Source organism: Camellia sinensis, chromosome 13 (genome assembly GCF_055761805.1).
Source record: "Camellia sinensis isolate YWXY chromosome 13, ASM5576180v1, whole genome shotgun sequence".
Lineage (NCBI taxonomy): Eukaryota > Viridiplantae > Streptophyta > Magnoliopsida > Ericales > Theaceae > Camellia > Camellia sinensis.
In genome coordinates, this window is record NC_138973.1 from 120,371,217 (window position 1) to 120,443,305 (window position 72,089).

The 72,089-nt window shown below is 37.5% G+C and overlaps 2 protein-coding genes and 1 long non-coding RNA gene across 3 annotated transcripts; 1 reads left to right on the forward strand and 2 right to left on the reverse strand.

Moving 5' to 3' along the window:
- Positions 1-10,803: 10,803 nt before the first annotated feature.
- NUDX19 (nudix hydrolase homolog 19) lies at positions 10,804-27,332 on the forward strand. The gene is made up of 6 exons (XM_028215414.2): positions 10,804-11,581; positions 17,388-17,528; positions 17,622-17,726; positions 18,165-18,264; positions 25,065-25,157; positions 26,721-27,332. The coding sequence occupies exons 1-6, from the start codon at positions 10,979-10,981 to the stop codon at positions 27,008-27,010; spliced, it is 1,332 nt and encodes a 443-aa protein (XP_028071215.2). The 5' UTR covers positions 10,804-10,978; the 3' UTR covers positions 27,011-27,332.
- Positions 27,333-38,737: 11,405 nt separating this feature from the next.
- LOC145806412 (uncharacterized) lies at positions 38,738-39,051 on the reverse strand. The gene is made up of 2 exons (XR_014349496.1): positions 38,897-39,051; positions 38,738-38,795 (listed from the first exon to the last, which is right to left on the reverse strand). It is a non-coding gene; the product is annotated as an uncharacterized LOC145806412 (long non-coding RNA).
- Positions 39,052-43,488: 4,437 nt separating this feature from the next.
- Positions 43,489-46,917, reverse strand: LOC114323022 (uncharacterized). Its single transcript, XM_028270477.2, has 2 exons — positions 45,458-46,917; positions 43,489-44,001 (listed from the first exon to the last, which is right to left on the reverse strand). The coding sequence occupies exons 1-2, from the start codon at positions 46,157-46,159 to the stop codon at positions 43,705-43,707; spliced, it is 999 nt and encodes a 332-aa protein (XP_028126278.1). The 5' UTR covers positions 46,160-46,917; the 3' UTR covers positions 43,489-43,704.
- Between the last annotated feature and the right edge of the window lie 25,172 nt (positions 46,918-72,089).

Below are 72,089 nucleotides of genomic sequence, written 5' to 3' on the forward strand. Positions count from 1 at the left end.
AAGCTTTGTATGGACATCCGTGTGGATCACTAATGTGTTGGACTGAGGTGGGAGACTGTAGACACTCCATTTTTGACTGTCCTCAAGACTTGGACGTCATCATTTGAACACTCGATGATCATCCATGCTCGTGTTCGTTTTGAGTTCCCGAAGGTGTCGGCTGCGCGCCTTGCCTTAGGATCTCTCAACTTGTCTGTTTTGTGCTTAGTTGTGGACCAAGGACTTGTGGCTTTGCTTCTGAGGGAAGAGGGTAGCTTGTTGGCCATCCCTACAACCCATCAGCCAAGGCCTCGTGCCATCAGCCTTGTTTTCTTGCCACCGGCCATAAGTGTTGGCTGATCGACACTCTTTTTGGTTGATCGGCCATATTTCTTGCCCGAGATCTTTCCACCTACTTTTGTAGATATTTTTGTGCTAGCTTTGACAGCTGGTGAGCACAATTCTCATCCTCCATACACGTGTATGGAGGGATTGAATCAAGACTCAAGCTTGTTCAACAAGCTTGAGAATTGATTTTCTATAAGAAAGGGGACCCCACTCCCTTTCCAGAGGTTCTGAAAAGTTGATATACAAAATATATATCACTCTCTCTATATATTTTACCTCTCTCCACATTTGCTCTTGTTTGTGCTCAAAAGTGTAAATTCTTCACACTTTTACACTAAAGCACCTACTAGAACACCATCTTTTTGTTGCTGAGGCTTCTTGAAGTTGGTTTTTAGTGTTTTTGGACTGGTTTTGGTCAGAAAAGAGTGTTGGAGTTGTGTTCTTGAAGGTGTTCTTCAAGGGTGAGTCAACTAGCTTTTAAACCTTTGTTTTGGCTTAAGCTTTTGGACCTATTTGCATGCTGATTTAAGCTTAACTTTCTACTGTAAAAAGTTCTAATTTTTCAAGCTTGTAATGTTTGTTTAAGGTCACTTTTGTGTTGGGGGTAGTCTACCCCCTCTTAGGCCTTGTTTGGCCTTGTTTTGTGCCTTCCTTTTTGAGCTATTGGGACCACCTTGTTTTGGCCTTCTCACCACTGAAACTTAGAGGATTTTCAGTGGTGGAAAGGTAGTTTTGAGATCCCAAATAGGAGAGGATCATCCCCTCTCCTTGTGTCTGGTATGCTTGCATTGATGGCTCATAAAAGTAACATGTTTGTTAAGCTTGTTGTGGCTCCATCTTTGCATGTATTAGGCCTTATTTCAGCATGTTATACCTCCGTGTAAGGTTGGTTTGATAGCCTCTTGCATGCACCATGCACTTGTAGTGCAATCCTCTCTATTTCCTTAACATGCATCTTGTGTTCGGACCATCATTCTTGCATATTTTGGCTCAACTCCAAGAAGCTTTTAGCCTTGTTTTACCATGCTTAAGCTCTGATTTGTGTTGTTTTGGTCATGCATGCCATCCTTTGTATAGGCATAGTGCATTCTAGCTTGTTAGCTTTGAGTTTCCAAGTCACTAGCATACGTTGCTTGGGCTACTTTCATGATTTGGCATCATTTGTTGTATAATTTCAGAGCATGTTCCATTACCATGCCCTCAAATTTGTCATTCTTTCAATGCTTTGAAGAGTTGGTGTTCTATGCCATAAGAGTGGGTCATTGTGCATGCCTCTATGCTTAGGCCTTTGGGCTATCATTTCAGTGTATTTTTTGTCTCGTTTTACCATGATGTAACTCTAATTTTTGTTGTCAAAGTCATGCCATGTTTGGTTTTAATAGGTGTAGTGGAATACCCCTTATTAGCCTTGCATGCTTCATGTTTTTGGTCTTTTGTTCTAGCTTGTGTTGGCTAGGTCCAAGCATGTTTTTGGTCTTATCTTGACCTGCCTTGGGACTATTTTGGTAGCCCTCGGCCCTTTGGGGCTTGCTTTGCGTGGCCATGGTGTAAGTCCCTTTGCTAGTTTCAAGCTTTGAGCTTTCTTGCATGCTATGCTTAACTTGTTTGAGTGGTTTGGCACCATTCCATACATGATTTCAGGGCCTACAGTGTTGTCACACATCCATGCTTTTCATTCATTGCTCTTACTTGAGAGTTGTTATCTCCATGCCTTGTTTGTGAACCAAAGTGTATGCATGTTTGTATGTGCTTTCGTACTTCATTTTCATAGCATTTTGGCCAGTGATTTGGGCATGATTGAGGTCTGTCCATTTTAGTTTAAGTCCATCTTGCATGTTGTTTCATGCTTGTCGCATTGCATGTTGTCGCACGCTTGTCGCATTGCATGATTCTTGCATGTTGTTTACATGTTTAGGTTGCATTACATGGTGCTTGTATGCTCATGTTGCATTATATTGTTTGCATGTCATTAGCTTTGTTAAGTTGTCCATGCATTGCATTGTGTTTGCTTTGGGTGTTAAGCCAAACACGAGGAACGAGGGACGTTTCATACTTGAAGTGACGAAACGTGCTTCAATTCTCGATCGCCGACACTCTTGATCATGCATGATAGAGGTGAAGGCACTTATGTGATTTTTGTGCATTTCATCCATATTGATTTGTGCAACTCGACCTCTTTGGCCATCATGCATCGAAATGCGTGATTGGTGGCTCGAGAGTTGAACACTACACTCCTTTGAGCTTCAAACATGATAAGGAGTGTGGTTGTACAAATATTGTCTTGCAAATGTATTGTCATGCCTCTGTTCGTACTCTACTGCAGCAAAATGAGGAGTTTGCAGAAAGAGATGGCCGATCGGCTATCTAATGTGCCGATCGGCTACAAATTTTTGGCCGATAGTCTCAAAATTGGTTGATGACCATTATTCACTGGCCGATGGCCACCCCTCTTGGCCGATGACCTCTCAGAATGTCCATGAGGTAGGTCAGAAGTATCACAAAAGTTGGCATAGTTTTCAGAGGTGCAGAACAGTGCAAACAGAGGCAACATGAGTCATGGCAATAGATTTCCGAGCAAAGTCGATCAAACATGCATATGCCCCTCTTTTCGAGGCCGTTTTAACTGCTTTGTATAGTTAGTTAAATTTGTAATTAATTAGTTAATGTGTTAGCTAATTTAATTCATCGTTGTAAATTCTTAATTAGCTTAGCTTAGCTGATATTTAATTTGATTATGTAATAATTAGTCTAATTAGATTATTAGATTAGGTAGTCTAGCTTGGCGTAGCTAGCTTGTATTATTCATTCGGACTCTCCATCGAGAGCGCAAATTTTGTAATAAGTGTGCGTGAGTGTATGAATGTCTTCCAACCCCACATCTTTCTTCCTTTTACTTAACCGCTTACGATGGTTAGTTCTAGGACATGTTTTGATATGCATCCTTATGCTTGCATGTTTGCATTTATTCATCTGTCTTGCAATGCACCGGGCTCGGTGCATTATACAAACTGCATTGTATTTCAATACATTTACTTGAATACGTGTTCAACAGCATGTTATCAAGTTGCATTTCATATGCCATCTTAAAATAGCCGAGCCTATTTTAGTTGTATAACATAGCTAGGATCATGCATTGATTATTAACTAGTTGTTGTTTTAGCTCGGAGTACACTGCAAGTGTTTATACTTTAGCATCCCTGCATGTGTGTTATTGATTGCCATGACAGCATGCTTGCCATGAGGCTATTTGCTTAAATGATATAACTGCCTGAATGCCTGTGGGTGAAGATTGGATTGCTTGAATTGGAACAATTAATTGAAATACGAGTTTTAAGCCCATTTAAGAGTGGCAAAATCATGTTTTCTAAGCCCACTTGAGGGTGGCAAATCCACGTCTTAGCCTACTTGCGAGTAGCACCTTCAAACCATTTTCAAACAACACATGAGATGTTTTGTTCCAACTTAGGCGATCTAGTCTATACTTGTATGCTGTGCGCATCACGTAGTAAGCTAGATAACAAACCGGAATAAGAACACATGTGTTTTCAAAAACAAAATATCATGTTAGTAAAGGCCGATCCTTTGATCGGGCGAGCGGGGGTGCTCATTGCATGACCTTCCCCTCTCGTACCCAAGTTCCCGAACTGAGACAACTTTGGTGATGACGGACACGTGGCCTTAGGCACGAGTCAAGGTTTCCTAAATTTCCCCAAAATAAAATATTTAGGTGGCGACTCTATATCTGGCAAAGTAGTCCATATTTGGCACTTCTTTATAAAAATCAGTTTTCCAAAATGATTTGCCGGATTTGGACTCTTTGGTGATTTATCGGTCTTGCTTTGCACTTTGCGAGATTAGATTCAGGACCGTGACATTGAGTCCGAACTGTAGTAGCTAATGAACAAAACGGATTAATTAGCCGGGACGTTCGAGCTAGTTCGTGGGACCACCAAAAAAGTGGCTCTTATTCAGAAAAGGTTGATCATGACTCAAAGCCGATAGAAGAGTTATGCCGACCAAAGGAGATGACCTTTATCTTTCAAAATGGATGATCATGTGTTTTTCAAAATATCACCTAGGAAGGGTTTGATGAGATTTGGGCAAAGTGGGAAATTGTCCCATAGGTTCATTGGTCTCTTTGACATTATAGATTTACCACCACAACTATCCGGAGTACACGATGTATTTCACATTTCTATGTTTCGTAAGTATGAACCCAATCCTTTCCATATTTTAGATTGGACAAGCTTAGAGGTAGATGAGAATATCACCTATGAGAAAAAACCAGTAAAGATCTTAGACTCTCGAGAGCAAGTTTTGAGAGGTAAAGTCATTCCTTTAGTAAAAGTATTGTGGCACCACCATGGAGTGGGTGAGGCTACTTGGGAGAGAGAAGTCGATGTGCGCGAGAAGTAGCCAAATTTGTTTAATGATATGTAATCTTGTTATTTTGTTGTTTTCCTTGGCGTTATGTACTTTGACTCGAGGAGAAAATGTAATGAAAAGTGTTATTTTCTTAAAAACTTAGACTTTCATACCATTATTCAAATTATGATTTGATTTCATTCTTACTTAACGATGTTATGATTGTTAGAACTATGGTTAATATGATGTTAGTCTTCCTTGGGATTGTCGGAGTTATTATACGCAGGAATCATGAGATTTCGGGGACAAAATTCTTTAAGGGGATAGAATGTAATAACTTGTTCTAGGCTACCGCTCGAGTGGTAAATTAGTCGCTCAAGCAGTGAAACGGAGCTCCTAGTATCTTACCAATTTGCAAGCGAGACCGCTCGAGTGGTAAAGTGGTCACTCAAGCGTAGAAATGAAGCTTCCAGTATTTTCATTGTAGCTCTGCAAAACTTTAGAGACATTGCATTTACCGCTCGAGCAATGTATAGTTTGCTTGAGAGGTCTGTTTATATTATGTGAATCGCTCGAGCTATGGAAAGTTCACTCAAGTGGTCTGTTCAAGACAATAGTTTTAAAACTCGATCCAAACACTTTTTGGGCTCACTTTTCACACTATTTATCTCTCTATCACTCTTTTTTGAAAACCCTAGTATTAAAACACTAGATTTCATCCATTTATGGTAAGGATCCATCCTTGTTCCTTTATAAAAGTTGTTAATCTCGCCGAAAGCAAACACATTGAACCGATTGAATCGTGTTATTTCGGAAGCTCATTCCTTGGGTCTTCATCTATTCTCTCACAACCTTGAGGTAGGAATACTTTTACCCTTGTACATGTATAGTTTGGTTTGAATATATATTAATCTTATGATATGGATATGTGATTTGGAATGGGTGATACATATATATATATATATATATATAGATATTAATGGTGATGGTGACTTTTGTCCTAAGATTTGTGGAAGATTTGATTATTTCTTAATGAAAAATAAAGTATACATCAATAACATTGAAAACAAAAAGAATGGAAGGAAAAACCCTAAATTTCTTGTGAAACCCTAATCGTTGTTCATAGGTCTTGGTGGGTAATAGAAGAGGAATTAATGAGTAAATTGGAAATGCATTGAGATCCCTTGTGTTGAGATAAAATTTGAGTTCTTAGATTGTTGCATGTTGCATGATGTGGTTTTTGTCCGTGTGGGAAAATTGAGGTGTCCACTTGCCCAGTCATGTGAGGGCAACAAATGTAGGAATGTTTGAGGTGTCTACGTGCCCGATCATGTGAGGACGATAAATGTAGAAGATGTGAGGTACCCACTGGCCATCCGTGTAAGGACAGAGAAATGTGGAATTAAGTGGGATGATGTATATTGGGACTTGAGGTTGGGAAATTAATGTTCATGAGTAAGGGGCATGGTTATGCATGATTCAAATTAAATGTTTATATATATGGTAAATATATCCTCTACTGGGCAATTACTCATTCATAGCTAACAAAATTTCAAGCCATGGTGAACCGCAACCACTTCAATGAAGAAGAAGCTGACCAACTATTTTTTGACTAAATTCAATGATATTTTGAAGTTGTAGTTTAATTGTTGAACTTTTATGTTGTTTTGAAATCAAGGGCCCTTTTGTTCACTGAAGGTCATGTTTTAAATATTATAAGCCTGTGGGTGCATTTGTTTAACTTTCTCTAACTTCTTGAACTGTGAAAGCTCAATATGTATTTTGTAACTTTGAAATTATAGTTCAATGAGAAAGAGAACTTTTGGGATTTGTGTTGTAAATTTGAGTTCGATACTATTTGTATATCTCTACTATGTTAGTCTATAGTTTCAGATTTGGTGGTGTTATACGGATACAATAAAAAAGCGATTGGACCTGTGGGCAAGAAAAATTCAAAATTGAATTTTTCACCCAAGCGCCCTGAAATTAATCCAATAATAAATGATGTGATAAATATTATTTTATATGTAAACGTAGTCATCATAATTAGTCAGAGCATTAGGTTAAGCAAAAAATCAGTCCATTTTTTTATAATTGGGAGGCCCCCCTTAGGATAAGGTTTTCCTCCAACCTATTATGTAGGAGTTCCTACATCTTAAGCGATGTGGCAGTTTATGATTGGTCACTTATTACGTATGTTATACAATTCAAAAATTCTTTATTTTTTGTTCTATTTTTTTAAGGAAAAATTAATAAAACATCCATCTCCAAATTTGGGTAATAGGAGAGGTCCAATATATATATATATATATGTATTTTTTTTTATTTGCTAAAGTCCCTCAATAAAATTTCTCTATGATCATATTAGAGAAATTTTTGAAATTCTCTATTGAGGCAAAATATATGTGTCGAATTTTTTTTGTAAAAAAGTTGAGGAAGCCCAATTATTATAAAAATATATGTTTTTTATCTTATAAAAATTTAATATCAGAAACCTTACAAAAATTCACTTTTTTTAATTAAATTTTTATCTAAAAATACATTTTCTAACTTTCTAAAAAAAATTATTATATTTGGATCTTTAAAAACCCTAACATATTGATATTTATTTTTAAAAAATCAGTGAAGTAGTTGGGGGAGGGGGGGGGGGGGGGTTGAATAAAAGAATTCTATTATGTCAATATTTTTATATTTTATATTTTTAGTTTTAAAAAAATGCTGATAAAAAAAATTACTCAAATTTGGAAAAAATATTATTTGATATGAACCACTCCAATAGACAAACTCAAATGCTTAAATTTGAGAGTCATGAAATAATTTTAAAAATTTTTGAGTAAGAATTTGAATATCCCCTAATTTGGATAGAGTAGGCTTCTTTCATGTTGGGATCTCAACATGAGAGAATTTGAGGGAACCGTGAAACCCACCATATGTCTCATTTCGATGATCCAAATTGTTCATTTTCTAGGACTCGTTGAGTAGAATATTCATACAAAAAATTTAAATGATCGAATATTGGTAACTATATGTTTGAATCAAATTTATATCACAAAAAATAAATGTTTATTTTTGAAATTATATTTCTTGTCCATTTTAAAAAATATATATATATATATATATATATATATATATGATTCAAATGTATAGCAACCAATATCCAATCATATTAATTTTTTGCATGAAAATTCTACTCAGTGTGTCTAAAAAATTGAATGATTCAAATAATCGGAATTTATTTCAAAATGAGTAAATCAAGCCCTAACGCTCTCTCAAGTTAGGATCCGAACTTGAGAAAAACCAAACCCATTTCGATAAACATATGAATAAAATTAAATTTGATATAAAATTAGGTCAAGGAGTGAAGGATATTTTAAATATTTTTATCTAATTTTTTTTAAGGGGCCTAAATTTAAATTTAATATGGATTTGAAACAATGATTGAAGATACCAAACGAGATATAATGATAATGAAGATGAAAATGACTGAAAAGTAAGCAAGCACAACTTAAAAAAATAAAATAAAATGAAAATCAAATTTGTGTAGAAGATATTCACTTACTACAATATTTTAGGATTTGTTTAGTGAACTACTTATAAGAATGATTAGAGTTCTTTTGGAAATTAAAAATATTTTATTAGAAATTTAATTACAGTAAAATTTTCTCAAATATCTTTAGATTCTTAACGATATGTTTCATATGAGGTTATTAAAATATTAAATAGATTTTTAATTATGTAACAAGTGAGCAATCATTTGTTGCTGCATCACTGAGAATGTACGAGCTTTTGCATAATGAGTTGGAGGAAAATATTTTCTAATGAGGTATATCATTCGAAAATTAAGGATAAATTACAAATAAATTTTTTGAGATTTATTTAAAATATGAATTGTTCTCCGTAGTTCAGGAAATTGCATCACACTCCTTAAAATTTCTAATTTCATAGCAAATAATTTCTTTTTATTAATAAATTATCAAGTTAATTAACAATTTTTAATTATATCAAAAGTATATTTTAATTAATAATTGAAGTAATTTTATTATTACATAAGAGAGCAATTAAAATTTTATTTTTTAGTTAATTTTATTAAATAAAAAAAATTCTAATAAGGGTCACAAGAAATAATTCATATTCATGTAAAGCTCAGTAGATGTATTTCTTATTTACTCAAAATTTATTTGATGATCGCGAGGCAAATTCATGAGGTGTTCTACTTTGTTATTTATATTAAAATAATAGAATCATTATATTTTGTTAATTTTCGTAAACAATTTTTTTCATCAGATTTTAGAAAACAACTTGATAAATATTAAATAATAAATTATGAGTAAGGTTAGATATCTTAAAAATTTTATCAATTTTTTTATTAAATGTCTCAAATGGATTTGAGATCAACATGAGACATACCTAATGTGGCTCCCGCGCCTATATAACATATTTAATAAATATTTTGATAAAATTTTAAGATATGTAGCATTTTTCATAAAAAAGTCTTACTAACAAATGTCTTTAATACATAAGTAAAAGATACAAAATTTAAGGTGCCGTTTGGTAACACTTACGTTTTCAGTTTTCTGTTTATATTTACAAAAATTTAAAAAAATCAAATAAAAATTTGTTTGGTAAAATTTTTGATTTATAAATCAGTAGTCTCAGTTTATAAATTTGGCCAAAAAATGAAAACACAAAAAATGTGTTTTCATTTTGAGTTTTCAGTTTTTTTTTTTTAACCACCTAACATTAGCCACCACCTGCCACCATTTTCCATCACCACCTTCTGCCACCACCACCCACCACCCACCCCCCAACCCTCCACCACCACCTGCCACCACCACTCACCACCCACCTGCCACCACTACCCACCACCCGCCACTACCACCAACCACCTACCTGCCACCACCACCCACCTGCTACCCACTCGCCACCACCACCCACCCCTTGCCACAACCACCACTACCACTACCACTCACCACCCACCTGCCATCCACCACCCACCACCCGCCATTACCATCCACCACCACCCGCCACCTACTTGCCATCACCACTCACTACCCACCTGCCACCACCATCCACCACCTATCACCACCAGCAACCCACCCCCACCAGCCACCTGTCACCCACCCACCACCACCACCAGCCACTTGTCACCCATCCACCCACCCGCCCCCACCACCACCACCACCACCACCACCACCATCACCCACCCGCCACTTACCTACCACCACCACCACCACCACCCACTTGCTACCACCTACCACCTACCACCGTCACCCACTCACCCACCTACCACCGCCATCACCCGCCAACTACCCGCCATCCGCCACCCACTTGCCACCACCACCAACCACCCGCTGCCACCACCGCCACCACCACCACCACTGCCCACTCGCTACCACCCACCACCCGCCACCGTCACCCACCCAACCACCATCACCACTCACCACCCACCCGTCATCCGCCACCCACCTGCCACCACCACCCACCACCCGTTACCGTCACCGCCACCGCCACCACCCACCACTATCATCCACCCACTCACTATCCGCCACCCCCCGCCATCCGCCACCCACCTGCCACCACCACCCACCACCCGCCACTGCCACCACCACCACTCACTCGCTACCACCCACCACCCGCCACTGTCACCCACCTACTTGCCACCACCAGGTACCCACCACCCACCGTCACCACTTTCCACCACCCACCACTGCCGCCATCACCACCCACTCGCTACCACCCGCCACCGTCACCCACCCACCCGCCACCACTCACCACCACCCATCGTCTTTCGCCGCCACTTGCCACCACTGTCTTTCGCCGCCACTTGTCACCACTTACCATTTTTCACTCTTTTTTATATTTTTTAAATTTTGTAAATATTTTGTCAATTCCCAAACGCGTTTGTAGTTTATGTTTTTCTAAAAATAAACAAAAACCAGTTTATAAAATTTTTGTAAATATAAACTGAAAACGTAAACGTTACCAAACACACAACAACACAAAACATATCTCACTAAATTTAATATATTTTTATCGAAACCAATACACTTTTTCATATTTTTATATATTTTAAAGATATTTTATACATACTTTTTACATTAAACCATTCAGGCACTCTTTTAAAAATAAAATAATCATATACACTTGTTAATATTTGACTTTCTTAGGTAAAAATGTCCAAATGCAGCCAATAATCACTCCATAACACAACCAAACTTCTTCCATCATCATCACATCATCATTTGTTTTCCTTCAATCTCCCAACTAACCAACCAATGACTGAGCCATGCTCTTCCTCCTCCCTTCATCTTCAACCTCTCTCTCCCTTCTCTCTCTCTCTAAAACTCTCTCTCTCCAATCCTTTGCCATAGCAAGAACCCACTCCCACCTCCTCCTCTCCACCATGTCCATTAACATGAACTCCCATGCCTTTGCAGGCAACCCCATAAGATCCAAGACCCCTAAACCAACTGACCCCTTTTCACCCAACTCTGCCCTTCAAACCCTCAAAACCATCCTTTTAAGGCAGACCCATGAACCTTCTTCCCCTAATTTTAAGGTACTTCCCTTCAGAAAGGGCAGGCCTTTGGCAGGAACAGCCGATTCGATCAATTCCGCGCCGAATTGGCATCTGGGTTGGTTGAGTTTGGATGATTGTAAAGCTTTTTTGGAGAATTCTGAGGTTAATTTGAGTGAAGACTTGTTGGTTTACTTGGGTTCGAAGTCGGAGGAGGATGTGGTTTATTGGGCAATTGATGTGTCCGAGGTTGATAGTCTGGTGAATGAATTGGGGAGTAGACAGTTGTGCTTTGTTGAGCTGAGGACTTTGATGGTCGCCACTGATTGGAGCGATGATCGAGCTATGGGTGATCTCGCTGTTGCTGGTCATGTAAGTGTTTATTGATAGTCCAATTTGATTCAAATTCAGTGTTGTCTTCTTTGTGAATTACGCAAAGTTCATCTTTCACCTTAAGAAAGTTGAGGGCATTACATTTTGCTGCATTTGGTAGCATGAATAGATGACATCAATTCCAATTCATTGCTTGTTTTGAAACTGATTGGGACTAAATGTGGACCTTAAGATTTCTGAATTCATGTATTTGGAACCATGAAGCTGTTTTCGGGTCAAGCATTTGAGGGGAGTTTGTGGAGAGAAAGGAAAAGAAGAGGAGAAAAGTGAAAAGATGTGTTTTCTATTTTCCCTTCCCTTTTCCTTTTTCTTCGCACATGCCTCCTCATATCCTTAAACCAGACACAGCCTAGATAAAATGCAATTCTTTGCCACCAGACCACTTTATGTTGGTTGGTTGGTGTGGCCCTTTCCGGAAATGTGTTCCTGTAGAAACTTGTTTTGTAAAATTGAAAAGGAACCCAATGACCCATATACTTTTTCTGTTCAAACTAGTGAGTAGCATGCTGATATGCTTTTGTTTATAGTCTTCTAATACTCATCAACCAAACAACCTTTTGGATGAAAAATTAAGGAAGACACGTGTACAACTAATGAACTTAGCTTGAACTTTCCTAAAATATCGGAACAGATAGCCATAAAAAATTTTACTTGAAAAAGTGGAATGCTGTAGTTTTTATTTTTTATGAGCCACATGGGGTGGTATGGTTTTGTATTACTAATAGAGTTCTTCTTAAAGAAAGTGATTTTTGTCTTTAAATTATTCATCCAAATAAAAATGTAAACAAGTAAAGGTTCATGTACTAGGCCTTACAAGATAGAAGATACCAATAAAGGACCCTTTTGGTATCACTTATAAGTTAGCTTTTATGGTTTCAACTTTTTAGGTTATTAGTTTAAATGACTTAAAATAAGTTGTAAATATGTTTGATGCAACTTTTGGTAATCTGTGAAAAACGTTAAACCTATTTGACTAACTTTTTTTTTTTTTTTTTGGTTGTCAATTATCTGGAATGCCTCAAGAAGTTTTGTTTGAGACAACAGAGATTGAGTTTTTTTGTTCATACATATTTAAGGGTTTCAGATGAGAGGGGGGGGGGGGGGGGGGGGAAGAGTAGCTACAAATTGTAGCTTATCTTACCTTTTTTGGTCAAATAAGTTATAATTTAAAATTATAACCAAACACTGTTAGTCAACTTTTGTAAGCAAATAAGCAATAAGTTGACGTCTAAGGTTGTGTTTGATAAAATTGAATAATGAAAACTAAAGGTTGAAAATTAAGTATTGAAACAGAAGACTGGAAATTAAGTATTGAAAACTGAATGCTGAATTTGTTAAACTAAAAAGTTGTTTAATAAAAATTTAACTGTTGAATTAAAAATAAGTTGTTTGATATGTATATGTTAAAATGAATGTATTATTGATTGATATATATTGTTGATATATTCTATTACAAATCAGAGTGGCTCATTATATAGGAGAGGGTTTGGGTAGTAGGTGAGGAGTAGGTGAGGGTAAATTGGTGGTAGGTGTAGTAGGTGTGGTAGTAGGTGGTGGTAGGTGTAGGTAAATTCTAACAGCCCCCGCAAACTCAAGGAGGATAGAAACTAACCAACTTGAGTTTGGAGAGAGGAACAAAACAGGAAAATACATAAAAATAATAAAGGATAGGAGACACTGTATGGTCGTGTCAGACCATTGGTGAAGACACTGGATGGTGGTGTCATAACGTTGTAGAAGACAGTTTATGGGGTCATGTCGGACCGTTGTAGAAGACAGTTTATGGGGTCATGTCGGACCGTTGTAGAAGACAGTTTATGGGGTCATGTCGGACCGTTGTAGAAGACAGTTTACGGAGTCTTGTCGGACCCTTGTAGAAACTAACCGGAATCTATGTCGGGACAGTTTACAGAGTCTTGTCGGACCCATAAAGGAGCTAACCGGAATCAAATGTCGGGACAGTTTATAGAGTCTTGTCGGACCCATAAAGGAGCTAACCGGAATCAATGTCAGGACAGTTTACAGAGTCTTGTCGGACCCTTAAAAAGTCGCATCCTCAAAAGGTGTGCCTAATTTTGTCAAAAGGCGTGCCATCAAAAGGCGTGCCCAATTCATCAAAAGGCGTGCCATCAAAAGGCGTGTCCACTTTATCAAAAGATGTGCCATGAAAAGGCGTGCCAGTTTGTCGGGCGTCAAGAGGCGCGCGATGCGCGTGGCTGCCTTGGCTATATAACCAAGACGAAGGCAGAGGCTGTGCAAACCAGTTTGAAACCTCTGAATTTTGGCAGTCTGAAATACTCTGTAAACCCTGCTCGGAAACACTTAGCAACCCAAAACATGGCCTCTTCTTCCCGTCCAGCTACCCAGAACCTGCTCACTCTCTTTCCAGAACTGAACGAGCCCACAGGAGAAATAACTGGTGCGGTGGCCAGTGAACCTCAACCAAACACCTCTGGTTTTGCTCCATTGAACTTTCCGATGCGGTCGGTGGAGCAAAAAATGGCGGTGCAAACTGATATTGAGGCTAATCAGTATACTCTGAAGTCATGCGTGGAAACCATGACGACGGTCACAAATTTGTCGAACCGGCTGCAGAGTAGGACAAATGAGGTGCAGCATTTAAACGCCCAGCTGGCTTTGCTCCAACGCATGTATAAGGATGCGCGAGCAGAGATAAGCGTGCTAAGGGCAGAAAACAAGGAGCTGAAGCGGAAGGCCACCGTGATGTTTCGATTTGGAGGTCCACCATATGCTGCAGTGGAGGAGTATGGGGGAGTGAACGTGCTCGGTGGACAAGGAAACACGGAGGCAGCACCGTCAAGGACCGCCCAGGACGGAGGCAAAAAGAAGAGACCGGCGGCAGAGTAGAGAAGAAAAATCCCACTGTGGGTGTGGGTGTTTTTTTTTTTTTTTTTTTTTTTTTTTTTTTTTTTTTTTTGTAAAATGGTGATCGGGGTTGATTCCCAATATGAATAAAATATGGTGTGTTGTGCAAACATGGAACTTGGTTTTTTTTGTTTTTTTTTTTTTTTTTTTTTTTTTTGTTTTTTTTTGTTTGTAATAAGAAGAAGAAGATGATCCAAGGCATGGACAGCATCATTAAATATTAAAAAAAGATGGAACCACGGTTTTGGTAAAACCCACGGTTTTGGATTTTTTTTTTTTTTTTTTTTTTTTTGGTTTAATTTTTTTTTTTTTTTTTTAATGTATTTATTTATTTATTTATTTATGAAATAAAAGATAAAAAAAAGTGGGTGGTGGAAAATGTGATGATGGTGTTGGGTGGTGGAGAAAAGTTAGGAGAGAGAGTGGGTGTAAAGTGATGTAAAGAAAAAAATAAAGAAATAAAAAAAAAAGTAAAAAAAGGGTAGTGCGTGCATGTATGTGTGGTGGAAAAGTGAGGCACTCATCTTATTAAAATAGAGAAAGTGGGAATGTGTGGATTAAAAAAATTGTTTGTGGTGTGTTTGTCGGGTGTGTGATGCATGGGTTTTATATGTTCAAAGAAAAGAAGAGAGTGGGGTGATAAAGGAAAAACAGAACATGTGCTATGAAAAGTTCCTCATGTTTGTCGGATATAAGAAGTTCAGGTTCTGGGATTTTTCATGATAGCATAAGCAACTTAGGTAGACCTTATTCCACTGCCTGGTGATTTACCAAAAATGACAACTGAAGTGATCAATAAAGATGGAGGACTTGAATTATCAGCATCCGGGGGTGATGAAAGTGCTATCCTACGACCTGAAGATTTCCTTCTGGGGCAGCAGAAACAAGTATGGACTCTGTCTGTCTGTTGATGGAGGCGAGGTCAGAGTGCCGAGGAGGAATGCGATGGAGGCTATGCGGTCATGGCTTCTACTCGATGCCACCGGCGGAGCCAAAAACAGATCTGGAAAACGCGAGATGCATGCGATGAGGAGAGACGACCTCGTCGGCGGAGCCAACTCAGATGTGTAGAGGTCCGGCGGGCGGCCAAAGCGAGACTGCCGCCCGCCGGTGAAGCAGAATGGTTAAGTTGTTAACCTTGCTCTGATACCATGTTAAAATGAATGTATTATTGATTGATATATATTGTTGATATATTCTATTACAAATCAGAGTGGCTCATTATATAGGAGAGGGTTTGGGTAGTAGGTGAGGAGTAGGTGAGGGTAAATTGGTGGTAGGTGTAGTAGGTGTGGTAGTAGGTGGTGGTAGGTGTAGGTAAATTCTAACAGTATAAGATCAAATTTGAAATTTATTATTTTCAAATTATACATTTTAATTTTTATATTGTGATGGTAGTAGTAGTGATAGTGGTAGTGGTAGTGGCAGTGGTAGTGGTAGTGGCGGCAGTGGCATAGTAGTGGTGGTGGTGGTAAAGATGGTAGTAGTGGTAGTGGTGATGGTGGCGGTAGTGGTGGCGATGGCCTGATGGTAGTTGTTGTGGCGGTGGTGGTGGTGGTGGTGGTAGCGGCAGTGATGATGGTGGTGGTGGCAACGGTGGTAGTGGCAGTGGTGGTGGCGGCAGCGGCAGCGGCGGTGGTGAATTTATAATAGTGTATATCAACATTTATGTTTAGTATTTATAAATCGAGTTAGAATTAAGTAAGTTTCATATGGCTTAATTTTTTTTGTAAGTTTTAGCCTACATTTAAGAGGCACTTAAATTTTTAAGTGATATCAACTATAATTATCAAGCGGGCTTAATTGATTATCACTTAATCAATTTAGTTTTAAATGCTGAATTATGTTATCAAACACACCAAGTGCTAAAAGGAGTAAAAAGTGATAGAGCCAACTTCTGCATATGAAATTGGTTGATTTGTCCAATGTGACATAAATGGATTGCAGAAGTGCTTGTATTCATAATGAATAATTGATGAATTTGATCATATTTCCCTATCACAGGTCCTTTTGGTTGCCTTGTGATTTCCAATCAATGATGTCATCCTTTTTTATCCCAATATTTTATATGTAAAGAAATTGAGTTTCTTGTTCTTTGACATGTTTATATGCGCATTACACACAAGCTTTTCTAAGGAAAAATTGGTGAAACCCCCCTCAAAATAACTTTATCATTGAAGGAGGACACTCCAAGAAATTTTAGAGGATAAAGTCCTCTGTTTTTGAAATCTCTAAGACTAGGTCCAAATTCGAAACTTCTATAATTTTTTGTGACAAATATACCCTACACCTTCCATGGGTTACATTTTTCTCTACATCACTCTGATTCTTTACATCTATTTCACCACAACCACTGTAATTTTGTCTACCTTCTCTCTGTGCGTCACTTAGCACACTATCTATAGAAGCCATGGGAGGATATTGGCAGCAAAACAGCAACAATAGTTTCTCAATCAAAGAAAGATAGGAAGATGGATGTCTTCTTTGTAGATTTGTACTTGATTGTGTATCAAACAAGATTTGGTTGGTGAAATCTTCGTATAGAGTGTTTGATGCATGTAATGCACTGACTGTAAGGATAGTTTGGGTAAAATGTTACAATCTCTAACGTTAAAGGACTTCGTCTAGAATTTTTTTTGTCAGTGTCCTTGCGCCATTGAAAACTTATACGGAGGGGTCTTTGACAAAATCTCCCCTTTTCTAATTATACTCCATGATCAAACATCAACCATGAGTTCCTTGTTATTCATGGAATATTTTCTTCTTCTTCTTTCTTTTTTTTTCTTTTTTCTTTTTTTTTTTTTCCTTGTTATACCCTCGACTTCAACATATAGAGACTCTAATGCACTGGTTTTTACCTTTAGCTTTTAATTTGCTACTTGCCAATACTTTTGATCAGGCTAGGGCAATGCTAGAATGGCGCAACATATCACGTTTTTGTGGACATTGTGGAGAAAAAACAGTTCCCAAGGAGGCTGGGAGACGGAAGCAGTGCTCAAATGAGTTATGCAAAAAGAGGATTTACCCTCGAGTTGATCCGGTAGGGTGATTCTCATTCTTTTCTTTGACCGGCCTTTGACATTCTGGCATCATGATTTTATTGTTTTCTCTGACCCATGTAACCTTGAAGCAGGTTGTCATTATGTTAGTAATAGATAAAGAGAATGACCGTGCACTTCTAAGTAAACAGTCAAGATTTGTGCCACGCATGTGGAGCTGCCTTGCTGGTTTTATTGAGGTACACTCTTCACTGACTCCTGGACTGTTTTTACATTTGAGGCACATCTTGTGAAATGAGAAACCTAGCATCATTACTTTCAATTTTTGGAGGAGAAAAGTACCTTTGTGACCCCAGATGTAGAACATCGCATTTGGCTCAACTTGTGAAGCCATAGTTTGATTATATCGTTTTTCGGTTATTCATTGGACTTTCTATAGATACACACAAATATTTAATGATGATAGTAGAAAGGGTTATTAAAATCTCAATTTTCACTCCTTACCCCCCCCCCCCCCCCCAAAAAAAAAAAAAAAAAAAAAAACTCTTTGTTCACTTAGCGTTACTGGAATACTGTAGTTTGCTATTTACATATTAAGTTATTGTGGTTTGTTATTCATATGTTTATTTATTTACAATAGAAGGTTTCATTAGTTTGAATTCTTTGATTTCTCTTAGCCTGGAGAAAGCTTAGAAGAGGCAGTGAGGAGAGAAACATGGGAGGAGACTGGCATTGAAGTTGGAGAAGTTAAATATCACAGTTCACAGCCATGGCCTGGTATTATATTCACAGCACACTTCATTTGTGCTTTTTATTTTACAACATGCTTTGTTGTTTGTTGGTGGTGGTGTGTTTTTTCATTTTCATGATGCTACTATGGTGTGGTTATAGGTGGGTAGAAGTGATAACTGAGAAGAGGAATTCTGTTTATTCAAATTAATTAAAACCAAGCTAAGTACAAAATATATAATCTCATAGAATAAACCCTAATAACCTAGAAGACTAAATTACCCTTAATTGAGAATATAAAATACAAATACAATACAATTCACACCCCCCCTCAAACTGAGGATGCGAGCACAGAAAGCATTGAAAGTTTGCCAAGAAGAAAACGAAAACGAGCAACAGTGTGACTGTGTGAGTCTTCGTAAAGAAATCGACCAACTAAAGAGAGGAGGGAACAAAAGGGAGAGTAATAGTGCCAGCCTGAAGATGCTGCCTGACAAAATGACAATTTATTTGAACATGCTTAGTTCGTTCATGGAAGACTGAATTATGGGCAATCTGGACAGCACTCTGATTATCACAATACAATGGAGTCGGATAAGAAAGAGAGACACCCATATCAGAAAGAAGCCACTGAAGCCAAACGATCTCGGAAGTAGCATTAGCCATGGCACGATATTCAGCCTCAACGGTGGAACGAGCAACAACAGACTGTTTCTTACTCTTCCAAGATATAAGAGAATCTCTGAGAAAAACACAAAGACCAAAAGTGGATTTGCGATCAGAGACGTCACTTGTCCAATCAGCATCAGCATAGGCACGAAGAGTAAAGTCCGAAGAGGCAGATAACAGCAGACATTGCAACAAAGTGCCACGAAGGTAGCGCAAAGTACGAAGTAAGGCAGCCTAGTGTGTGGAACGAGGTGCAGAAACAAACTGACTGAGAATGTGCACAGCATATGAGATATCCGGACGAGTAACAGTGAGATAAACAAGACATCCAACCAACTCGCGATACAAAGTGGGATCCTCAAAAGGAACGCCATTAGAAGTAGAAAACTTAGCATGCAACTCAATAGGAGTATCGATAATTTTGTCATCAGTGAGATTGACACAAGAAAGAATATCATGGACATATTTAGTCTGAGAGAGAAAATACCCAGTAGGAGAAGTAGCAACCTCAATACCAAGAAAATATCTAAGAGACCCCAAATCCTTAATCTCGAACTCCTGAAACAACTAATCCTTAACCTCCTCAATAGTACTAGAATCAGAGCCAGTGATGATCATATAATCCACATACAAGAGAAGGAGAACAAGGCCAACAGAAATGCGCCGAACAAATAAAGCACAATCATGATGACTAGGGCGAAATCCAAGCTGAAGTGCAACAAAGTGAAATCATTCATACCAAGCACGAGGAGACTGCTTGAAACCATAAAGAGCACGGCGAAGATGACAAACAACACCAGGAGGGTGAGAAAGACTCGGTGGAGGACGCATATACACTTCTTCAACAAGATGTCCATTCAGAAAGGCGTTTTTTACATCAAGTTGAAACAAAGGCCATTGATGGGCAGCGACAACGGAAATAAGAGTGCGAACAGTAGTCATCTTGGCAACGGGGGCAAAAGTCTCATCGTAATCAATCCTATACTCCTGAAAAAAACCCTGGGCAACCAAACGAGCTTTGTATCGTTCCAAAGAACCATCAGAAAAAGTTTTGACCTTATACACCCATTTACAGCCTATAACATTCTTACCAGCTATGTTACACAGACTCTTCTATTTTCTCCAGAGTACCCGTGTCCACCGGATATGACAAGGATAAAGGTGTGAGATATGTGTTCGATGCTCGTACCCAATTTAGACACTCAGATCCTTTAATTTGTGACAATACATGAAGAAGAAGAAAATCATATTTGTTAGTAAAGCAATATTTTTAGGCTAATAGATGAATTAGATATAGAAATTTCATATTTTTTCTTAATCATATTTAATTCTAATATATTTCTACATAATTTAAAACATCTCATTCGAAAATATTATATAATATGCAATATATATGTGCTTGTGACGTGTCCCCGTACCCATATGCAATTTTGGATACATATCCCAAGATCTTAAGATTTAAATTTATGAAGGTCTGACGCTTGGATACACACCCGAACCCGACACTCATACCTAAGTCCATGTAACATAGCTTACCAGAAGGAAATGGAACCAAATTCCAAGTTTGAGTGTTAGCCAAAGCAGTTAACTCGTCATTCATGGCAGCAATCCAATTAGGATCATGACATGCTTCCTTGTAGGACCTGGGCTCAAAATAAGTATGAAGACAAGAAAGAAAAGACTGATAGGAAAAGGAAAAACATGTATTACCAAAACCATACCAGTTCGGAGGATGACGGTCTCGCTTTGGAAAGCGATGTGCAAGAGGAGCGGGATCCAAAGAAATAGTTGGAGGGACAGTAGAGCTAGAGACAGGCGAGCTCAGAAGTGTTTTGCGGCGCTGATAAACAATAAGAGGAGCAGGGGAAGCAGGAGCTCGAGAGGGAGCTGGTGAGATATCAGAAGTGCTAGTAAGAGGCAAGGTAGAGACCTCAAGATTAGAAACAAACTCATCGGGAGAAACATCTTGAGGAAATGGGTCAACATGAACCAATTCATCCTTGGTAAAAGGAACAGGGGTGGAAGGTATAGTGTAGTAGGGTAGTTTTTCTAAAAAGGTGACATGCCTAGACACATATAGCTTTTTGGTGGCAGGATCATAGCATCGATAACCTTTTTGATTAATGCCATACCCTAAAAAGACACATAGGACACAACGAGAACTAAGTTTAGAGCGCGCCCGTTTAGGAAGGAGCACAAAGCATGCAGAACCGAAAATATGCAAAAGAGAATAATTGGAAGTAACACCAAAAAGACGCTCATACGGGGATGAGCCGGAAAGAAGAGAAGTAGACATCCGATTGAGAAGATATGCAACAGTGAGCATAGCTTCTCCCCAAAAGACAGAAGGGACAAAAGACGAAAGCAACAAAGAGCGAGCTGTATCAAGGAGATGGCGATGTTTGCGCTCAGCTCGACTATTCTGGGCAGGAGTGTCAGAACATGAAGACTGATGAATAGTGCCATGAGTAGTTAAAAACTCCTCAAACTCGGACAAGTAATACTCACCCCTCAAATCAGAACGGAGAACTTTAATGGTGGTAGAAAACTGAGTGCGAATCATGGAGTGAAAATTAGAATATATTTTGTAAAAATCAGATTTTCGAGTCATCAAATACACCTAGGTAAACCGACTGTAATCATCCACAAAGGACACATAATATTGTGAACCACCCTTGGTAACTATAGGAGAAGGACCCCAAACATCAATATGAACCAATTGAAAAGGAGAAGAAGAAATAGAACTACTTTTAGTAAAAGGAAGAGGAGACATTTTAGCCATTTTACAACCACGACACTCAGAAATATCATCAATTGGAAAATTGCCTAAATGTCCATACCGGACTAACATCCTCAAACGGTCACTCAACAGATGACCTAACCTAGAATGCCAAATATAAAATAAAGAAGACTTATTGTTTAAACAAAAAGAAGACAATGCAGTAGAAGACACTTTTAGAGGAACATGCAAGCTGTCCAAGATATATAGTTCTCCAACTCTACGCCCGATCCCAATCTGCCTCTTGGATACCCAATCCTGCACAACACAATAAGAAGAAGAGAAAACAACATCAAAACCGGAATCAGATAATTGACTAATAGAAGTAAGACTGTGTGAGAGGTTAGGCACATAAAATACATGAGAAAGAGACAAATGGGAAGAGGAAATAGAACCAATAGAGTGAACAGGCATAGAAGAATCATTAGCGGTAGCAATAGTAATAGAAGAAGAAGGGGAGACACAATTACTAAGGAAAGATGCAACAGGGGTCATATGATGTGAACAACCAGAATAAAAAATCCACAAAGTGTGGATAGTACCTGAAGAGGATGAACCAGACAAACCTAACTAAGTGGTAGTTATAGCAGAGGCTTGGGACGAAAAATTTGGATTGGCCACCATGAAAGACTTGAACTGCTCAAACATAGACTGTATATTGGAAGATGGATCATTTTCAGAAACTGGTGCAGAGAAGGCGGCAGATGAGCGAGATCCTGAAGATGTCGGCTTAGAAGATGGTGGACACAAATGAACGACCCTTGGGCTGCAAAAGTTTAGGACAAGCATGTTTTCAATGACCTTTCTGATGACAGAAACTGCACTCATCCATGAAAACCCGAGGCTTGGGCTTACCAGTAACTTGAAATAAATGAGATGGTGGGGTAGACAAGAGTGGAGGAGTGACAAAAATTGGCTGGGAGGCAGGAGCCCCATGAGCCACCTTGAACCAAGTTTCTTCCGCAATAAGCCCATGAATAGCACCATCAACAAAAAGCAAGGGGGACCGATGAAGAATAGCTCCCCGAAGTGGCTCAAATTGATCACGAAGGGCCATAAGAAACTGAACAAGACGTTACTTCTCCCGATACTTGATATAACTATCAAGTAACTGCAAATCTGATGGTTCCATTAAAGCAAGCTGATCCCAATAAGTTGTCATCTCATTGTAGAATTCCTGAATGGACTTATCTTTCTGACTAACACTGCGAATAGACATCTCAAGTTCATACTGATACATAGTTTTCAAATAGTCTCAAACTTGTTTAGAAGTAGAATACTTGGAAAAATTCATACCAATGGTAGTTTGAACTGAATTATGAAACCAAGTAAGAGTTTGTGCATTTTCCTTATCCCATTTAGCAACATCAGCCTCAGTTTCTTAGGATTCCATAGGTCTAATTGTTACACTAATAGCATAGTTCCACATGCCTTTATCCATTATAAAATTCTTCATGACATGAGACCAATAAGAGTAATTGGTACCATCCAACTTAGTAGTGATAGCTTGTAATTTATCATCAGCCATATTGCTATAATTAAACCACAGAGTGTCACTAGTCAGAGTATTACCAGACAGAGGGATACAAACTGATGCTGCGAAGACTGAGAACAGATGTTGCGGAGGCTTAAGAGAGAAGCCACGAACTGAAAAAGACCCACGAACAAAGTAGGGCAGAACAGGTTGTTGAAGATGCAAATGAGAGTCACAAACTGGTTGTCGAAGTCAGAGAGAGAGAGGGAAGCCACGAACTGGTTGTCCAAGTCGACCGAAAGACACCTCAAACACAAGGGAACGACCTGCGAATGGGAGAGAAGTCGTGAACCATGGATTGCGAAGTCTTCCTATGATTGCTGTGAAGTAAAGCAGCAAAGGAGCAATCAGAGGGAGAGACGATGAGAGATGAAGCCCCTGTTTCAGTCGAATGGTTCAGAGAGTGAACCACGAACAATGGTCTGCGACAAAGAGATAGACCATTGCGAGATGAGAAAGAGAGGGCACCAGCAAAGACGATGTGCAACAGAGCTAGGTCAGTCGTTTGTATGGCTCTGATACCATGATAACTGAGAAGAGGAATTCTGTTTATTCAAATTAATTAAAACCAAGCTAAGTACAAAATATATAATCTCATAGAATAAACCCTAATAACCTAGAAGACTAAATTACCCTTAATTGAGAATATAAAATACAAATACAATACAATTCACAAGAAGATGTCTAGGGAAGCTTATGCAATGTTCCGTAGGAAGTAAAAAATGAAAAGGATAACATAACATTATGAACTGGGTGAGAATTCAGAATCAACTTGGCTCTGCAAGGTCTCAGTGAGTCACAGGCATCAAATAACTTTGTTTGAATATTATGAGAATAAGAACACCATTTATTCCACAAGAAAATGACCCACATTGGAGCAAGGACTAAGTGACCTGGTTGATGATGGTAACAATGATGATGGTGACAACAATCATTTTATTGCTGTTGGTTGCTGTTATCATCATCAGCTGCAGCAAGATCATATTGCAACTCGTGGAAGGATTGATATTTGTGGAGTCCTACATGACTCTTATCTTCCACCAGAGCACCATTTGATTTGCCTTAAATACTTGTCAATTGTCATGCTTGCCAAATATTAACTTGATCAAAGATGAGGAACTTTCCCTTATCCATATCACAATCTAAGCAAGAGTCTTATTCTAATTTTAGTAAATTAGTGACAACAACATAGATGAGTTTGTGGATCATATTCATGCTAGACTTGATCAACTTGATATTTGGCACGAAGCATGCTAAGGGTAACGCAATGGTGGGTTTGGAACAGAAAGTTATCAGGACCTGTAAAAGCAATCATGAAACCATATTGTAAGCTAATCTGGAGGTTTAGTGTTTTCTTGTCCTTTGCTCAAGTACATGTTTGCTGGTCATTTGCTCAAGTTTTTGATATTTTCACAAGAGAAATAAATAAATAAATAAAGAGAGGGAAAAATGAAAATAAAGATGAGCTCCTTGGGTTTTATTTTATTGATCGCACCATTTTTTTTGTAAAAGCTGCAGTCCTTTTTTCTCTTTCCTGTTTTTTCCCCCTACTGTTTCTGTTTTGTTTTCTTGGCAATGGACTGATTGAGGCAGGCATGCCTACCTCGTTGAGCCCCGAGTTTTAAGTTATCATTTCTTTCCTTTCATTGTGAATTTATGGGTACAAATTCTGCTTATTTTCCCAGAGACATCCTTGTTTTCTTGTACTTTCATTTGATTTTAGAAGTCTTTCAATGTTCAATGGCATTTATGAAAAATGGTGTCGAGCAATTTCCTTATGTCATGCATTTAATTTATGAAAACATGTGTATGTATCCACAATGTTTCTTGTTAATTTATTGTACTCTTGAATTGGTTTGTTTGCAGTTGGACCCAACAGCATGCCATGCCAATTAATGGTGGGGTTCTTTGCATATGCTAAATCACTTGAAATTAGCGTGGACAAGGAAGAGTTGGAAGGTACTTTGAAAATAGCTGAGTTGGACTTGATATTTTTTTGGTTTCAATGTCATCATTTCTATTTAAGGAGCCACATTTTGTGATGGTGCTCTTGTGCCTATTAGGCTCTAGCTATAAGCTATTCTTTTTTCTCATATCAGTTTCTGTGGGAAACAGGAAAGTGTACTTAAGGGAATCTTAAACCACTTGCAGAGCCGAATAAGCAAGCAAAAAGCATTGTGCTGAAAATGTTTTAGTATTGTAGTCGATTCTCCTACTTGATCTTTTCTATCTTGAAGAACCTAATAGCATATGAATATCTATTTATTTTCTGAACAGTATCTGCCATTCTTCATTAAGGTTAGGGTACCAACATGTCTACCCGCCCGCGGCCGGGGGGGGGGGGGGGGGGGTGGTTGAATTTGAACTTCTTGGAAAAGGGTTTGTAATCATTTGGGGGAATGCTATATTTTTTGGATTTGGATTGCCATGGGTTCAACCTTTTACAATTGAACTGTGCCCTACTACTATGTCTCTTAGAATTGGTGTCACCACTTCCCTTTGACAACTTTTTAGTGGTTTTGCATTTATGCTATGCTATGTTGACTGTCCTGTGCAAGAGATTTATTCTCTCCTGTAAGGGCTATTCATTTAAGCATGCCATGGACACGCAATACTCATCTCAACTTAGTAAATTTTAATCCCAATTTCTTGGGGCTGGCTCTGTGGATCTGTCTTCTCTAGTTGGCTTAATGTAATGTAAGCCATGTCCTAAGTAGGCTGTAGATGAGAACTATTGTGCTTAGAAGCCCTTTTGGATCATTGGTGTTTCACTGTTTCTTTCTTCTTCTTCTTCTTCCCCCTTTATTTATTTATTTAATTTTTTTTTTCCCCTCCCTTCTTGAAATTAATTTCAAAAATTAGACAATATCTACTTTGCGGCTTTTGCCACTATTAATTTTTCTTCCATGATTTTTTAGCCTCCTTATGCTTGCAAAAGTTTCATAGCAAACATATTACTTGTTACTAGAGCACACATTAGCCTCTGTATCACATGATAGTAGCATCTCAGCTAGCTTATCTAATTTTTCCCTAGTACGTCTTGCATTCAATCTCCCAAAAGCATTGCTTTTTATCTATGGTTCTAAGCTTTGCCATGTATTAATTTCAACTGACAATATTTCCATAATTAATGCACTTCTAGGCATGCTTATCTTGATGCCATCTTACAGAAGTTTCCTTTGTGTATTGTTGGAATAACTCGCATATTACTCAACAAGAAATTAAAGATATGTTCCTTTAAATCACATAATAACATAATAAAAACAATTGAAAATTTTTAATGGTTTCCAAGAAGAAATTACATTGTTTTGTAGGGGATTTGAACATTCTTAATGCAGTTATAATGGAGTTTATATCCCCCTCCTCTTTTTTTTTTTTTTTTTCGTTCCTTTGGGTATGTGTAATGCTAGACAATGTTTTTAGTTTCTGACAGCTGAGTAAAATTTACTTTATAGGCGTGTTCGTGGAATAACCGAAAGCTTCTGAAAGTGATTATAACCTTAAAATTTTTCTTGTGCCTAGATGCCAAGTGGCACAGTAGGGAAGATGTGAAGAAAGCATTGACATTTGCCGAGTACAAGAAAGCACAAACAACAGCGGCAGCCAAGGTAGCTCAGATGTGCAAAGGAGTGGAAAAAGGACAGAACATTGCTACTGACTTCAATGTGGAAAGTGGCGAACTTGCTCCAATGTTTGTCCCTGGGCCCTTCGCAATTGCTCATCATCTCATCACCACATGGGTCTACCAGGACGAGTTGAAAGGTGTTGAAGCCCAATTGAAACAACCTAGTGGCTCTCTCTCTAATTTGTAGCAGCTGTTCTACTTGTAAGGCAGCTTTAAATCCTTCATCATTGTTTATGGGTTTATACTCTATTTGATTTCCAAAGATCAGCATCTTTTTTATTTTTTATTTTTTGAAGATTGTAATGGGTTGTTTTGGTGAATTTTGCTATCATCCCTTTACAAATTCTAGAATCCTCCAAAATTATGGGAAGCACCCCCTTTAGCAGTCTCACACACGATATATGGTTCAATGTAAGAATAGTTTTTCAACACTAAATAATTTTGCCCTTCTGTAACTAAATATTTGAGATTGCTACATTTTCACTTTGTATATCACATCATTTTGTGTATCTGAGACGGTTGATCATGTTGTCCCTTAAATTTTGGTAGCTTGTAGATAATTATATGCATTTACTCAGTTATGCCTTTGCTCACTGTTTGCAAGGAATAAGGGAGGGTTCATCAGATGATTTATACATGATATGTTGTACATTGTATGCATCATAATTGTCACTTACCATTGTTGTCATTCTACAAAAAGTGAAGGGATGTTAGTAATTCATGTGCTTTGTTTATGATTGTTGATGTGATGAGGTATTTGGTGCAATTATTGTATTGAAATTATCTCGTAAGATTATTAGGTTGACATGTTTGCGTTCCTATGTGGATTTTGTTACCTAAACTAATATATATTCTTTATTCTCTGTTTTTATTTTTTGTTTTGATTTTGTTTAATATCTACGGGCATTGATATAATGGAAGGAAGAAAAAAAGAAAATAAAGAAGGTTAGTAGTATGGAACATCAATTGGGTTCATAGGCAGGTTCTACCTAGTTGGTTCACATAGTCTGGTTTGACAAGTTATATGCTCAGGCTATTACTAACTAGGAGAAATTCAAGTTGATCATTATTGAATTGTGAATTTATTGTTAAAATTTGGACCCTAACCCGAATGTCAAAGGTTGTAAAACATAAATCTAGTAAAGTAAAACAAACTTAAATAAATAAAATACGAAAAATATTTAAATAAGAATTTGAATATACATTTTATGCTGAGTAATTATATAGTGATGTTTTGAGAAGTTGGTAAAAAGCTGGCTTTTTGACTCTTTTGATGATTTTTTTTGACAAAAAACTGGGTCGTTTTGGGTCAAAGAGTCAGCTTTTTTGGCTATAAATCACATTGCCAGTTCGACTCATAATACATTTGATGACAATGATGGTTCTTTTATATTTTTTGAACTGAAAGTTTAATGGGTTTACTAAATTGGTGGCAGGGTTAGAAGTGAAAAGAAGTCGCAAAAACAGTCTGGAAAGTCCTTACATTTACATTCCCAGTTCCTGATTTTTCTCGAATCCCCATCCTCGATCTCTAAACACAGTAATTTAAAATTATTCAAAAAAAGATCTCCCAAATTAAGGGAGTGTTTGAGATTATTTTTTCAGTGACTTTTTTGTTATTATTAGTATTATTTTTTAAAATAAATTTGTTGAACAAATTTATTTTTATCTTTTAAATCCTTTGACACTAGACGGATCAATAAAGTATGGGGAAAAAAATGTAGTAGACAATATTTTTTAGTTTGATGCCAAATCAACCCTAAACCATATCCATCCAAAAATAAATAAAAATAAAAAACAGAAGCGTTAAACACTTATTATTTATAAAAGATAAGGACGGTCCAATTATGGTGCACTCGTTACATAATTATCATCTAAACACATAAAAAAAATTAATTTTATAAAATAAATAAATAAATGTCTAAAAAATTTATCAATTTTACATAATTTTATCTTTGGTGTGTAAAAATTATTTTTCAAAATTATCCCTGCTATGCCGTTTCAGTTTTTTTTTTTTTTTTTTTTCATGTTCTCACTATATTTTTTGACGTGATAAATTAAATTTTTTTTTTATTTTTTATTTTTTATTTTAGGGTTTAGGATTTAGGGTTTAATTTTTTAATTTTAGGGTTTAGGGTTTAATTCTTAATTTTTTTTTATTTTAGGATTTATGGTTTAAGGTTTAGGGTTTAGGATTTAATTCTTAAAATTTATTTATTTTTCTATTTTAGGGTTTAGGGTTTAATTCTGAGAAGAAAAAAAGAAGTAAAAGAGCCTCGGTTTATCCAAACCAAAAAAAAAAACTCATAAAACGCTTCTGTTTTATCTGCATAGCAGGAACAACAGTGAGGGAATCGTAGTAGTGACCTAGGGATGTAAAAATGGCCCGACCCATCCGGGCCCAGGCCCGAGCTGGCCCAAGCGAGCTTCGCGGGCTCCCGCATTTTTAGAGGGTTGGGCCGGTCCATGGGCCAAAAAAGTAGGGCCCAGGCCCAAGCCCAAGACCACTCATAATAGGGCCTAGGGCCTGGGTTCGGGCCACGGGCCGGGCCTAGTCGGGCTTTTTTTTTTTATTTTGTTTTATTTTATATATCTTAGGAATAAAAAATTAAAAATAATTATTCTAAAATATTTTAGTTAAGATTAATGAGATGTTTTGTTTGGTTATGTAATGTTTTGTGGTGGTATTTAGATTTAATTATGTATAATTTATGTTTTTTTAATTATAAACTTATAACTAAAAAAGTATGCAATTATGTAATTTTTTTTCTTTCGAAATGAATAATTTTATATATATGAGAATGAAACTTTCAATATTACAATATTAAATTATTTATATAATATTTATTGAATGAATAATTTTTATTTCAAAATGAAATAAAATATTACAAAAATTGATATTATTAAGTAAATTAGGTGTAGATTACTAATGATGGTAAAGCAATTACATCACTATAGGTTAAGTACATCCCAATTAGGTTGGCACTTACTAGCCTACCAATCATTTGCATTATACTCCACCTCAATAACCTAATACAAAAAAAAAAAAAAAGAAAAAGAAATAAAATAAAATAATAAAAAAATAAATTGTTGATCAATCATCGGAGGAGACAGACATTTCAGTCGCGTTGCCCAAGGATATGTCATCCAAATCATTTTGAATTCGCCCATTTTCACTATAATTTTGTCTTCTTGTAAGCGCATGCATATGATCTCTGGATATCATCAGTGTCTTAACCATTTCGGGTGAAAGCCTGCTCCGGTAATCGCTCAGCACCCATCTACCTGCACTAAAAGCTGTTTCCGAAGCAATTGTAGAAATAGGAACGGTTAGTATATCACGGGCCATCTGTGAAACCACAAACCATATAGTTTCATTTTGTTTCCACCATTCCAAAATGTCAAAATCATAGGAATCATCCACTGACGGGCTTTCCAAATAATATTGTAGTTCAAAACTACTTACACTTGTATGTTGAGTTATTCTTCTACTTTTATTGCTGAAAAAATACTAAATCTCCCGCCTTGAGATGAGACTACTAGTTTAGTGTGTGTAGGTGTATTTACAAATGCAGTTGCCCTGTATTCTTCAAATAATTTGTTGCATGTTTGCATAATAGGGGCAAATTGTGTTTGATCAGCGAAAATACGCTCTAAAAATTTTTATAAACCAATTTCTTTACATCTAGGATCAATTATTATGGTTAAACATAATAGATGAGGCAAAGGATCAAAATATTTGTCAAATTTTTCTTTCATTGAAGTAATAATGGTTATATAATATTCATTACTCATATATTTTATGAAAACTTTAATTATTTTTGCTAACATATGTAAAAAAAATTTTCAAGTAGGAATATATATATATAGGAAAATAATTTTGTTGAAGTATTGAAAACTTTTAAAAAATCTTTATACAAGGCTACTTGGAGCCAATTAAGTTCAGTGGGAGTTAGTATTTCTCCTATTGATGTTGTTGCAAAAAATAAATCTGTTGTTCTTCTTTGTTTACAAGCTGTTTTTAACATATTATATGTTGAATTCCACCCACTATTTACATCTAAAATTAATTTTCTAAATGCCATATTTTTTCGTTGACAAATTTTTCTATATTCCGAAATTCAATTACCAAAAGACATAATAGTAACAACTGCATTTTTTTATTACAAGTACAGAAGTTTCGTATACATGCATAGCTTTTTAACAATCAAATTGAAAATATGGGCACAACAATGAACATGAAATAAATCACCATCAACAAGTAATTGTAAAGTTGATTTTAAATGGGCTACAGTTTGATTATAATATGATGCATTATCTAAACTAATCATAAATATTTTATTTTGTAAAGCCTACTCACATAATACATTTCTTATTTCTATACCAAACGAATGACCAGTGTATAGAAGTTCAACTAATTTAAATGAAATAATTCTTTTATTTAATTTCCAATCATTATCAACAAAATGTACAGTGATACATTGAATGACCACAGATCATATATTAAACAAACTCTTCCATTCAAATTTTTAAAGGTGTCAAATAATTCACTTTTAACATCCTCAAATTTTTTTAAAATCCTGTTTCTAGTAGTATTTCTTGAAAAACTTTGATATTGCAATGCAAAACTTTCGTGAATCATTTTTGTAAAATCGAGACATTCACTAGTAGTAAAAGGTTGTTCTTTTTTAATAATATAATCAATTACAGAATTTTGTGCACGTATAGGATCATATGAAAATGTTTGCAATTTACTAGCTGATGAAGCCCCTAATTGCATTTGACTTTGAATATCAGGTTGTTCACTTTGTAAATGTTTGTTAGCATGCCTTTTTAGATGACTAGTATCCCTTACAGATGCAACACTAAGTAAATGTGTACAATATTTACATTTTGCTTTAAATGTAATTGTACCATCAGGATTATTTATAGATATTTTTTCAAAATGTTCCCAAACACTACTACTTCTACTCCTAGATGATGATCCAACTGTTGGAAGAGGGATATTAGAAAGAAAATCAAAAATTCATGTTGTGTAATATATGTATCAACATCAACATAAACATTAGACATGTTAGGATCCATAGTAATGTAAGTAAAACAATATATAAGAATTAACAATTAATTTAAATAATGTGTAAATACAATTAGTAAAAAATAATAATTAATATATGTGCACAAATAATTAATGAAAAAAATGAGTAGCTAATAAATTTAATTAAACTAATTAATGTTACCGACTGGCGAATGCGATACAGAAATTTGCTTCTTCTGATAAAAATTTTTTATTACACAATTGCAATTGTCACTTAGGGATGACACTTCAAAATTAATTGAGAGTTGAGAGAGATTGAGAGTTTAAAAGAGATTGAGAGTTTAAGAGAGAGAGAAAGAGAATTATTTGTTGTGAGATTCATTTTTAAAAATGAAAGATATTTATAGTAATTTTAATTATAACCGTTTGTATATTACCGTTTGTATATTATCGTTTGAGACTTGAGTTGAGTGATTGATGAGGAAATGGAACAGACCAAAGGCTAGGCTAGTAGGGCTAGACTCCCACACCACACTCCATTTCTCTCTCTCTCTCTCTCTCTCTCTCCCTCTCTCCCTCTCCTCTCTTGTGTAATGTGTTCGGTTGCTGCTATAGCAGCCACTGCCAGCCATTGAGTCACAGTGACACAATGTCACATTACATCACACACACTCCATTTCTTTATTTTTATCTCTCTCTCTCTCTCCTTTTTGAAAAAAATATTAATCACTATGTTTGGTTCTATTTTTTTGGAAATTTTTTCTAAAAAGTGATTTGAAAACTCTATTTTGAAAAAAAGTCACACATTTAATGGTATGATATGTATCCATAAATTACTACATGCCAACTTATATTTTTATGCATATATAACATGTATATATATATATATATATATATATATATATCAAACTAAGAGGCTGTGAGGAGTATATAGCATGTATATATATATATATATCAAACTAAGAGGCTATGAGGAGTACATAATAGGCTGTACTTATGCCTATGCCTCTTCACGTGATGTGAACAAAATCCTCAAAATATGTATTTTGAAAAATGAACTCAATTTTTGGAATAACCAAAACCATAACCAAACATAGTTTAGTTTGATTTTAATTTAATAAATTATTTTTTTTGTTTTATTTTTAAATTATTAATGTTATTTATTTAATTATATAAATTTTTAGTTTTACAAGATTATTTTTTATTTTTATAAGATCAATATTTTTATTTATTTTATTAATTTATTTTTAAATTATTTAACCATTACAAGTTGTTTCTTATTTTTATTTTTTGGAATTTGACCATTGGAAGAGAAAGGGCCGAATGGATGGGCAGGGCCGGGCCGCCCGCATGGCTTAATTTTTTTTGAACCGAGCCGGGCCGGGCCGGTCTTCAAATGGAAGGCCTAGGCCTAGACCCAAGGTACTAGGCTGGGCTCGAACCCGGGGCTAACTGGGCCGGGCCCACCTCGAGCTTCAGGTAGGTTTCAGACCGCTAAGGAGTCTCGGGCCATTTTTACACCCCTACAGCGACCCCTCATCCAATCTTAAGTGTTATCATTAATTAATGATAATAGCACATGAGTGAAAAATGGTGTAGGTGAATTTCATTTCACTTAGGGCGATGGGCAGTATTCATCAAATATGTTTTTTATTTTTATTTTTATTTTTATTTTTGGGACACTTTTTCATAAATCTCTTTTCATCTACTTATGTTCTATTTAGTCAACATTATTTTCTTACGTTTCAATAAGTCTTATGAGTGATATAGTTACCAAAATACCTCTAATAATATTTACATTTATAGTGTGAATGTTCCGTGATGTGAATGTTCACACCATCAATGTGAATATTCACACCGTCAATGTGAACATTTACACGTCAATGTGAATATTCATATTGTAAAATATGAATGTTCACATCACCAAATTGCTAACCATTCAAAAAATATTTGTAAGGGTAGAAATGTCTATAAAATACCTTAAATATGAGAATTAGGATTTGGTAGATCAAATGTCCAAATAATAGGACCTATTAGAATATAAGAATATCTTATGGACTAATTGGGATACAAACACTTGAAAAATGATTTTCTAATAAATTTCTCTTTATTTTTATTATTTTTTTAATAAAGAAATATGCTGCATATGAGATACGAGCATTTTTTTTTTAATCAGTACAAGAAAGGAATTTGCAATGTGCAGCATGACATACAGGAACGGATTCAAGATTCAAATTTTGGGAGAAAAAAATACACCTAACTTTTTATCAAAAAATTATTATAAAAATTTAAAATTTTAATTTATACAAGCACAAAAATGTAAACAATATTACTATTAATCCAACATTCGGTACCGCATAATTGAGGACAAAAATATAATTGGACATATAATCACCAGTTTTTGTGGTATATATAAAAACATCAATGATAGGTTCAATATCAAAACCTTAAGTAATATTTTTCTCAATAAATGTGATCAAATAACTTATTAAAAATTAACTAACATCCTATTACGCAAATTAATTTTGAAAAATTTCCCACTTGAAATGTATGTTTTTAGGAATAAAATGATACTTTGTTTCAATAAACGGTATTAGATTTTTTGAACTCAATTTTAAGAATGACATGTTGAATGCAGGCAATATTTTCATTTCAAGAGAATGAACAAACATGAATGGATACAAAATAAGGTACATAAACAAATTAAAGTATGGTTTATAGAAGGGAAAAAAAAGCATATATGACATATGAACGAACGGGAAACAATAATAGTAACAACTAAAAACAAATAGAAGAATATAAGTAACTTTAAACAATACAGAAATATAATAAATAACATTGATAAAAAATAGAATAGATCAATATTTAATAAAACTCGATTTGGAAACTATTTTTAAAATTTTGTAATGTAAATAACATAGGATTGCAAATCTTTATAATTTTGAGGGTGCAAACAAAAAAAAAAAAGTTTGGGGTGCAAATGATTCTAATTTAAAATTGTCTTACTAATTATTAGTATAATATACATCATTTTTAATTTTTTTGAGGATGCCACGGTTCTCCTAAATCCATCTCATTGACATTCAAACATAGGCTTAAGGCTCGGTAAGAAAGTAGCATCCACCAGACCATAAATTTGGGTAAGAATTTAGAAAGAAAAAGAGAAAATGTGAATGAAATATCCCTTTACCTTTTCAAATCTCTACCCATATTCATGATCCAAACACAGCCTTAGAGTTCAATCAAATGACAAAACTTGGATTTCTATGCTGCTAATACTTACAAGAAGCTCTAAACAGAGTCAGAGTCTCATGGTATGGAGTGGAGGCCTTGCCAAGGTTAATAAAAGCTAAAGTACTAGCTACAAATGTAACATGAATGCCAAGTTAATACACTCATCAATTTTGGAGATAAAATTGCGATTAAAGGAAAATATAAAAAGAAATATAGCCGATGAAACCGGCAACAGTAATTTGTGGAAAATAAAATGTTATCGAATTGAAAATCTTGCAAAGGAAGCCTCAAAAAATTGTTTCCTTTGCTTTTCGAATTACTACTTTATTTTCATGAAGGTACTATTTTATTTTCATGAAGGTGGATAGCAATGATAAGATGGGTGCTGTATGGGAAGTTTTATAGAACGGCTATTCGACCAGTGATGTTGTATGGAACGTAATGTTGGGCAACTAAGAAATATGTAAATAAGATGAGTCACTACAAAAAAATTGCTTTGCGATGGTAAAATGCCGTCGCAAATACTCAAAATGTCGTCTCAAAAGGTTTTTTGTGATGGTAACTGGCCTTTTGCGATGGCAAGTGGGGGGTCTCAACAAAGGGGGTTGCAAAAGGGTTTTAGCGATGATATAACACCGTCGTAAAAAAAAGGTGACGGCAAAAATGCCTTTTTGCGACGGAAAAATTCTGTCGCCATTAACGCATGAAAATCTAAGTTTTTTTGAGATGGCACTGTGTTGCCGTCGCTAAAAGGGTTATTTGCGACAGCACAAATACCGTCGCTAAAGGGTTATTTGAGACAGCACTTGATGCCGTCGCTAAAGTACTATTGGCGATGGCAAATGACGCCGTCGCTAAAAAACTTCATTTTCAACCAAATGCCCTATCTTTTGCGACAGCATTACTGCCGTCACAAAAAATCGTGGTTCTATTTTTCTTTTTGAGATGGTGTGTGTGCTGCCGTCTCAAAAAAAAAAAAATAAAAAATAAAAAAATAAAAAAAAAACTGTAATAAAATTATTAAAAATATGAAAATGGCCTAATATTAAATGAAAAATAACTAAAAAATTTATTTTCATTCAGAATTGTTTTCCTGCATTTCTAAAAATTATGAATTGTGTATACAATTGTTTTCCTGCATTTCTAAAAATTATTTTCATTTAGAATTGTTGGTCTCAACTATGATTCAGGTTATCTGGCCTCGAGGAAAAGCATGCATTCACACCAGGAACATGAAATCCATCAAGCAACTTTGATATATAACATATTTTCCATCCTAAGCAATGGGGAAATAGAAAGTAGCAGCATATAAAATCACCAACAAATTTCTCATTAACCAAACCCATAACACCAAGGTTGTGTTTGGTGCCATGGAATGTGACTGCATTTTTGGCAATAGACATACAACAATTATGATTCTGAATGATAAAAATTTAGAGGTGCCTAAGAAAAGCATAATGGATCTGGCATTCTAACATTCCGATCACAAAACCAATAGCACGTCCTAGAACTTGAAATCCTTTTTCTTCGATTTTCCATCCTTTTCCTGCATTTTCCGTTTCCTCTTCTTCTCATTCTGAAAAATTCCACTTCATCAGAACAAAAGTGTCCATAAATACTAATTAAAACAAGTACACAATCAGAAAGATTGTGAGAGATGCACACCTCGACAACCATGTCACTGAAATCCTCTCGCTGACTACGCAGCTTCTCCTTCTCCTTACTTCCTCATACCTGTGAAATGCAAAATAAATATGAATTAAGCGCCTTGTAGCTAATGTACTGATACTGATACTGATACTGACAGTAAACAAACAATAAGGACTTGGACTTACTTTGCATGCAAGACATTGTTCATTACTTCCAACTCTTCTGGTTGTAATGTGACATCAACTTTATCTGATTTCTGACCTCTGAGCAGATCAACCTGAAAATAGAAATAACATGAACAATAAAATGAGATGCATCATTAAGCCTGTGACTCGTATGGATCAATCACACATATTATATTTTCAGGTAAATTCACCCTAACATAGAATCTGAAAGGATTTTGCAAATTTGCTTAATTGTAAAATTGAACATGAATGATATATGATTCGCAATCCGGATATAATTAGCAGTTAGGGGAGTAGAAGATCAATGACGGAACCAAATATTTTTCTCAAAGCCCATAGACAAAACAAATCATGTACAGGCTACAGCAGAATATCTAAAACTACATGCATTCTTCAGTGCTCACATAGAAACTAACAAAGCATGAGTCATAGAACTAGTGGCATGTGGCCCAATTGGTGAAATTAGGTCAACTTCAAAATAGAAATTTACTTGTTAAGATTTAAATATCCACCTCATGCAACAGGGGAGCACAAATGCCAGTCATATTCAGGGTAAGTTTGGGAAGTTAAAAAATAGCCAAAAGAGCCACACACACACACACACACACACACACACACACACACACACACACACACACACACAAAAAAATTACTAAAAATGGAAGACTACTTCTCATGCCCATGAATCTGAAGACAGGATAGGAAACACTCAAAGTACTAGGATGACAAAAATTCCCTGCAGTGCATTAATTTACAGATGACGATGACTATGATGAAGATGAGAACAAGGATGCAAAGTTACTAATATGAGATACAGAGAGTGTTATCAATATTAAGGAATTAGATGAAAACATATGGAAAGGATTAAGATATTTGCTAAACAAGGACATTCCTGGTTTACCATTGCATTCAATTTTTGACAGACATCACACACATCAAATTAAGTGAATAACAACTTTGGGTCTCAATGGCAACATTTCTTATAAGATTTCTGCATCAAACCTCTTGCTTCTAGCTCAGAAACCAACTTATGTTAACCAATATATTAGTCATATAGAATAAATCTTGTAATGAAATTGTTAGTGACTTGCCAAATGCACCAACATAGAAATTGTTAGTCATCCATCCAACCTCATAATAATGGAATGAATAAAAATAAAGCAAAGCCTTCCATTATGTATGCCAGTATCTGAAACAGTGATTAGATATGCTTTTGTTGTCTCATTAAACAACAATTACGAGAAATAGTAACACGGCCTATATCAAGCATGACTACATATGAAAAAATAGTAAATCAAGACAAGTGAGCTCAACTAACACCTTGCTATGGGAACATGATGGGTATATAACAGCAAGGGTGAAACCTCCAACAAACAAATACATTGTGCGTGTGTGTGCTCGCGCGCGCGTATGTGTGAGTATGTGTGTGTGTGTGTGTGTGTGTGTGTGTGTGCGAGAGAGAGAGAGAGAGAGAGAGAGAGAGAGATGAACTTAAAAACAAAGATGGGATTTGGGTCTTTCACCTACATCTTAGACAATTTTTCCTTTAGCTCCGCCTTCAATTCAAAAAAGAAAAAAGAAAACCCAAAAGGAAAAAATGTAGAACAACCAATCAAAAAATAATATGTAGAACCAAACAAAGTAAATCTACTAGAAATAGAATACAACCTGAAAATGTGCATTAATAGGTAATGGTTGTACGACCAGGATATTAAAATTAAAATATGTCCCAAGGACATATGTAGGAGTTATGATGAACAGAAACATACCTCTTCATTGGGATTTGGGAACTCTATCTTCCTGTCAATCCTTCCAGGCCTCAGAAGGGCTTGATCCAAAATGTCAATGCGATTTGTAGCCATCAAAACCTGTGAAAAGTAGTTGTCTTGTGATCAAATTATTTATATGAAGGGACAAGTTTTAATCTGGTGAACAATTTCACCAATGCACACAAGCAGGGAATCAGTACTTTGATTTTGTTAGATGCTTCAAATCCATCCAATTGATTGAGAAGCTCCAGCATGGTCCGTTGCACTTCACTATCACCATTGCCAAATCCAGATTCCATTCGAGCTGATCCAATACTGTCGATTTCATCTATAAAGATGATTGATGGAGCATGTTCTTTGTGAAACATCAACCAATAAGAAATCAGAGACTTATAGGAACTCAATAACATTTTCCAGGCTAACATAGTTCAGTATCCCAATATATGAGATATTGCACAAATTTTGCAACAACAATGTTGTCAATGAAAGATATCAGACAAACCTGGCCATAACAAAAAGTTCTCTTACCATTTGAGAGCCCGAGCCAATATACTTCTGAACCAACTCAGAGCCAGAAACCCTTATAAAGGTGCAATCAGTATGATGAGCCACTGCCCTCGCCAAAAGCGTTTTCCCAGTACCGGGTGGCTCATAGAGCAAAACTCCCTATTAGTTAAGAGAAAATTAATAGTTAGATGCTAGCAATTCAAAATTAACTACCTAGACATGATTCTTGACTAGTCCATTAAATGGAGAGTTATTACAGGTATAGTGGAAATGAAATGAATTATGGATAAAAGTTTTAGCTTTTTATTCCCTAAAATTTCATCTATATGAATCCAGTACTGTACATGTACCTGAAAATTGGGTGGTGGGAAGCAAAGGTGCAAGAGCTCCGGTCAAAGGGAGAGGTGAGAGCTCTGTTTGCTTAGTTTGTTGGTCACAACCGGAGAGAGAATCTAAGGACTCCGACGAACTTCGTTTGCTGGTAATGGCTATCGATAGAGAAGCTAAGGACTCTGACAATAGTCGTTGATGTCTGGATTCCTTCATTCACAGTCGCGAGAGAGAGAGAGAGAGAGAGAGAGAAAGAGAGAGAGATATCTAGTAGAAATTAGGGATTTTGGTTCTAAGAGATTGGGAATTTTGGGGGGCGCGGGAATGGAAAAAAAAGGGGTGAACAGAGCGGGCGGGATTGGGAAAATAATAATAATAATAATCATTTTCATCATAAATGAATATTTAAATAATAAAATAAATAAATAATAATTTTCATTTTCTTTTCGTTACTAAGGTTGAGAATTTATTTGTTTCATTTTTATTTTAATGAATGAAAAATTATTATTATTATTTTTTATTTGGTAGAAGTAAGGATAATATTTTAATGAAAAATATTTTCTATTAAGAGTGATGAGTGAGAGAGAGAGAGAGACGGAGAGAGAGAGAGAGACAAACAGACAAAGAGAGAAAGAGATAGAGAGAGAGAGAGAGGCAGAAAAAGAGAGAGAAACAAGAGATGAGCGATACAAAAAGAGAGACAAAGAGAGCAAAAAAAGATGAACGAGAGAGAGAATAGAAAAATAGAGAGATAGAGAGAAGAGAGATGAGCAAGAGAGAAGAGAGAGAGAGAGAAAAAAGAGAGATGAGCGAGAGAGACAGAGAGAGAAAAGAGATGAGAGAGATATAGAGAAGTGAGATGAGCGAGAGAGAAGACAAATGCGAGAGATAAAGAGAAGAAAGATGAACGAAAGACACACAGACAGATAGACAAATAGACAGATAGACAAACAGACAGTGAAAGAAGAGTGATGAGTGAAAGAGAGAAAGAGAAGAGTGGTGGTAGTTGAATGGCATTTGTAGTAGTGGTAAATTTGGTAGAGAAGATGGGTGGTGAGAGAGAGAGATGAGTGAGAGACGAATATAGAAAAGAGATAGAAAGACAGAGAAAGAGACAGAGTGATGAGCGAGAAAGAGACAAAGTGGTCGCTAAAAGTGCATTTTCTTGTAGTGGATCGATAAATCGAAAGGGAGCTTAATAAATAAAGAAGAGATGAGGGAGAGAGTGAGCAAGGCGAACACAGTGGGGGAGAGAGACAGACAGACAGACAGAGCGAGAGAAGAGTGATGAGTGAGAGAGAGAGAGACGGAGAGAGAAACAGATAGAGAGAGATAGACATAAAAAGAGAGAGAAACAAGAGATAAGCAAGAGATAAACTAAAAGATAGAGAAAGAAAGTGAAAAGAGATTAACGAGAGAGACATAGAAAAAAAAGAGACAGAGAGAGTGGTAGTGGTAGTGGTCATAGTTCTACCCATTGATTTAAGTATGGTGTTTGTTTTGAGCTTTCAAATCATAATTCTACATTCATTTTTCAAAACTCAATTCAAAATATAATAATTACTTTTCGAAACTCATAACCAAACACATAATTCAAAACTCTTTTCAAAGCTTAATTCAAATCAATTTTTTTAATATTTTAAAAATATTTTAATTTTGTGAGAGACAGATAAAGAAGAGAGATAGAGAGAGAGACAAAGATAGAGTGATGAGTGAGAGAGAGAGACAAAGTGGTTGCTAAAAGTGTATTTTCTTATAGTGGATCGATAAATCGAGAAGGAGCTCGATAAATAGAGAAGATAGGAGTAAGAGAGTGAGCAAGGCAAACATAGTGAGGGATAAATAGACAAATAGACAAGTAGACAGAGAGAGTGATGAGAGAGAGAAGAGTGATGAGTGAGAGAAAGACAAGGAGAGAGAGATAGACAGAAAAAGAGATAGAGAGAGAAAGAGAGAGAGAGATAGAGGGAGAGATAGAAAAAGAGAGAGAAACAAGAGATGAGTGAGAGATAGACAAAAAAAGAGAGAAATAGAGCGAAAAGAGATGAGCGAGGGAAAGACACAGAAAAAGAGAGAGAGAGAGACAGAGAAATGGGCGAGAGAGATAGAGAGAGATAAAAAGATAAGAGAGAGAGAGAGAAAAGAAATGAGAGAGATAGAGAGAAGAGAGATGAGTGAGAGAGACAGAGAGAGAAAACAGATGAGAGAGATAGAGAGAAGAGAGATAGGTGAGAGACACAGAGAGAAAATGAGAGAGAGAAACAGACAGACAGAGAAAGAAGAGTGGTGAGTGAAAGAGATAAAGATAAGAGAGAGAGATAGAGACAGAGAGACAGGAAGATGAAAAAAATGAATGAAAAGAGAAATGTTATATCAAAAGAGTAAGACGACATTATTTTTTTTAATTTTTTTTGCGACAGAAAAATATCGTTGAATTTATTCAAACCATTTTGTGACTGTATATATATGAAGCTATCTCAAAACCACAATCACTATGCTAGGTTAGAGTTTTCCAAAAACTCTTTTGAGAAAATTATACTTTCTTGTTTTCCGTGTTATATTGTTTTTACTGATTTTTTTTAATATTTTAAGTATTTTTTTTTTAATTTTTAGACACATCTAACATAAATACACCTAAAAATTAAAAAATTTATAAAAAAAATCTTTTAAAAATTCACTAAATACCAAAAATACAAAAAAAAAAAAAAAACAATAATTCAATACATTTTTTTTTTGTATTTTTATGTATTTATTAATTTTTAAAAATATTTTTTCATAAATTTTTTATTTTTTAGATACATCTAAGTAAGGTGCATCTTAAAAAAATATTTAAAATTTTAAAAATATTCACTAAAAACAAAAAAAAAAAAACACGAAAGTCACTTTTTGCGACGGCAGAAAATGCCGTCTCAAAAAAGCAGAGTATTTGCGACGGCACCATTTGCCGTCTGAAAAAAGCAGAGAGTTTGCGACGGCACAATTTGCCGTCTGAAAAAATGAGAGCATTTGCGACGGCAGAAAATCCCATCGCAAATACTGTCATTTTTTGAGACGGCAAATAGTGCCGTCGCAAATTCTCCCGTTTTATTGAGACGGCAAATGGTGCCGTCGCAAATACTATGCTTTTTTGAGACGGCATTTTCTGTCGTCACAAAAAGTGACTTTTTGAGACGGCAAGTGTGCCGTCGCAAATAGTTCCGTCTCATAAACCCACTTTTCTTGTAGTGAGTGTTGTTGAGATGAAGATGCTAAAGTGAATGTGTGGCAAGACTAGAAAAGACAGAGTTAAGAATGAGTATATTTGAGAATGTGTGAGAATAATACCGATAGGAGATAAGTTAAGAGAGAATAGATTGAGGTTGTTTGGTCATATACAATAGAGACAATAGTGAAGAGATGCGATGCAGTGATGGGAGATGGTAGTGTTAGGAGAAGGGGTATACCTAGATTGATGTGGACTATTGTAATAAATAGATATATAAATCTATTTAATTTGACTAACGAAATGACCTTGAATAGAGTTGAGTGGAGAAAAAGGATTCGTGCAGCTGACCCTATTTGATGGGACTTAAGGCTTGGTTTGGTTTGGTAAGGTGGATAGAAATGATTACATGAAACAAATAACTGAAATATTACAAGTCAATCCACATACTGAACATAAGCCTTAGGTCACTCATGTTTGTAAATGGATAGCAGAACTAAAGAGATTTGATGTACCAAGTACACATAAAGTGATGTACTGTGATTTGGGACAGGCATGTCGAAGCATTTGAGAATGAAGCATACGAGAATGTGTTCTTAACACCAAAAATGATTACTGGTTAATGGGTAATCCGCATCAATTAATCAACATTAAAGATGTTTGTGGTTCAGTATGTAAGCTCTTTTACCTACATGTAATTCAAGTCAGCTTGACTAGAATATATTTGACTAGAACATATAGAGCAATTCAATCTTATCAATAAACTCTTTCCAGTTTTTGTATTTGATTCTGCTATCAATAAAATGATATGCTTTAAGCTCGGTCATAGAATTCATCAAATCATGTCTAATGGTTGATTTCTTGTGTAGTTTTGCTAACAAAACTTCATCGGCACAACAATATAGGACAAGAGGGATTTAAGATTTTTCACTACAAACATTACTGTGACTATGGCTGAAATAATGAACTTTATTTCGAAGTCTGCTTTTGTAACTTTTCAGTAGATTGTGCCCAATTTATAGTGAATCTGGCCAAAGCATCCATGGGGTCAATACATTTCTTAAGAAGAGGATCATCGTGAGGCCAAAGACCTTGAAATTCATCAGAAGCAAGGATGACATAGTTCACTGCCCTAACCAGAAGAATGTGAATCGCGATTGTTAAAAGATTCTTTGCCCCTTCCGTGTCCTTCCTATTCAATGCTTCAATTGCAGGAATTACAATATGCTCCATAGTTGCTTTGTCGGGCAACACAACCTCAAAGCCCTGCAGAGTTCCAATTGTGTAATTTTAGTTGCATTAAGCATACAATTCAAAGCAAACTTTAAAATTTGATGTGCATAGCCTAACGTACGTTAGCTATGTTACCTAAAACGCCTTGTTTTGGCATTAGGAATGGGAATAGAAATGGGAATGTGGGCGCCACATGCTAAAAACCGTGATATGGTAAAGACAGACTTGTATAGGTAGACTATCAAAATTTAATAACTAGACATTCAATAAAATATAGTTAAGTATTCTTCAAATTAATCATCTAAAAACACAATTCTACAAGCATTATGCCCATTGTTGTTTATTGTTGTCATTCCTAAACTTAAATCTATATTTTTATTGCATCATATTTGATTTTCTTTCCTTGTAAGGAAAACTTTTAAAAATACACATAGGAAAAAAAAATTTGTATAGCTTTGAATCGTTAAATTTACTATTTTGGAACAAAAGTATACTAAGTTTCAGAATGAGTGTTTCAAAACATAAATCACTAGGGCTTTAAGATTTTCAGTACATCCAAAAGGTAAAGTATCTATAATCATAATGGATGTGATGAAGTTTTTTTTTTTTGAACCGAGGATGTAACAAAGTTGAGACAAGATATTTTATATGCTTCTAAATTTTGTTGTTTGATTGATTCATGTTTAAAAGAATTAATGGAGGTTCTCTGTTAGTGAGCCAAGGGAGCAAAACTAACTGCAAAGCTTAATATAAAAGCTATTGAGCAAAAATTCAAAGAAAAAAACATCAATAATAAATATTGTGGCAAAATAGCTTCTAGGTTCAGGAGAAGGGGTGCCTCCTCACAAAGGGGATCACACGAGACGAGGCCTGGCATGAGACTGTTTATTTTCAGCCACAAATGCTTCTGAATGGGGGAATCGGAATATTTTCTCTCTGAACATAGCTAAAGCTTGCAGATCAAACGTAAGAGCAGCTTCAAATTTTGTTGCAATTGAACTATAATTCTTCTTAGTTGAGTTGCCCCATTTTATGTTTGCATATCATTAAATTAGGATACATGCTTCCTATCAAGTCTATGCCAATTGGCCAACTGTATCAACTAATTACTAATTGTGAAATGTTTAATTTCTCAAATGTACCAACAAACGTGGTCCATCTTATAGGATCTCAAAAACACACCAAAGCATGACTACAAAAATCTTTCAAAAAATGGATTATTATTCAAAGTGCATAACCATATGAATAAACTCACTAACCCATCATTTTGGGATGCAAAAACTCTTGTTCTCTAAAACACAGAGGTCATATGCAATGATGTAGATAAGCCTTCATAAAAATTAGAGGATGATATCCACTTAAAGTTAGGCTTACTTAAAATCTTCATCAAGAACTCAGCCAATACATGCATTTCTACACAACATATGGAAGTACAGATGTACATTCATACGTAATCTTACACTGAAATATTTTTACCCAAATCAAATACCTGATTCTGTAGTTTCTCCTGATAAAAACCAGCAACTAAAGTGCCATTTGCAGTGAGTACCCCGATCCTCACATTACTCCCGGTTTCAAGAGGCTTCAACTTAGCTTCTTTCAGCTCCATGGCAACACAATCACCTAAATTATGGAACGGTACAGAACACCCGGTGGATAGCTCAACAAGCCAAGCGTGAGACACATGACACGGCATAACAATGCAACGAGCTCCAGACTGCTCTAGAAATGCCCTTTTATCCCTCAAATTCTCAACTATTGTTCTACAGTTCAAGCGAAATTGAGCGTCTTTTCCATTGACGTGAGGAAATGAGCCACAAAATAAAAGATCTCTGCTTATTGCCGGATCACTACAAACAACGAAAGGAATGCTTTGTTGTCCATCCCTTGAACTAAACCAAACAAGCTTTTCCAAGAAAATTAGAGTTGAGAAAACAGAAACTCCACCAATGATTCCAACAGTATTTGCTTGGGTAAGGAGAGGATTAGAAGTGTGACATCTTGAAATCTTCTTAGATTGGGGTAATTTTTCACCCTCATCAGATTGTAGCAGTATTGAAGAGAGATTTATAGCCATAGATGGATTAAATCTTGTTCTGTAAAGGGGTTTATTCTTATTTACATTACCAACAAACATTGGTGGATATTTTAGTGAACAATTAAAGGGCATTATCATGCCGCCATCAAACATCCCCACTACTCTTAAGAGCTAAAAGCTAGTGATTCTATCTATATATGCCTTGTGACTATGGAAATTCTACTATTAAAGCCGAAAATTTTAACAAGTCACCAAGAACACCTCTCAAAATTCGAAGTTTCCATGAGGTGTTCATAAACCATCTTGGAGAAAACGTGAAATTTTTCCAGGGTTTGCAATTGACATATCTTAAGCACCCAAACAAAAACCTAAAACCAGAAAATGTTAAATGAATCTATGAACCCAATTCAGTACAACCAAAACCCATAACAGAAAACCAAAAATATCTTGATAAAGCTTTACGGAAAATCAGATTCTAAGCTTACTTATGATAGATTACAGCTCCACAACCAAAGCCCAGAGAGTTGTTCACTTTTCTCTTGAATTTAAAGAAGAAAATAACTCAACATCAAAAATCTGTATTTTGGGGCTTATTAGGTTGCGTAAGGCAAGTGGAGACATGATGGTAGGCTCTTTTATATATAATTATAATAATTTTTTGATCAGCAATAATTATAATTATATATGTATGCATATGTAATATGAATGTTCCAATCACCCTATCACCGTCTCTTAGTGCATCATTTGTCTGCCATTCAAAACACAAGAAACATAAACAAAATAAAAATAGAGGGAAAAAATTCCACTTCAAGACAGAGATATAACATCACCTTGGCAAGAACTTTCTATAATTTTCTGGAAGTACGACAAGGATGGCACGTGCAAGAATTAGAAAAAAACTAATATCCTCCATTATCTTCCTCTACACACAGCCTATTTCATAGTTCTAAATATCGGCCGGTACAAAACGAGTTTTCAAGGCTCCCATATCATTACATCCTGATATTGCGGTGTGTCTCGATTTCATAGCCGTATCGGCCGATTCCCGTTACGTGTCGGATCATAACCGGTACGATGAACCGCTACATCCCGATATGGGTCGTGATATCCCATTAGAGGGTGGTACATCTCTGTTACATCCTGTTAATTAGTTTTAAAATTTTACAACTGCTCCGACCGATTCCCGGTATGTATCATCTGATACTCCCAATACGGATATTCTGCGATCGATACCATTACATGTTCCAATACTGCAATTTAGAACCATGGCCTATTTACTCTCTGCGGTGACTTTTGCACCCCTCATGTTTGTGGAAAAAAAAAATTTCTGTCTCAGTGGGATGTAATTCCCTCAATAAATAAAAGAAGGGTTAATTTCATTTTATATTTTAAATTATTATCAAATTATCTAATTAATCCTTAATTTATTAATTTAGTATACTAAATTCTTAAATTTATAAATTAAAATCCACTTCGGTTAAATCTATTAAGTTCTTAAATTATTTAATCCAAGTAAGAAATTCCCTTTGGTCCATGATGTGGACTAGGGAGGGCTGTTTGGATCTATGGGGCCCATCATGGGTTCCGTTTTCATTATCCGAACCATCATTTTGTTTGGTAGGTCATGTATTTTATTCACACGAAAAAAATTAAGTCGATCCGATAATTGTAACTTTTTTAATTTATCACGTTTGTCACAAAAAAATTGACGACAATTGTGTTCTTAAAAATAATCCATCAATTGTTTTTGGTAACATATGCAATTGAATAGTCCATGATTATCAAATTGATTTAATTTTTTATGTGAATGAAATACACAAAGTGCCGGAAAAAATAAACGGTGTAGATCGTGGAAACGGAACCTCACTTCACGAGTCCAAACAACATCTTCCAGTCTAGATTGAGGATTGGATGACATTTGTTTTCTTATTTCAAACGTATTTTGTCACTGAAATTATAAAAATAAAACATAAGCTTATAAATATTATAAATTATTATTTTACAGAATGCATTAATGGTAATTGTGGGGTTGGTTTGAAAGTGAATTTTTAATGGCTTTTTTTGGCTCAAATATGAGTTAAAAAACTGTTTGAGATTGACTTTTTAATTTTTTTACGAAAAAGTGTAAAAAAAAAGTTAAAAGAAAAATATTTGACTTTTTTATATGACTTTTTGACAATATATTATTTTAATCAAATGGTTAAAAAGTCACTTATTCTCTTTATTTTTCTATATATTTTTTTAAAAAAATTAAAAAATCAACTAAAAGAATTAGTTTCTAAAATAACCTTGAACTTTTTTAGCGATTTTTTTGACAAAAACATATTTCCAAAATAATCCTAAAGTTTTTTTTTTTTTTTGTAATGTTAACAAAAACATGTTACCAAAGAGCCTTAAGTGGCAAGTAGAATGATGGAGTGATAAGCAAACGGTAACAAATGAAACTCATATTGTTAGTTTTCCGTTGTACCTTGAAAAAAAAAAAAAAAAAAAGCTGATATTGTTTAGTATGAGTTATAAGAATTATTATCGTACACATCTTTAAAGTAGCGTGTACTATATGTATTTTATTATATATTTTTGTGGTGAGTTATGTATTTTTGTGATAAGTGTTACATATTTTTATGATGAGAGTTATAATAATTTATGATTGAGAAATAAAGTTACGCATTTTCATAGTTAGAAAATGTTTAGATAAAAAACTGTGTAATATTATCACAAAATGCGTAACAATCTTACAAATGTATAATTGTAATTTCAAATTGTCGTAACTCTTACCAAAAAAATATATAATATTTATCATAAAAATATATAATAAGGTGTATATGATACATACCTCTCTGAGAATGTATACAATAGAATTTCCGTAGTGTTAACAAACAACTTAAAATTATAAATAAAAAAATAAAAACCACTGAAGTTAATCAAACCTAATCTTCAGTATATAAGCTGTTAATGTTAGGTGTTGGTATATTTTTTGTGGCAAAAATATTCAAATTAGAAAGTATGTAGTGTGGGATCTGAACTGCAAATTTCAGTTGGTAGTTTTCAAAGATCATCCGGGAAGATGACTCCCATAAAATTCTTGCGAGAGCTGGACATCCCTCTGATGCGAACTGTCTCCTACTAAGGCCAAGTTTGGCTAGACTATTTTAGTCCATACTTTTTATCTTTTTATCTTTTTTGAATCACATCAATCAGTATCTCCTCTTTACTTTTTTTACACATAATTCAATAAAAGTCAAAAAGTGCACTTATTTAGTCTTCCCAAACTTGACCTAAATTATTGACTGATTGATTCTTAGACACCGAAACAGTGACACCTAACACCAATCAATTAATTGTAGATTGACACGCAAAATAATAGAGATGATATGTCCCTCTCAGATATGATGGAAATACCAAGCCAAGCTTCTGAAATAATGTTCTGATGAGAAATGACAAAATTACTCTTAATAATTGAGTATTGGTGTGACTTTCAAAAAGGATAAAATCGTCTTTTCGAGCACCTGAACAGTGCTGCCATACTCATGTGGGCCTGTTGCAAACCTTCTGCACCACTTTTTGTTCGCATATGCTTTTTAACTATTTTTTCAACTCTTACACTATTTTCACTCATCAACCCACCTGCCAAACCCCACCTTAATCCAATATATTATTGTTCAATATGTGCGGCTCTAAATTAAGTGGTCACTTTTGTCCTGCCTCAATAGAGTGGTTAGAGAGTTTAATTTTAAGTTCCCATTAATATTTAATTTATTTTTTGTCTACACTATTAAATTTTAAATAATATTAAAATACTCTCTTATTGCAATCAATTGTTACAACTAATATTAAATAATAATATTAAAATTTTAAATAATATTAAACTTAACCTGAGTTCATTTACAACATACTACTACTATTATTGCAATCAATTGTTACAACTATCTTTCTCCCAACCCTCCTACGCTTCCTCACCCACCGTCTACAACCATCCCATTTCCCTACCCTCCCCACCTCAACACACCCCGACTCACCTCCTCCACCCCATTCCTAACCTTGTAGTCCCCTCTACCGCTACTCCTAGCTCCCTTTCCTCTTCCATCCTCTAATTATCTTGTCTTCTTTGTTTTCTACTTCAAACCCTATAGGAACAAGCGATTGAAGTATTTTAATTATCTTTTTATTTAGCAGGTAAGATAGCACAAATTTTCTAGTTTGAAATCAATGAGTTTTTTTTTTTTTTTTTTTTTTTTTTTTTTTTTGTTGAAGAAAATGAGTTTGATGTAGGATAAGATTTTATTTTTTTTTTATATTTTTGATATAGCATTTTATTAGGAAGCTTATAATTTAGTATAAATATTATAAAATTATTTGATTTTTTAATTTGATTGATTTTGTTTTTCAAATTTTTTACATTACTTAATTGTTTATCAACAATTAAGCAAGTTATTAATTGTTTCCAATTTCTTAATTGTTTGGTCTCCACATTTTGTTTAATGTAAGGAAAATTTATCGATAAATCTTATTTTGAGGAATAGTGATCCATTTAATCCTAAGGATTTTCATATAGACTAATTAATCACATTCATTTTGGTAAGGTCGCTTTAATATATATATATATATATATTCATTGGCATGTGGGTTTACGGTTGCACTCTTGGTTTTATTATGGTTATTTATTATTTCTTATGTGCTAGAAAGATAAGTTACACAATGTATATTTTTGAGAGATTGAACATATCGCAGTTACATTAATCCCTCAAATCAACCACATTGATGTTACCCATATTTAACTGATGTTCATCAACAGCCGCATTAAACATATGTTACCCACATTCAGATTGCCAAAGCCAAATTGATGTTACCCACAATTTAACTACCCACATTTACACCAAAATAACAAAATCACACTATTTCTTCAGTAACCACATTGAATTGATGTTAACAACATTCAAAAACAACAAAATCACCATGTCTAAACAACATGCTAATGTAGAACTTTGTAAACTCATTTCAATTCAAAATTGAACCCCAACACAACAAATCCACAAATAATAGATGGAAAATGTTACAGAAAAAATGGCTTCGCATACGTGTATACATTTAGCCTATCACGACCCCAAATCGCCCCTAGTAGTATGGTGCCGTGATGGCCAGTAATCCGAGATTACCGAAGGCCAACTTTCAAAATTCACACACAATCAGAGTATTACATATGGGCCTAACAAGTGCGGAAGCAATATATACAAATCTAGCTAGTCCGTAAGAGCAGTGCATAAGTCAAATGGAATGGCATACAACTTTACATAGCTTTACAACTTGAATACAATTAAAAATGAAGTACAAAAATACACATTACATCTTGATAAAAGGCTTCTCGAGCCGACATGGACAAAACACATGAAATACAAGTCAAGAAACATAATCTTCCAGATTGCCGACATCCTCACTACCGACATAACATTCATACAAAACACACATCTCGGCGTAGCCGACTTCTTGCTTGTTACCTACATATATACATAGGGAGGGTGAGCTTGGATACTCAGTGAATGGTACAAGTAATAAAGGGGTTAAATGAATGATTCCCGAGGTCCTTGTCAAAACAATACATATATCATAACTTGCACAAAACAAAGCATGGGATGAATCAAGTTCATCAATCAAATCATGGCCTTTCAAATCTTCTTAGGATGTTTAATAACATCTACATAATACATGGGGTGATGACATTCCTGACAAACAAACCCACCCGTCCATAGACCGTCGGTGGCAAAACAAGACAAAACAAGGGAATAATCGACCCGGAATCGATTAGACAAATCCACCCGTTCATAGACCGTCGGTGGGGCCATCCGTATCCTAGACCGTCGATGGCAGAGATCTCTCATACATAGTACTGCGAAAGTTTAGAGTCCTCCAGCACAAGGGACTTTCCAAGAATGTCATCAAAACAAAGCTTACTTGATACATAAAAATAGGGGTAATCATTCATGCATGATCAAATGCTTTTATCAAAACGAAACGAGACTTTATCAAATCTTTATAACATAACTTTCTTAAAAATACCACTCACATTGTTCTTGGGACGTCGGGATCAAGGCAAAGGTCCAAGTCCTACAAACACATGGCAAAGTCTACTGAACGTACTTCTCAAAACAAGTCTTACATGCATGCAAATGATCTCGGGAAAACATACTGGAAGTCAAAACGCTGCTTTACATGTCAGGAAGATATGCTGGGTACCAACCAGGTCTTTGCCGAGGTCCCACACCTCATGGCCGAGGTGTGGCTACCTAGGCTTCGGCATGCAGCTGCATGCCGAGGTGCGCACAAGACAACTAAAAGTGGAAGTGATCATGCAAGGTAGGCCAAGGTGAGATACGCCTAAGTGTGTGGTCTATGTAAGAGTGATCTCGGCGACTACACCTCGGGAAGTGAGGTCTGGAGATCTGGGTTTCCACCCGTGAAGAACATGAAAATAAAGACCATGGAGAATATGAATGCTAAAATCATAACTTCTTTATTATAAAAATCTGGGATTTCATGCTATGAGTTTGAAAACATGGGCCTAGGTACCCATACTTGAAGATCATGTGAAAACAAACACAAAAACATGGATCTTGGCATGAGGTTTCGGATCAAAACATGACTTTTCTTGAAGAACACATGAATGCTATTTTCTCTTTCTAAAACCGAAATTCAAAGCAATGCATGGCTTACAAATCATATTCAATCATGCAATGCAATAACATGAACATAAAGAACAACATGAGCAGATCAAGAATCTAACCTTAGAACACGGATCTAACGGTTCGATCTCTAGGGATCAAGCTTCGAAATCTACCCCCTCTCAAGAACTTATCTTCCTCACCTAGAGCTTCTCTCTCCTCTTCAAAACAAAGATATAGAAATGACATGTTTTCTTCCTCTGCCGGCTGACTTAACACTCAGCTCGGACACGTGGCAACAACTGGTTGGTTCTTCTAAAAAAGGTGATAGATTGACAAGACAAGACTATGACAAAGTGTATCTAACAAGCTACCCGGCAAGACATTCCAGCAAAGGATGACATCGACTAAGGACAAAGCTTCGGCAACTAAGGTGACAACGACCTCAGCTAGGAAGGACAACACTTGACTAAGCTGTGCCACACCTTGGCCTAGATGTGCCACACCTCGGTCTAGGTCATACCACTCCAGGACAAGATCACTTAGGTGCAAAGGTAACATCTCGGCCTAGATAATACACATCTCGGCCTTAGTCATGAACACCTCGGCCTAGATAATGACATCTCGGCCAATATGTCAAGGCGAAGGTGGAGGTCAAACAAAGGGGTTCCAAGATAATTCTAGACCGAGGATGACCTCGGCTTGGAAGGTCTAGGCTTAACATAACTTAGGCTTGAGACACCAAGGAAGGAACAAAGCATGTACACAACACTTAGGCAAATCACATAGACATCAAAACAAGGCATGGACCTTACTTAGGCAAAACAAGTCACAATCATACAAATGCTCATGAACATAACTAAGACATGAATATGGGTTGTTACAGCAACCTAACATGGCAAAACATATAAATGCATGCAAACATGACTAAGACATTAATGTGGGTTGTTACATCCTTCCCCCCCTTAAAGAAGTTTGGTCCCCAAACTTCACTTCCCTTGTTCCCAAAACGACTCCGGATGCCGGGTTTCTCATCTCTTCTTATCACCTCTAGCTTTTACCTTGGGACAATCCTTAATGAGATGACCCATCTCACCGCATCCGAAACATGCTCCAGATACCCGATGACAAACTCCAAAATGTCGCCTCCCGCAACTTGTACATGTCGGCCTGGTGCCACCTTCCTGATCCGTGTTATCGGGACTGTCCTCTTTTGTATTCTCCTCGGCGTCATTCCGGTCTGCCTCTTCTTCGCGATTGTCATAGGTCTGCCTCTTCCTCTGATTCTTCCCTGACCTTTGACTTCTGTTCAGGTTGGCTTCTGCAAGGACGACTTTATCTAACACTCCAGCATATGTCGGCATGTTGAGCAGATTAACCTGATCTTGTATTGGCCCTCAAAGTCCACTCTCAAACTTCCTAGCTTTCTTGTATTCGTTGTCGACCATGTGAGGTGCATACCTTGCCAACTCGGTGAAAGCACGATCATACTCTGCCACTGTTTTGCTACCCTGTGCCAACATCTGAAACTCTGTGGTCTTGCGATCGCGGACACTGAGTGGAAAATGCTTGTCATAGAACAGCTCCAAAAATCTAGCCCAAGGCAAGTCTGGGTTACCTTCTCGGATCATCATCCACCATCTACGAGCGTCGTCTTCCAATGTGAATGCTGCTAATGACACCTTCTAAGCGTTGGTGCTGGGAAAAACCTCGAACAACTTCTCCATCTCAAGAACCCATGCTTCTGCCTTCATCGGCTCTATACCTCCATGGAACTTCGGCGGCTTCATCTTCTTGAATTCTCTGATCAGGGTCAATGTGTCATCTCCATACAAAGCTGGCTGCGGAGGCACTTGTGGTACTGGCGGTTGTGGAACTGCATGTCGGCCATCTGTCTGCTCCGCCTGGGGTGGAGGTGGTACCGGTGTTCTGCTGCCTTGCTTGCCTTAACTCATCGGCCAAACTTTCAACAATCCTTTCTAATCTGTCCAACCTGTCTTCGGACTGATCTCAGCCAACTAGGGGTCTACCTCTTCTCATGATGCTAGGAGTATGCAGGGTGTGACTCTTAGAAAAAAAATGAACAAATGAACATGTATGCAAGTGAACATGATCATGCCGATGTAACAAAATGCTCATGCCGAGATGATGCACACCTGGTCAAGTAGCAAGTAATATGATGCAATCCTAAGATCATTCTAAGGGACATCCTATGCTCTTTAGGACTCAGAGTGTGTGAATAACGTACTATAAGGAACTTGTACTCTGATACCATTCTGTCACGACCCCAAACCACCCTTAGTAGTATGGTGCCGTGATGGCCAGTAATCCAAGATTACCGAAGGCCAACTTTCAAAATTCACACACAATCAGAGTATTACATATGGGGCTAACAAGTGCGGAAGCAATATATACAAATCTAGCTAGTCCATAAGAGCAATGCATAAGTTAAATGGAATGGCATACAACTTTACATAGCTTTACAACTTGAATACAATTAAAAATGAGGTACAAAAATGCACATTACATCTTGATAAAAGGCTTCTCGAGCCGACATGGACAAAACACATGAAATACAAGTCAAGAAACATAATCTTCCAGATTGCCGACATCCTCACTGCCGACATAACATTCATACAAAACACACATCTCGGCGTAGCCGACTTCTTGTTTGTTACCTACATATATACATAGGGAGGGTGAGCTTGGATACTCAGTGAATGGTACAAGTAATAAAGGGGTTAAATGAATGATTCCCGAGGTCCTTGTCAAAACAATACATATATCACAACTTGCACAAAACAAAGCATGGGATGAATCAAGTTCATCAATCAAATCTTGGCCTTTCAAATCTTCTTAGGATGTTTAATAACATCTACATAATACATGGGGTGATGACATTCCTGACAAACAAACTCACCCGTCCAAAGACCGTCGGTGGCAAAACAAGACAAAACAAGGGAATAATCGACCCAGAATCGATTAGACAAATCCACCTGTTCATAGACCGTCGGTGGGGCCATCCGTATCCTAGACCGTCGATGGCAGAGATCTTTCATACTTAGTACTACGAAAGTTTAGAGTCCTCCAGCACAAGGGACTTTCCAAGAATGTCATCAAAACAAAGCTTACTTGATACATAAAAATATGGGTAATCATTCATGCATGATCAAATGCTTTTATCAAAACGAAACAAGACTTTATCAAATCTTTATAACATAACTTTATTAAAAATACCACTCACATTGTTCAAAACAGGTCTTACATGCATGCAAATGATATCGGGAAAACATACTGGAAGTCAAAACGCTGCTTTACATGTCAGGAAGACATGCTGGGTACCAACCAGGTCTTTGCCGAGGTCCCACACCTCATGGCCAAGGTATGGCTACCTAGGCTTCGGCATGCGGCTGCAAGCCGAGGTGCGCACAAGACAACTAAAGGTGTAAGTGATCATGAAAGGTAGGCGAAGGTGAGATACGATGCTTGGCCTAAGTGTGTGGTCTATGTAAGAGTGATCTCGGCGACTACACCTCGGGAAGTGAGGTCTGGAGATCTGGGTTTCCACCCGTGAAGAACATGAAAATGAAGACCATCGAGAATATGAATGCTAAAATCATAACTTCTTTATTATAAAAATCTGGGATTTCATGCTATGAGTTCGAAAACATGGGCCTAGGTACCCATACTTGAAGATCATGTGAAAACAAACACAAAAACATGGATCTTGGCATGAGGTTTCGGATTAAAACATGACTTTTCTTGAAGAACACATGAATGCTATTTTCTCTTTCTAAAACCGAACTTCAAAGCAATGCATGGCTTACAAATCATATTCAATCATGCAATGCAATAATATGAACATATAGAACAACATGAGCAGATCAAGAATCTAACCTTAGAACACGGATCTAACGGTTCGATCTCTAGGGATCAAGCTTGGAAATCTACCCCCTCTCAAGAACTCATCTTCCTCACCTAGAGCTTCTCTCTCCTCTTCAAAACAAAGATATAGAAATGATATGTTTTCTCCCTCTGCCGGCTGACTCAACACTCAGCTCGGACACGTGGCAACAGCTGGTTGGTTCTTCTAAAAAAGGTGATAGATTGACAAGACAAGACTATGACAAAGTGTATCTAACAAGCTACCCGGCAAGTGATGACATCGGCTAAGGACAAAGCTTCGGCAACTAAGGTGACAATGACCTCGACTAGGAAGGACAACACTTGACTAAGCTGTGCCACACCTTGGCCTAGATGTGCCACACCTCGGTCTAGGTCATACCACTCCAGGACAAGATCACTTAGGTGCAAAGGTAACATCTCGGCCTAGATAATACACATCTCGGCCTTGGTGATGAACACCTTAGCCTAGATAATGACATCTCGGCCAATATGTCAAGGCGAAGGTGGAGGTCAAACAAAAGGGTTCCAAGATAATTCTAGACTGAGGATGACCTCGGCTTGGAATGGTCTAGGCTTAACATAACTTAGGCTTGAGACACCAAGGAAGGAACAAAGCATGTACACAACACTTAGGCAAATCACATAGACATCAAAACAAGGCATGGACCTTACTTAGGCAAAACAAGTCACAATCATGCAAATGCTCATGAACATAACTAAGACATGAATATGGGTTGTTACAGCAACCTAACTTGGCAAAACATATAAATGCATGCAAACATGACTAAGACATGAATGTGGGTTGTTACATCCTTCCCCCCTAAAAGAAGTTTGGTCCCCAAACTTCACTTACCTTGTTCCCAAAACGACTCCGGATGCCGGGTTTCTCATCTCTTCTTATCACCTCTAGCTTTTACCTTGGGACAATCCTTAATGCAATGACCCATCTCACCGCATCCGAAACATGCTCCAGATAACCGATGACAAACTCCAAAATGTCGCCTCCCGCAACTTGTACATGTCGGCCTGGTGCCACCTTCCTGATCCGTGTTATCAGGACTGTCCTCCTTTGTATTCTCCTCGATGTCATTCCGGTCTGCCTCTTCTTCGCGATTGTCATAGGTCTGCCTCTTCCTCTGATTCTTCCCTGACCTTTGACTTCTGTTCAGGTTGGCTTCTGCAAGGACGACTTTATCTAACACTCCAGCATACGTCGGCATGTTGAGTAGATTAACCTGATCTTGTATTGGCCCTCAAAGTCCACTCTCAAACTTCCTAGCTTTCTTGTATTCGTTGTCGACCATGTGAGGTGCATACCTTGCCAACTCGGGGAAAGCACGATCATACTCTGCCACTGTTTTGCTACCCCGTGCCAACTTCTGAAACTCTATGGTCTTGCTATCTTGGACACTGAGTGGAAAATGCTTGTCATAGAACAGCTCCAAAAATCTGGCCCAAGTCAAGTCTGGGTTCCCTTCTCGGATCATCATCCACCATCTACGAGCGTCGTCTTCCAATGTGAATGCTGCTAATGACACCTTCTAAGCGTTGGTGCTGGGAAAAACCTCGAACAACTTCTCCATCTCAAGAACCCATGCTTCTGCCTTCATCGGCTCTATACCTCCATGGAACTTCGGTGGTTTCATCTTCTTGAATTCTCTGATCAGGGTCAATGTGTCATCTCCATACAAAGCTGGCTGCGGAGGCACTTGTGGTACTGGCGGTTGTGGAACTGCATGTCGGCCATCTGTCTGCTCCGCCTGGGGTGGAGGTGGTACCGGTGTTCTGCTGCCTTGCTTGCCTTAACTCATCGGCCAAACTTTCAACAATCCGTTCTAATCTGTCCAACCTGTCTTCGGACTGATCTCAGCCAACTAGGGGTCTACCTCTTCTCATGATGCTAGGAGTATGCAGGGTGTGACTCTTAGAACAAAATGAACAAATGAACATGTATGCAAGTGAACATGATCATGCCGATGTAACAAAATGCTCATGCCGAGATGATGCACACCTTGTCAAGTAGCAAGTAATATGATGCAATCCTAAGATCATTCTAAGGGACATCCTATGCTCTTTAGGACTCTGAGTGTGTGAATAACGTACTATAAGGAACTTGTACTCTGATACCATTCTGTCACGACCCCAAACCACCCCTAGTAGTATGGTGCCGTGATGGCCAGTAATCCAAGATTACCGAAGGCCAACTTTCAAAATTCACACACAATCAGAGTATTACATATGGGGCTAACAAGTGCGGAAGCAATATATACAAATCTAGCTAGTCCGTAAGGGCATTGCATAAGTCAAATGGAATGGCATACAACTTTACATAGTTTTACAACTTGAATACAATTAAAAATGAAGTACAAAAATGCACATTACATCTTGATAAAAGGCTTCTCGAGCCGACATGGACAAAACACATGAAATACAAGTCAAGAAACATAATCTTCCAGATTGCCGACATCCTCACTGCCGACATAACATTCATACAAAACACACATCTCGGCGTAGCCGACTTCTTGCTTGTTACCTACATATATACATAGGGAGGGTGAGCTTGGATACTCAGTGAATGGTACAAGTAATAAAGGGGTTAAATGAATGATTCCCGAGGTCCTTGTCAAAACAATACGTATATCATAACTTGCACAAAACAAAGCATGGGATGAATCAAGTTCATCAATCAAATCTTGGCCTTTCAAATCTTCTTAGGATGTTTAATAACATCTACATAATACATGGGGTGATGACATTCCTGACAAACAAACTCACCCGTCCATAGACCGTCGGTGGCAAAACAAGACAAAACAAGGGAATAATCGACCCGGAATCGATTAGACAAATCCACCTGTTCATAGACCATCGGTGGGGCCATCCGTATCCTAGACCATCGATGGCAGAGATCTTTCATACTTAGTACTACGAAAGTTTAGAGTCCTCCAGCACAAGGGACTTTCCAAGAATGTCATCAAAACAAAGCTTACTTGATACATAAAAATATGGGTAATCATTCATGCATGATCAAATGCTTTTATCAAAACGAAACAAGACTTTATCAAATCTTTATAACATAACTTTATTAAAAATACCACTCACATTGTTCTTGGGACGTCGGGATCAAGGCAAAGGTCCAAGTCCTACAAACACATGGCAAAGTCTACTGAACGTACTTCTCAAAACAAGTCTTACATGCATGCAAATGATCTCGGAAAAACATACTGGAAGTCAAAACGCTGCTTTACATGTCAGGAAGACATGCTGGGTACCAACCAGGTCTTTGCCGAGGTCCTACACCTCATGGCCGAGGTATGGCTACCTAGGCTTTGGCATGCGGCTGCAAGCCGAGGTGCGCACAAGACAACTAAAGGTGTAAGTGATCATGAAAGGTAGGCGAAGGTGAGATACGATGCTTGGCCTAAGTGTGTGGTCTATGTAAGAGTGATCTCGGCGACTACACCTCGGGAAGTGAGGTCTGGAGATCTGGGTTTCCACCCGTGAAGAACATGAAAATGAAGACCATGGAGAATATGAATGCTAAAATCATAACTTCTTTGTTATAAAAATCTGGGATTTCATGCTATGAGTTCGAAAACATGGGCCTAGGTGCCCATACTTGAAGATCATGTGAAAACAAACACAAAAACATGGATCTTGGCATGAGGTTTCGGATCAAAACATGACTTTTCTTGAAGAACACATGAATGCTATTTTCTCTTTCTAAAACCGAACTTCAAAGCAATGCATGGCTTACAAATCATATTCAATCATGCAATGCAATAACATGAACATAAAGAACAACATGAGAAGATCAAGAATCTAACCTTAGAACACGGATCTAACGGTTCGATCTCTAGGGATCAAGCTTGGAAATCTACCCCCTCTCAAGAACTCATCTTCCTCACCTAGAGCTTCTCTCTCTTCTTCAAAACAAAGATATAGAAATGATATGTTTTCTCCCTCTGCCGGCTGACTTAACACTCAGCTCGGACACGTGGCAACAACTGGTTGGTTCTTCTCAAAAGGGTGATAGATTGACAAGACAAGACTATGACAAAGTGTATCTAACAAGCTACCCGGCAAGACATTCCGGCAAGTGATGACATCGGCTAAGGACAAAGCTTCGGCAACTAAGGTGACAATGACCTCGGCTAGGAAGGACAACACTTGACTAAGCTGTGCCACACCTTGGCCTAGATGTGCCACACCTCGATCTAGGTCATACCACTCCAGGACAAGATCACTTAGGTGCAAAGGTAACATCTCGGCCTAGATAATACACATCTCGGCCTTGGTGATGAACACCTCGGCCTAGATAATGACATCTCGGCCAATATGTCAAGGCGAAGGTGGAGGTCAAACAAAAGGGTTCCAAGATAATTCTAGACTGAGGATGACCTCGGCTTGGAATGGTCTAGGCTTAACATAACTTAGGCTTGAGACACCAAGGAAGGAACAAAGCATGTACACAACACTTAGGCAAATCACATAGACATCCAAACAAGGTCATGAACCTTACTTAGGCAAAACAAGTCACAATCATACAAATGCTCATGAACATAACTAAGACATGAATATGGGTTGTTACAACAACCTAACTTGGCAAAACATATAAATGCATGCAAACATGACTAAGACATGAATGTGTGTTGTTACATCCTTCCCCCCTTAAAGAAGTTTGGTCCCCAAACTTCACTTACCTTGTTCCCAAAACGACTCCGGATGTCGGGTTTCTCATCTCTTCTTATCACCTCTAGCTTTTACCTTGGGACAATCCTTAATGCGATGACCCATCTCACTGCATCCGAAACATGCTCCAGAAACCCGATGACAAACTCCAAAATGTCGTCTCCCGCAACTTGTACATGTCGGCCTGGTGCCACCTTCCTGATCCGTGTTATCGGGACTGTCCTCCTTTGTATTCTCCTCGGCGTCATTCCGGTCTGCCTCTTCTTCGCGATTGTCATAGGTCTGCCTCTTCCTCTGATTCTTCCCTGACCTTTGACTTCTGTTCAGGTTGGCTTCTGCAAGGACGACTTTATCTAACACTCCAGCATATGTCGGCATGTTGAGCAGATTAACCTGATCTTGTATTGGCCCTCAAAGTCCACTCTCAAACTTCCTAGCTTTCTTGTATTCGTTGTCGACCATGTGAGGTGCATACCTTGCCAACTCGGTGAAAGCACGATCATACTCTGCCACTGTTTTGCTACCCTGTGCCAACATCTGAAACTCTGTGGTCTTGCGATCTCGGACACTGAGTGGAAAATGCTTGTCATAGAACAGCTCCAAAAATCTGGCCCAAGTCAAGTCGGGGTTACCTTCTCGGATCATCATCCACCATCTACGAGCGTCGTCTTCCAATGTGAATGCTGCTAATGACACCTTCTAAGCGTTGGTGCTGGGAAAAACCTCGAACAACTTCTCCATCTCAAGAACCCATGCTTCTGCCTTCATCGGCTCTATACCTCCATGGAACTTCGGCGGTTTCATCTTCTTGAATTCTCTGATCAGGGTCAATGTGTCATCTCCATACAAAGCTGGCTGCGGAGGCACTTGTGGTACTGGCGGTTGTGGAACTGCATGTTGGCCATCTGTCTGCTCCTCCTGGGGTGGAGGTGGTACCGGTGTTCTGCTGTCTTGCTTGCCTTAACTCATCGACCAAACTTTCAACAATCCTTTCTAATCTGTCCAACCTGTCTTCGGACTGATCTCAGCCAACTAGGGGTCTACCTCTTCTCATGATGCTAGGAGTATGCAGGGTGTGACTCTTAGAAAAAAATGAACAAATGAACATGTATGCAAGTGAACATGATCATGCCGATGTAACAAAATGCTCATGCCGAGATGATGCACACCTTGTCAAGTAGCAAGTAATATGATGCAATCCTAAGATCATTCTAAGGGACATCCTATGCTCTTTAGGACTCTGAGTGTGTGAATAACGTACTATAAGGAACTTGTACTCTGATACCATTCTGTCACGACCCCAAACCACCCCTAGTAGTATGGTGCCGTGATGGCCAGTAATCCAAGATTACCGAAGGCCAACTTTCAAAATTCACACACAATCAGAGTATTACATATGGGGCTAGCAAGTGCGGAAGCAATATATACAAATCTAGCTAGTCCGTAAGAGCAGTGCATAAGTCAAATGGAATGGCATACAACTTTACATAGCTTTACAACTTGAATACAATTAAAAATGAAGTACAAAAATGCACATTAAATCTTGATAAAAGGCTTCTCGAGCCGACATGGACAAAACACATGAAATACAAGTCAAGAAACATAATCTTCCAGATTGCCGACATCCTCACTGCCGACATAACATTCATACAAAACACACATCTCGGCGTAGCCGGTTTCTTGCTTGTTACCTACGTATATACATAGGGAGGGTGAGCTTGGATACTCAGTGAATGGTAGAAGTAATAAAGGGGTTAAATGAATGATTCCTGAGGTCCTTGTCAAAACAATACATATATCATAACTTGCACAAAACAAAGCATGCGATGAATCAAGTTCATCAATCAAATCTTGGCCTTTCAAATCTTCTTAGGATGTTTAATAACATCTACATAATACATGGGGTGATGACTTTCTTGACAAACAAACTCACCCGTCCATAGACCGTCGGTGGCAAAACAAGACAAAACAAGGGAATAATCGACCCGGAATCGATTAGACAAATCCACCTGTTCATAGACCGTCGGTGGGGCCATCCGTATCCTTGACCGTCGATGGCAGAGATCTTTCATACTTAGTACTGCGAAAGTTTAGAGTCCTCCAGCACAAGGGACTTTCCAAGAATGTCATCAAAACAAAGCTTACTTGATACATAAAAATAGGGGTAATCATTCATGCATGACCAAATGCTTTTATCAAAATGAAACAAGACTTTATCAAATCTTTATAACATAACTTTATTAAAAATACCACTCACATTGTTCTTGGGATGTCGGGATCAAGGCAAAGGTCCAAGTCCTACAAACACATGGCAAAGTCTATTGAACGTACTTCTCAAAACAAGTCTTACATGCATGCAAATGATCTCGGGAAAACATACTAGAAGTCAAAATGCTGCTTTACATGTCAGGAAGACATGCTGGGTACCAACCAGGTCTTTGCCGAGGTCCCACACCTCATGGCCGAGGTGTGGCTACCTAGGCTTCGGCATGCAGCTGCATGCCGAGGTGCGCACAAGACAACTAAAGGTGTAAGTGATCATGCAAGGTAGGCGAAGGTGAGATACGATGCTTGGCCTAAGTGTGTGGTCTATGTAAGAGTGATCTCGGCGACTACACCTCGGGAAGTGAGGTCTGGAGATCTGGGTTTCCACCCGTGAAGAACATGAAAATGAAGACCATGGAGAATATGAATGCTAAAATCATAACTTCTTTATTATAAAGATCTGGGATTTCATGCTATGAGTTCGAAAACATGGGCCTAGGTGCCCATACTTGAAGATCATGTGAAAACAAGCACAAAAACATGGATCTTGGCATGAGGTTTTGGATCAAAACATGACTTTTCTTGAAGAACACATGAATGCTATTTTCTCTTTCTAAAACCGAACTTTAAAGCAATGCATGGCTTACAAATCATATTCAATCATGCAATGCAATAACATGAACATAAAGAACAACATGAGCAGATCAAGAATCTAACCTTAGAACACGGATCTAACGGTTCGATCTCTAGGGATCAAGCTTGGAAATCTACCCCCTCTCAAGAACTCATCTTCCTCACCTAGAGCTTCTCTCTCCTCTTCAAAACAAAGATATAGAAATGATATGTTTTCTCCCTCTGCCGGCTGACTTAACACTCAGCTCGGACACGTGGCAACAACTGGTTGGTTCTTCTAAAAAGGGTGATAGATTGACAAGACAAGACTATGACAAAGTGTATCTAACAAGCTATCCGGCAAGACATTCCGGCAAGTGATGACATCGGCTAAGGACAAAGCTTCGGCAACTAAGGTGACAATGACCTCGGCTAGGAAGGACAACACTTGACTAAGCTGTGCCACACCTTGGCCTAGATGTGCCACACCTCGGTCTAGGTCATACCACTCCAGGACAAGATCACTTAGGTGCAAAGGTAACATCTCGGCCTAGATAATACACATCTCGGCCTTGGTGATGAACACCTCGGCCTAGATAATGACATCTCGGCCAATATGTCAAGGCGAAGGTGGAGGTCAAACAAAAGGGTTCCAAGATAATTCTAGACTGAGGATGACCTCGGCTTGGAATGGTCTAGGCTTAACATAACTTAGGCTTGAGACACCAAGGAAGGAACAAAGCATGTACACAACACTTAGGCAAATCACACAGACATCAAAACAAGACATGGACCTTACTTAGGCAAAACAAGTCACAATCATACAAATGCTCATGAACATAACTAAGACATGAATATGGGTTGTTACAGCAACCTAACATGGCAAAACATATAAATGCATGCAAACATGACTAAGACATTAATGTGGGTTGTTACATCCTTCCCCCCCTTAAAGAAGTTTGGTCCCCAAACTTCACTTACCTTGTTCCCAAAACGACTCCGGATGCCGGGTTTCTCATCTCTTCTTATCACCTCTAGCTTTTACCTTGGGACAATCCTTAATGCGATGACCCATCTCACCGTATCCGAAACATGCTCCTGATACCCGATGACAAACTCCAAAATGTCGCCTCCCGCAACTTGTACATGTCGGCCTGGTGCCACCTTCCTGATCCGTGTTATCGGGACTGTCCTCCTTTGTATTCTCCTCGGCGTCATTCCGGTCTGCCTCTTCTTCGCGATTGTCATAGGTCTGCCTCTTCCTCTGATTCTTCCCTGAACTTTGACTTCTGTTCAGGTTGGCTTCTGCAAAGACGACTTTATCTAACACTCCAGCATACGTCGGCATGTTGAGCAGATTAACCTGATCTTGTATTGGCCCTCAAAGTCCACTCTCAAACTTCCTAGCTTTCTTGTATTCGTTGTCGACCATGTGAGGTGCATACCTTGCCAACTCGGTGAAAGCACGATCATACTCTGCCACTGTTTTGCTACCCTGTGCCAACATCTGAAACTCTGTGGTCTTGCGATCTCGGGCACTGAGTGGAAAATGCTTGTCATAGAACAGCTCCAAAAATCTGGCCGAAGTCAAGTCTGGGTTACCTTCTCGGATCATCATCCACCATCTACGAGCGTCGTCTTCCAATGTGAATGCTGCTAATGACACCTTCTAAGCGTTGGTGCTGGGAAAAACCTCGAACAACTTCTCCATCTCAAGAACCCATGCTTCTGCCTTCATCGGCTCTATACCTCCATGGAACTTCGGCGGTTTCATCTTCTTGAATTCTCTGATCAGGGTCAATGTATCGTCTCCATACAAAGCTGGCTGCGGAGGCACTTGTGGTACTGGCGGTTGTGGAACTACATGTCGGCCATCTGTCTGCTCCGCCTGGGGTGGAGGTGGTACCGGTGTTCTGCTGCCTTGCTTGCCTTAACTCATCGGCCAAACTTTCAACAATCCTTTCTAATCTGTCCAACCTGTCTTCGGACTGATCTCAGCCGACTAGGGGTCTACCTCTTTTCATGATGCTAGGAGTATGCAGGGTGTGACTCTTAGAACAAAATGAACAAATGAACATGTATGCAAGTGAACATGATCATGCCGATGTAACAAAATGCTTATGCCGAGATGATGCACACCTTGTCAAGTAGCAAGTAATATGATGCAATCCTAAGATCATTCTAAGGGACATCCTATGCTCTTTAGGACTCAGAGTGTGTGAATAACGTACTATAAGGAACTTGTACTCTGATACCATTCTGTCACGACCCCAAACCACCCCAAGTAGTATGGTGCCGTGATGGCCAGTAATCCAAGATTACCGAAGGCCAAATTTCAAAATTCACACACAATCAGAGTATTACATATGGGGCTAACAAGTGCGGAAGCAATATATACAAATCTAGCTAGTCCGTAAGAGCAGTGCATAAGTCAAATGGAATGGCATACAACTTTACATAGCTTTACAACTTGAATACAATTAAAAACGAAGTACAAAAATACACATTACATCTTGATAAAAGACTTCTCGAGCCGACATGGACAAAACACATGAAATACAAGTCAAGAAACATAATCTTCCAGATTGACAACATCCTCACTGCCGACATAACATTCATACAAAACACACATCTCGGCGTAGCCGACTTCTTGCTTGTTACCTACATATATACATAGGGAGGGTGAGCTTGGATACTCAGTGAATGGTACAAGTAATAAAGGGGTTAAATGAATGATTCCCGAGGTCCTTGTCAAAACAATACATATATCATAACTTGCACAAAACAAAGCATATGATGAATCAAGTTCATCAATCAAATCTTGGCCTTTCAAATCTTCTTAGGATGTTTAATAACATCTACATAATACATGGGGTGATGACATTCCTGACAAACAAACCCACCCGTCCATAGACCGTCGGTGGCAAAACAAGACAAAACAAGAGAATAATCGACCCGGAATCGATTAGACAAATCCACCCGTTCATAGACCGTTGGTGGGGCCATCCGTATCCTAGACCGTCGATGGCAGAGATCTCTCATACTTAGTACTGCGAAAGTTTAGAGTGCTCTAGCACAAGGGACTTTCCAAGAATGTCATCAAAACAAAGCTTACTTGATACGTAAAAATAGGGGTAATCATTCATGCTTGATCAAATGCTTTTATCAAAACGAAGCAAGACTTTATCAAATCTTTATAACATAACTTTATTAAAAATACCACTCACATAGTTCTTGGGACGTCGGGATCAAGGCAAAGGTCCAAGTCCTACAAACACATGGCAAAGTCTACTGAACGTACTTCTCAAAACAAGTCTTACATGCATGCAAATGATCTCAGGAAAATATACTGGAAGTCAAAACGCTGCTTTACATGTCAGGAAGACATGCTGGGTACCAACCAGGTCTTTGCCGAGGTCCCACACCTCATGGCCGAGGTGTGGCTACCTAGGCTTCGGCATGCGGCGGCATGCCGAGGTGCGCACAAGACAACTAAAGGTGTAAGTGATCATGCAAGGTAGGCCAAGGTGTGATACGATGCTTGGCCTAAGTGTGAGGTCTAGGTAAGAGTGATCTCGGCGACAACACCTCGGGAAGTGAGGTCTGGAGATCTGGGTTTCCACCCGTGAAGAACATGAACATGAAGGCCATGGAGAATATGAATGCTAAAATCATAACTTCTTTATTATAAAAATCTGGGATTTCATGTTATGAGTTCGAAAACATAGACCTGGGTACCCATACTTGAAGATCATGTGAAAACAAACACAAAAACATTGATCTTGGCATGAGGTTTCGGATCAAAACATGACTTTTCTTAAAGAACACATAAATGATATTTTCTCTTTCTAAAACCGAACTTCAAAGCAATGCATGGCCTACAAATCATATTCAATCATGCAATGCAATAACATGAACATAAAGAACAACATGAGCAGATCATGAATCTAACCTTAGAACACGGATCTAACAGTTCGATCTCTAGGGATCAAGCTTGGAAATCTACCTCCTCTCAAGAACTCCTCTTCCCCACCTAGAGCTTCTCTCTCCTCTTCAAAACAAAGATATAGAAATGATAGGTTTTCTCCCTCTGCCGGCTAACTTAACACTCAGCTCGGACACGTGGCAATGGCTGGTTGGTTCTTCTAAAAAAGGTGATAGATTGACAAGACAAGGCTATGACAAAGTGTATCTAACAAGCTACCCAGCAAGACACTCCGGCAAGTGATGACATCGGCTAAGGACAAAGCTTCGGCAACTAAGGTGACAATGACCTCATCTAGGAAGGACAACACTTGACTAAGTTGTGCCACACCTTGGCCTAGATGTGCCACACCTCGGTCTAGGTCATACCACTCCAGGACAAGATCACTTAGGTGCAAAGGTAACATCTTGGCCTTGGTGATGAACACCTCGGCCTAGATAATGACATCTCGGCCAATATGTCAAGGCGAAGGTGGAGGTCAAACAAAGGGGTTCCAAGATAATTCTAGACTGAGGATGACCTCGGCTTGGAATGGTCTAGGCTTAACATAACTTAGGCTTGAGACACCAAGGAAGGAACAAAGCATGTACACAACACTTAGGCAAATCACATAGACATCAAAGCAAGGCATGGACCTTACTTAGCCAAAACAAGTCATAATCATACAAATGCTCATGAAGATAACTAAGACATGAATATGGGTTGTTACAGCAACCTAACATGGCAAAACATATAAATGCATGCAAACATGACTAGGACATGAATGTGGGCTATTACGTAGCCACACATACACATGCTCATATTAACCAAACTATTGTCCATGTTTGTTTGCACTCTTTAGAAATTCCTATTGCTACTAAAAAAGTACTATGGGTGTGAACACAAAAAAAGCTTGTTGATTCAATGTAGGCGTGCCAGAACTTTTGAAATTAGTTCAAGGTGTAGGAATTGTTTAACATTTCTGACTTCTGGCATTGGGAAATGACTGTGTGTGGCTAAGAGGAACTGCCACTGATTTGGATTTTGCTCCAATAAAGAGGACTTTTACTAAACTTATAGGTACCAAAGACAACTAGACTAAAATTATGACTTACATTGATTGGAAATGAAGTACAATTGGTAATCTAAGATAACTAAGCTGAAAAGCTATGGTAATTAAGATATGAAACTATGATAAGTAAGCTATGAAGCTAAGCAAAGACAAATAAGCTATGAAGTTAAGATAAAAGTATTTAAAGACATGTATTGAAAGACTCTTGGTTAAGTGTTTGGTCAGGCCCCCTACAAATGTTGCATTTGGAGCCTTTTATAGAGTGTTGAGGAAGCGCCTAAATTTGCTCAACTGTCAGGAATGTGGCAGATTTTCCTAGTGACACGTGTCCTTGATGATAAGCTTGATCTCCCAAGAATAGGAACGATTTTGATTCTCCATGGATAATGTCTATCCTTATCATTTCAACTTGGTCCATTAAGCTCCACAAAGCTGACATGTGTTTCTTCAGGTTTGAATTTGAATTTACTTTGCTTGATTTGGAGAAAAGATTTCCTAGTTGTTACATAGAAATCCTCTTCTCTTTGTGCACGTCTATTCTCAAGGAATTAAAAAACCAATCTTGCCTTATTTGGAAAACTAATTTCTTGATTGTAGTATGTGTTGATCTTCCATTCCCTCATGAGCTGACATGTGTTCTAGAGAAAACCCACTTGCCTTGATTTTGGGAAAAATGGTTTCCACCTTTGTAGCGTTACTATTGATGTGGAAGATATTCAAATCTCATGTAAGCCTCATCACTTAACAATCAACTAAAAGGTAAGGCACCAAAATAGGAGATAAGGCATCCAATGAGAGATAAGCCTCTAAAATTGGAGGCAAGGCATCCAATTAGGGGATAAGCCTCAACAACCTCCTAATTCTTAGGAATGGTTAAGGATTGCCTTATCTATCAAATCTAAATCATTTTATTTAATTAATTAATCAACCAATTACCTTAGTTAGTTAATAAAATAAAAATAGATTCTCTTTGTTCAACCGCCACTTGACTTAGGTAGGTCCTATAAAATCTTTGCCCCTCGTCTTTCACTGCCATGTGGCACAAATAATTTAGGAAAATTGCAACGTGGCAATTTTTGCTAAAAAGGGTACAAACAATGCCGCCCTTCAAGTTTGTTCTTGGTCCTGTTAGGGAATTTAAAGGATATACTTGAATGCTAAACCCCATTTTTGCCTTGATTTGAACCCCAATAATTATTTTCCTTAATGTGCTGGACCAAAATCCCTTGAGAAATGGACCCTTGAAGAGCGGATAGTGAAAAATGAGTTAGCGACCATCATTACACCCGTCATCATTATGACGATGTCTCTTCACCCTTCAGGACTAACGCCGTTTATAAGTGGCAACACTGACGATGTCTTTACAGCATTGGAAGTGACATGGACTCTTTAATGGAGTGATTAGCTGAGAATTTTCAAGTTTAACTTCACAAATTTTAATCTTGCCGCCAAAACTTGGCGCCAATTTCTCTGAGAAGCCATCCCTTCAAGCACTAGGATTATAAATACCCCTAACCACCTCTTCAATTCCTTTTTGCACTAGAAAAATCTCTCTCCTCTTTGTTGTCTCACTCAAATCTTTCTTTCTTCATTTTCCTCGCTTCCATGGCTTTCAAAAAAGTTGCGACCTGTAAGAAAGAATTGAAATCAATTGGGCATGAGATTGATGCTCTTATCAAAGACAAAAAGCCTTGATCTATTCTAAGTATCTGATCGATCTCCCTCATTTCGTTGGCTCGTTCTTGAAGCGCAAGCTAGGGCTTGGTCCTGCTTTCGCCAATGGTTTTCCTTACTTGAACTAATATTATCCGTGCCTTGAGAAGAATTTGTTCCTGTTGACTGTTGCCTCTATAATATGTCCTCACCCATCAAGATTGGCATTCTTCTAATCCTCAGTATGTCGCTTGGCTAGATCACGTAACTGCTGCTAAAGGCTATGTTTGGAAAGAAGCAAGAATATTCTATGATGCAATCATGCTAAGTTGAGGTAATATTCAGCTTGACAAAGCCCTCTTTTTCTTCATTTTCCATTTTTGGTCCATCTCTGCCAACTTCTTTCATCTAAGGATTGGTATGATGGCCCCTACCTTGCAAGATATTGCCTTTTTAGCTGGATTTCGTCCCCAGGGAGATGAAGTAAACACTCTACTTGGCTACAAGGATATTGCCTATGTTTATCCTGAAAAGAAATTGTTGACTTACTCCTCCTTCTGGCCTGCGGTTCAAATGACTCCAAAAGTCTTTGAGTATGAACATAATTCCTTCTTGATTTTCTGGTTAACAAATGTCTATTCTGTGTTCCTTCTAAAAAAATTACCAAAGACTTTACAAATCTGGCCAAGGCCCTCTCTCAAGGCAGAAAGGTTGCACTTGGCCCATTGGTTCTAGCTCACCTCTATAGAGGCATGATGGAGTTGGTTTCTTCATGCTTTATAAAGATCTGGACCTTTCTAGTTGACGCAGCTTTGGCTCTAGGCTTACTTTCCAAAGTTTTCTCCATCAATTCCTACCTCTATGCCATTATCCGATTGCTTTGGCCTCCGTTTTCTAGAGGCCTACCCCAAAGCCCATGTGTTTGATGAGTGCTTCACTTTCTTTTACAAAAAGCTAATAATTCATTGTAGCTGATTTTTCGGGGTTTAGTCTCCTCAAGTGCAATTCTCTATAGTTTGGACTCATGTGGTTCTGAATCTAGTTTCACAAGTACATGCCCCAAATGGGCGTCACATTTCAACAATGGTCTCATCTTGTATGGCGATTCTTTGGTTTAGTGTATCCATGGCCCTTTGAGAGGCCGTTATCGTAGCTTCAACCTCTCCTAGACTTTGTGTGTCATGACCTGAACCCGCCCCCGTAGGTTAAGGACATAATCGGCGAGTAATCATGAGATTACCTATGGCCTCAAACCAAACCAAACGT

Bases quoted from the DNA above. Each gene is read 5' to 3' on its own strand.
- NUDX19 (XM_028215414.2), top strand. From the start codon at position 10,979: ATGCTCTTCCTCCTCCCTTCATCTTCAACCTCTCTCTCCCTTCTCTCT. The intron at 17,727-18,164 runs GTACACTCTTCA...GATTTCTCTTAG, and splicing joins GCCTTGCTGGTTTTATTGAG to CCTGGAGAAAGCTTAGAAGA. The intron at 18,265-25,064 runs GTATTATATTCA...GTTTGTTTGCAG, and splicing joins CAGTTCACAGCCATGGCCTG to TTGGACCCAACAGCATGCCA.
- LOC114323022 (XM_028270477.2), bottom strand. From the start codon at position 46,159: ATGTTTGATGGCGGCATGATAATGCCCTTTAATTGTTCACTAAAATAT. The intron at 44,002-45,457 runs GTATTTGATTTG...GGAACTCTGCAG, and splicing joins AGGAGAAACTACAGAATCAG to GGCTTTGAGGTTGTGTTGCC.